The following is a 71800-nucleotide window of genomic DNA, read 5'->3' on the forward strand; positions in this document are numbered from 1 at the left end:
CTTTGTATCTTCTTCAATTACTTTCTTCAGTGTCTTATAATTTTCCAAGTACAGGTATTTGACATCCTTGGTTAAATTTATTCCTAAGTATTTTACTTTATTTTTCCTAGAAGTAATAGTGCTATTAATTATAGTAGTTTAAAAAATTGTTAATTAAGTAGCAGCATTTGGAATGGCTGGATAGCTAGGCATGTCACTGTTAATAAGCTGATATTCATAATAACAATTTTCCAAAGTCCACAATTTGCCTTGGGAGATTCCCAAATGGAATCTGGGGAGCAGAGAAGATCCTAAAGGGAATCCTGATCATCACAAAGGAAACAGAATATGGAATTTATTCTGACATTTCCTCCCAGAATCCACTTCTAAACAAGACTCTGAAATGAAATTCGGGAGGGACACGTGCCTCCTCACCTGGACAAAAAGCTACCCACATACCTGTGCAGCCACCTGACTACCCTTCCTTCACAATAGCAAAAACAGGTTTTCAAAATCTAACTTCGCAGAAAGACAAAATGTGATTCTCAACAGTAAATATGGACAGATATGAACACTAATGTGAAGAAAAGCAGTACCATGAAGGCAAGGAACTCAAGTCAACAACCAAGAATTAGCACTTGAGGAACTAAACTTAATGGAGGAACCAATTTTTTGAGACAATGTGGTATCCATTTTTTCAAGAGGGGTGATGGTACTATGAAAAGAAAACTTAGGAATTTAAAATAACAACAAAGAATTAAACAATTTGGTTAAATTAAAGAATGAACACAGTTGGAGAACAAATCAGTGAGCTGGAATATTAAAGAAAAAGGACTCAGCAGAAAAGAACAGATAAAGTATGCATGATAGATTCAGAGGTTCAATATTGATCCAATGTAAATTCCAGAAAGAAAAGAATGAAGAGGAAGAACCAGTGAAATAGCAGAGAACACTTTCCAGAGAAATTTTGCTTTTGGTTGAAAGGATCCATCAATTGTAGAATAGCAGTAATATTTTACATATATTAGTAATATTTTAACACCATAAAAATAAAGAGAAAATCCAAACATTTCCCAGCGAGGGTGGAACACCCACCCCCCATCAGCTTAATCTTAAAGAATGAGACTGAACACTTCTTTAAAAAGTATTAATTTGAACTATGAATTCTATACAATACAGCCAGCATTCAAATCTGAAAGAAAAACAAAGGCATCTTCAGAATACAGAGTACTCAAAATACATCAACCAGGCCAGAGACTCATTCTGAAAAAAAAAAAACTGAATAGAGCATATATTCCAGCCACATGAAAAAAAAATCAAGAAAGCAAAATATAATGATGAACAAACAAATGAGTTAAACTTAGAATTAATTGTTAGTGAGTGTTGATCCATATGTAAAATATCTATATCTACATGACAAAGTGGGTAGTACAGGACAGGGGGAAAGAAAGGCTATTTCATATCAACATTGGAATTTCAGCCTTCTCTTGGAAAATGAGAAGATACAGCCCACCAGGGCTCTAATTCCCACAGGACCACAGACAACTGGAGCTAACTGGCTACTCCGTTCGAAAAGCAAAGGTCCTTAGCCACAGTCACAGTTGCCTATTGCCTCACTCCTTTGCTTCCCAGTGCCTGCCCACTGTCTGTAGGCATTTGAGTTGAGACCGTATCAGCCTTACACCAAAGGAATTCATCCAACACGGTTATTAAAGGCATCCCGGAAGCAGAGGTGACCTGGTTGTCCCTAAACATATCCTTGCCATACCCACAGGAACACATATTAATAGAATAATGTAACTTCTATAGCATTGTTTCCCATTCATTTAATCTTCAACGCATTCCCCAGAGGTAGGAACTGAAAGGCCACGTGCAAGGCAAAGAATCAATGAACCCTTTAAGATAGTATAAAAAGTTACCTGTGTGGATAGACACAGCTGATCCTTACAGCCAAATGGCCTGGAGGTCAATTCCTCCCAGTGATACCAACAACAATCAAGACTTAACTACAAAAAGGCTATACACACAGTCCACAATGGGGTGCACCAAGAGTGTCCACCTCAGGTTAACTGGGGAGGCTGACCCACTGGGCCATATAGGAAACCTAGCACACAAATCTACCCTACCAACTCAGGGAAGCAGTGAAAATGCGGCGTCAAAGAAACAGATCACAAACGAAAGAAATGGAGGAAAACAAATGACTGGATATAGAATTCAAAACCACAGTTATAAGGCTTTTCAAGAATATCCTAGAAAAGGCCGATAAATATAACGAGACCCTCGAAGATATGAAAAAGGACCAACTAGAAATTAAACATACACTGACTGAAATAAAAAATATTATACAGAGACCCAACAACAGACTAAAGGAACACAAGAATCAAGTCAAAGATGTGAAATACAAAGAGGCAAAAAACACTCAACCGAAAAAGCAAAAAGAAAAAAAAATCCAAAAAGTTGAAGATAGTGTAAGAAGACTCTGGGACAACTTCAAGCGTACCAACATCAGAATTATGGGGGTGCCAGAAGAAGAGAGAGAGCAAGATACTGAAAACCTATTTGAAGAAATAATGACCGAAAACTTCCCCCACCTGGTGAAAGAAATAGACTTACAAGTCCAGGAAGCGCACAGAACCCCAAACAAAAGGAATCCAAAGAGGACCACACCAAGACACATCATAATTAAAATGCCAAGAGCAAAAGACAAAGAGAGAATATTAAAAGCAGCAAGAGAAAAACAGTTAATTACCTACAAGGGAGCACCCATACGATTGTCAGCTGATTTCTCAACAGAAACTATGCAGGCCAGATGGGAGTGGCAAGAGATATTCTAAGTGATGAATAGCAAGAACCTACAACCAAGATTACTCTACCCAGCAAAGCTATCATTCAGAATTGAAGGGCAGATAAAGAGCTTCACAGATAAGAAAAAGCTGAAGGAGTTCATCACCACCAAACCAGTATTATATGAAATGCTGAAAGGTATTCTTAAAGAAGAGGAAGAAGAAAAAAGTAAAGATAAAAATTATGAACAACAAATACATATCTATCAACAAGCAAACCTAAAAATCAAGTGAATTAAAAACCTGAGGAACAGAATAATCTGGTGAATATAATAGAATCAGGGGCATAGAAAGGGAGTGGACTGATAATTCTCAGGGGGAAAGGGGTATGGGAGGGTTCAGGAAGAGACTGGACAAAAATCATACACCTATGGATGAGGACAGTGCGGGGGAGGTAAGGGCAGAAGGTGGGGTGGGAACCAGGTGGAGGGGAACTATGGGGGGAAAAAGGAGAAACAATTGTAATAATCTGAATAAAGATTTATTTAAAAACTTACCTGTGTGCAAACTTGGGGCAGGGGCGTGGCCAGGTGGTGGGGTGGTTGGAGTGTCCGTAGCTTTCACCATATTCTCTGGGGATCATATAGCTCTGAAAATAAAGAGTCCCTGCAATCCAGAGGATAGACCCCAAGGTCTGCCGCCGGGACACTTTGCCCTCTAGTTGTGTGGCCTCAGGCAAGTCATTTAAGTCACTTAATCTCTCGAATTCCCATTTCTTCACCAATTAAATGAAAATGACCTATCTACTTTACAGGTAAGAGGTAATGTATTTACATCACTTTGCATTAGCAGGGGTGCAATAGATGATGACCCGCCTCTTAATTTATCAAGTGGCAAACGGAGGCTTAAGTCACTTAAAGACTCGTCGAATTTTCTCGCCCACAGTTCCCCTGGCTGCGGTGACCACGACCTGCGGGCTCAGAAGCGGAGCCCGTGGTCAGACCCGGCTTCTTTCTTCTGGCGCTGCTCTCGGAAGGTCATTCCCGAGTTTGCAGGCCGAAAGGAGCGGGGGTCTGGGGGCGGGGCTCCTCCTGGCCTCAGGGTCTGCAGCGACCCTGACCGACCAGCGCAGGGAAGCAGTGGCCATCGCGGGGCGCAAACGCTGCAGGAAGGCCATAGGCCCCGGGGAACCAGGAACCAGACCTGCAGCTCCGGTCCCGCCAAATTCACGCGCCCTGCCCCGCCCCCTTGCGCGCAGAGGCTCCGCAGCCAATCAGCGCCCGGCTCTGCCCCTCCCGCTGCCCTCCCGCGGGGCACAAGGGATCACGACCCGACCGTAGTTGGTGTGGCCCGGCAGCTCTGGGTGCGCGGCGGCGTGGTGAGTGGCAGCATCTCCCGGCTCTCCGTCCGCGACGTGCGCTTCCCCACGTCACTCGGGGGCCACGGCTCGGACGCCATGGTCAGCGCTGACCGACCTCCGGGTGCCCTCCCGCCTTGCCAATGCCAGGGCCCGCTTAGGCGTGGGGAGCCCCGCCAGCCCTGGGAGGGTCCCAACTTTGCAAGAGTTTTGTAAAGGGGAGGCTGGGAAAAGGAACGAAAGCAAACAGAAACGTTCCACCCTCCCGGGTTTTTTCTTTTCTTTCATTTTTGCTGGCGTAGAATATTTCCTGTTTTTACATGTACACTCCACATTTTGCCGGAAAGTAATAAGCAACAAAACCTTTTTCTAGAATACAACGCTGGCTTCTTCTGCACGGAGAACTTGGTGGGGATCGTGGTGTTGGAGACCAGGAAGTCGGTGCTGGGCGTTTTGGTGGCGATCCTGCCTTTGCCACAGCCTGCTGTGTGCCTTGGAGAAGTCCCTAATCCCCCTGGACCTCTTGGGCCCTTCTATGAACCGGGGGAGTCACAGTCTGGCTGGGAAGCTAGACAAACAAGCTCCTAGTAACTCTGAGTCATGTGAGAGGGGGCTCTCGTGAAAGGACTGAAAATGTGGTTAGAAAGGACTTGTCACTGTAAAGAGTTGGGCAAATATCAATCTTTGGAGATGCGGTCAAGGCAGCGACGTTGACTCCTACCTAAATACTGAAGGGCGTTTGCTTACCGAAAGTGTTAGGGGAACCTCACCACCACCACCACCGTCTAAGTGCAATGGTTCCCAAATACCTGAGTTCTGCACGGGGTCTCTGAGGCTGTCACCCAGTGGATCCTCACTGCCCCCACTTGGTCCACCTATGAGTTGACTACAATAGAAAAGCAAAGTTGAATGGGTATGAATGTGTGAACACATACTGGGAAGTAAGAAACATTCATGTGACAATAGTGGTGATTTGTCACCTGAGTGAAGAGAATGGGTCCCTGAGGACTCCACACTGTTAACGTGCTTCTTAAGTGGGTGGAGGGCACACTGATGTTCATGACCTTACCTGTGCTCTTTGGGTACCTGAAATATTTTATAAAAATGGGCCTCTCATTTAAAAATGCTATCTAAACAAAGTTACTACATTTAAAAGAATGTCCTTTCTTCTGCAATTATGTTCTTCCTGCCTTTTAAAATCCGTATGTCTCTTTTCCTATATTATGGTATACATGACTTCAAAAACACCCACTTTAAAAACATCCTGCTCTAAGTGGTTGCAATGAAGAGAAATCCAATTTTATGTGGGAATTTCTAAAACCTTGGCTTGTGCAATTTGAAGCTGATTGTGAATATAACTGTTCAAAGAGCTGACCGATAGCTGTGGGTGAAACTCCCGGATTTAAAATTGAGCTGACCATCAAAGGAGATACACCTGCAAACTGGCATGAAGAATGTCCACAGTGCACTTGTTAAGGTTATTTGACTCCTTCAAGAGAACGTGCCTGTTGTCCATCGAGAGTGCCTGCATTTTCCTTGGGGTCCATCCAGGGTTCCATCAGATTGGAGCTTTCTTGCATATCTCCCATTGTGTTTTCTACTCTTAGTGATGTCATGGTCAGGTTTCAGATTTCTCATGTGTGTGTCGTGTGGGTGGGGACATTTTCCCTGCAGCACACGGACCCTGACTACTCGGCTGCCTATGTCGTCTTAGAGACTGATGCCGAAGATGGACTCAGGGGGTATGGAATTACTTTCACTGTGGGAAAAGGCACTGAAGTTGGTGAGTTAGTTGAACATTCTCTTAAGGTTCCAGAATGCTTAAATTTCACTTAGATTCCAGTTTGGCCTTATTTTTCTCTGTATTTACTGCTCAAAGTGAGTAAAAACAAGCTTTCATGCTTTATTTATTTCATTGGGAGAAATGAAAAGTGGCTGAATATGGCCCTCCCCTTGTACTCATGGACAGACTGTGGGACACTCCTTGCATCTCAGCCCATTTCTCTGCAGAGCTTTGAGGACCTGAACTCAGTGAGTGACTGAGGGACATGAAGGGGACTGATGTGCACTCACATAGCAAGGCTTATTGTGATGTGCACAGTGAGTCTACTAACTTTTCAAAATACTTCACACTGAGTTGGTTTCAAGTTCATTGCTTTTCATGCAGAAAAGGCCTTTGGTCCTGCCCAATATCAGAGCTCTCATCTGGGAAGAGCAGATTGTGTAAGATGCATATGAAGCCATGAGTTAGTTGTCCTTCTCTCAGAGCTGGACCAGAGCTCAGAGGTGGTCTTGAGTCCCTCAGTTTTCAGTATAAGGAAATTGAGATCCAGACAGCTGCTCAATTAGTCACTAACTGTGGTGGTGATTCTCCGTGGATATTTGCACCATCAACTCTCCCTTAGCTGTAGAATCAAAGTCTTGCCCCACTGAAAGATTTTAATATTGTTGAGCAGATAAAAGGAGAGTGAGAAAAGAAGGGAAGGAGAAGAGAGAGAGAGAGAGAGAGAGAGAGAGAGAGAGAGAGAGAGAGAGAGAGAACCAAGAGAAACTTTCTTGAACTGTAAGTGGATACTACCACGGTGGCCGCTGTTCCAGCTTTCTACAGAGATGGAATTCCATCACACCATCAGCCAGTCCTTCTACAAACTCCTCTTCTGTGATCATGTGTATCAAGAACTTGGTTAGATGCTGGAGATAAGAATTTTAAAAAGAGAGAAAGGAGCCTGGCTGGCGTGGCTCAGTGGTTGAGCATCGACCTATGAACCAGGAAGTCATGTTCAAATCTTGGTCAAGGCACATGCCCAGGTTGTGGGCTTGATCCCCAGTGAGGGATGTGCAGAACGCAGCCAATCAATGATTTTCTCTCCTCATTGGTGTTTCTATCTCTCTCTCCTTCTCCCTTCCTCTCTGAAATCAATAAAAATATATAAAAAATAAAAGTAAAAAGAGAGAAAGGAGGCAGAGTTCTACATTTAAGGAGAAGAAATGCACAAACCCCTCAGGGTGACACACAAAAGAAGTAATAGTGCAGTGTGAGAACTGTATTTTTTTAGAGGAGCTATTTTTAAAGTCACTTGGAGAGAGGGTTGATTTATTGTCCAGGTGGGTCAGAGATGGCTTCAGAGCAGTGGTGAAGCTTTGAGATGAGTCTTGAAGGGTGACCAGGAATTTGCCAGACAGAAGGGAGGAGACCCAGCATAATTCCCTGTCCCCCTCTTCATTAAGCCCCAGGGCAGTGACCATTGACCATGCTGGGTTTGTGAGTGTGTTTCCAGCTTCTCCTGTGACTTGTCTCTGATTTAAGTTAAGCACTTTATGAACCTGCTTTCTCCATGCTTCAGACCATCAGAGCGACCCCAAGCGTTACATAAAACTCAGCAAGGTCACAAAATGTTATGGGGCAGGCCATTGTAACCACTCTCTGTTAACAGCCAAGACTTTGGACTCTGCTGACTCACGCACAGTGGAGGGACCCTGTGCACAATGCATGCTCCTAGAACAGACATAAGGCTCTTCTGGGCTAGTTGCTGAGTTCAGCACTTTAGGGCCTGCACAGTCCCCTCCTCCAAGCCCATACCACCCGGCTGTCCTGATAGACTTTTCAGGCAGGGGTAAATCAATTTCCATCTCCTTACGACTTTACTAAGTGGCTCTTTTGTGGTGATGTTGTTGGCTTCTGCCTTTTTCAGACCACAACATGACAGAATCCATTTTAACTTTAGCCTTGCTACATAAATCAGGTGACTCACCGTAGTCTCATGGAATGTGTTACAAGGCATTCACGTTAATGATGAAAAAAATCCCATTAGCTCATCACATTTCTCCTGCATCCTTTGTCAGATTACTTACCTAATCATCCTTTTATGATCCAAACAAAAAGAGAAAGAAAATAGTCTTTCCTCATTACCAGTAAGAGAGTGCTTGTGTATGTGTGTGTACACGTGCGTATGGAGAGAGAGAGAGGGAGGGAGGATGGGTTAGGGTTACCGCGTTTTTGTGTTTTTTTTGTTTTTTGGTTTTTTTTTTAATATTTAGAATAGACTGATACAGTTGTTTTTAAGTAAGAAAAGGAAAAGAGAAGGAATTTTTAGAGACCAAAAGCAGCCTTAAGGGTTCCCATCAGCACTCAGGCTCAGAAGCCATGGTCGTCCTTCCCGTGGTGGAAGGTCCAAGAATTGAGTCCTGAGTGATGTAGTACAGCAGAGGACCCCTGAGTTTAGTCAGCAAGAAGCTGCCTTCAAGGGCCATTTTTTTTCCCAGATGAATCTCCCAGCTGTTGCATCAGACATTCAACCTGAAGTGGACTTTCTCTCCACACTGGAATCAGACTACCACAACCTACATTTTTATTGAATGCATCAAACTTAGTTAACGTCTTGCAGTGGCCTCAGTTTGAGCAAGTAACATCCACATACTATATACAGACCAGCGATTTTCAGCTGGTGTGCCATGGCAGGCACATTGGTGTGCCACAAGAATTTTTAAAACATGCAATACCTGACTATTTATTCAGGGGCACTGACCTCTTTTCTCTTAGATTGTCAAAAAAAAAAAAAATGACAATAGCCAACACAACAATATGAGTGAATCAAAATTATACCTATTTCTTTTTGGTCAGATCAGCAAAACATATAATATACTTTTTGGTGTGCTGCCTAATTTTAGTGTTTAGTTTACGTGTGCCATGAGATGAAAAAGGTTGAAAATCACTGCTGTAGATGAATATATTAAGGTTGTTTGTGTGTCTCTTTTTTTAAAAAAAAATATTTTATTGATTTTTTTACAGAAAGGAAGGGAGAGTTAGAAACATCGATGAGAGAGAAACAATCGATCAGCTGCTTCCTGCACACCCCACACTGGGGATGTGCCCACAACCAAGATACATGCCCTTGACCGGAATTGAACCTGGGACCCTTGAGTCCGCAGGCCGACGCTCTATCCTCTGAGCCAAACCGGTTAGGGCTTGTGTGTCTCTTAGAGCTGCAAAGATGAGATCATCCTTAACTTTAGTTAAATGCTGTTGTCTTTGTGACACAAACCAGAGGTGTGCTTCCCTCAGTGATTTCTAGCAACCATCTCATCGGTGAGACGAAGGTTTGATGTAGATAATGGTACACCTCTCTCTGAGTCACTCACTCTTCAAATGGCTTTAATGCAAGAGCACCAACCATCAAGGGCTGAAGGATTCTGTCTTCTCGCAGCAATAGGGTATGAATAACTGAACTATAATGATTCTGTATCCCATTAACAAAAGCCCTAGGAAACACAGGATGGTTGATTCAGCCCTCATGCTCCATATGAGAATAAATACATTATCATCTGAGAGCTTTTTCACCCAGAGGCCATGCATGTTCCAAGAGCAAATACTTTCAAAGGTCTTTCTCCCAGTATAGGATTCATAGTAAAACAGCATCTCAACAATCATGCTAGTAAATGACCCGAGAATTTTAATATTGAAGCAATGGCAACACCAAACAAGCTTATCAAAATTTTTTTCTAATAAATTAATTGCTTTGGGCATAAGTTGATGGTTTGATTATTTTTGTTAAGTTCCCTGTAAAACGGTAAGCTTACAGAAAATTTCTCATTTACACATAGATGAAGTATTTTATAGGCTGAGCAAAGGATAGAAAGAAATTCCCATTCAATTTGTTAATTCACTTATTTTGCATCTGAAATAACAAAATAAAGCCTTTTCAATAAAACAAAAGTAAGTAATGGATGATAATGCTGACCCAAATTAACTTTAACTTTCAAATTACTTATGAAAAATGTATTATAAGTAAGTCAATAATAGTAAGCAACTTTATGACTAGTGTTTTCATGTACTTTAACATTTTGCATGTATTAGTCTAACTGCACATTCATTTTATTTCATCTTTAATAGTGTGTTATGTTGTAAATTCAAGATATTTTCTATACTTTTCTGTAATGAAAAGGCGTTTTTAAAAGTTCTATAAGTTAGTCTTCTTATTCCTTTGGAACAATAAATTAACAAGGTTTGGTTTTGAATCTGATTCCCTGGACCCTTTACAGAATGAACAAGAAAATAATTTTGGAACATGCTTTACATTTTCAGATCTACGGTCTGTTTTTCACACGCAACTAATCAAAATGTTTTCTTAACTCAGAAATTAAGCTCAGTATACAGATTAACAGCTGTTCTACTTGTGTAATATTACCGTGATAACCACAGAAGCCATATGTGGGGCAATTTTTAAAAGCATATACCTTTTTTACTTAAAATTATTTTCCTAACATGCCAACATTAATTTGTTTGTGGTGCTTGCATGTCTTAACTTGTTGACTTCATACCAAAACATACACAAGAATTACATCCTTTTTTACAGTTGTCTGTGCTGTGAATGCTCTGGCCACCATGTGCTTAACAAGGACCTGGAGGACATTGTTGGTGACTTCAGAGGTTTCTACAGACAGCTCACGAGTGATGGGCAACTCAGATGGATGAGGGGTCTATTTTGTAAAATGCTTCTATAAAAATGTTACTAAGGTCTAAGATGTCCTTTGATTGTGAAAAATGTGAAACACTTTACTCAGGTAAATTAGGACTGGAACCATTTAGACAACCAGCGTTTTGAGGCAATTGATTCCTTTCTATAAGACTTGAATCTGGATCCGATAGCTATCTCTGTCCTCTGGACTTCATCTCCACTCCCTGAATGGGAAGAAGTAGTCCAGACCCTCTGGAGGATTAAGTGCTGAATGGGCAACCTTTCTGAGGGAGAGATCATGTGAGGTCAGAACCATAAGAGAAGAGCTAAGTTAAGAAATAGAGACCAGAGCACCTTTTATGTGTATAGACCTTAATTTGAACCCTAAGTTTCAGGTATTAAAAAAGTGAGGTTCCCAGAGAAAGGATTCTATCACATTAAGATCAGTCCAGTAACGAGGACCTTGCCCTGACCTCCTGACATCAGCTCTGTCTTTTCCTAACCCTGCTCAGCCTTCTGGCCATCAATAGAGAAAGGCAAAGAGAAGCCCTTTCACACTGCCTTCGCTTTCATTTGTAACTTCTGCAACGTTAAACTTGCTTTAAAAGGCATCCTCTTGAAGAAGTCCCCGGTGGCCAAATCTGGGACAATTCCAGCATCAAAATAAATATGGTAGAAATGGCTTGTAACTCATTGAGTAACATGGGAATCCATGAGTTCATTCAGATAATAAACAAACAACCTGGGAAAGCTTGTCATTACAATAGAATACAAACTAGTATAAAAGGAATGATAACATTTAGATAATTAGACAATCATTTTAACTATAATTGTTTGAGGCAAGAATTTCAACAAGTGTTAAAATGTTGGGGGCAATATTAATCTCCTTCCATAGAAAGAGAACATAGTAACCTCACAGTGCAGAAGCCTAATGGACAATAACTTACCCAAGTGTTGAAAGTTGAAAGCCGTAACAGAAAAACAAATGACATCATCACTTATGTAGAATTTGTGCCAAAAATGTTCAAACTGAATCTAATCATGAAGGAACTCCAGATCAACCCAAATTGAGGGACTCTATATGCATCGACTGCCTGTACCCTTTCAAAATGTCAATAGCATTTTTAAAATAAGAAGAAAAATTATTCCAGATAAAAAGAGACTAAAGAGACATGACAACTAAATACAATATGTGAATAAAATAAAATATATTATTGGGACAATTGGTGAAATTTGATTTAAAAATATATATATTTGTATTGATTTCAGAGAAGAAGAGAGAGTGAGAGAGAAATAGGAACATCAGTGATGAGAGAGAATCATTGATCGGCTGCCTTCTGCATGCCCCTCACTGGAGCCCACAACCCTGGGCATGGGCCCTGACTAGGAATCGAACCATGATTTAGGCCTGGTGAAATTGATTATGAACTGCCTCTTAAGTAATAGATTTCTATTAATGTTCTAGTCCCTGAATTTGATCATTGTACTATGGTTTTGTAAGAGAAATGTCCTTGTTTTTAGGAACTACACACTGAAGTATGTAGGATTAAAGGGGCGTGATATCTGAAACTTACTCTTTTTTTAAGAAATATGTTTTTATTGATTTTAGAGAGAGAGGAAGGAAGAGGGAGAGAGAGAGAAACATCAGTTGGCTGCCTCCACATGCCTCCCACCAGGGTTTCAGCCCACAACCCAGGCGTGTGCCCTGACCGGAAATCAAACATGTGACCTCTTAGTGCATGGGATGACCCTCAACCACTGAGCCACACAGGTCAGAGCAGTAACTTAGTCTTAGATAGCTCAGTAAAATAAGTTTTATTTATATATCATATATTTACTTTAGATATATTTATCCTATATAATAAAGAGGTGATATGCAAATTGACCCTCACTCCATCACACCATCACAAGATGGCTACACCCACAGTGGAGGTGGGGTTCCCATAACGAGCCATAATGAGTGATCAGCAGGGACCTGAGGCTGCGTGGTGCCAGGACAGGGCGGGGAACCTGAGGCTGCTCACTCTGCCTGGTGGTGGGGCTTGATGGGGGACCTCAGGCCACGCCCCCCACCCTGGCACCAGGCTGGGGGACCTGAGGCTGCACCCCCCGACTTAGCGCCGGACTGGGGGACCTCAGGCCATGCCCCCCACCCCGGTAACGGGCCATGGGGCTTCAGGCTGCGCGTCCGGCCCGGCAGGGCTTGACGGGGGACCTGAGGCTGCGCCCCCCGCCCCGGCACCAGGCTGGGGGACCTGAGGGTGTGATGAGGGACCTGAGGCTGTGTCCCCCACCCGGCGGGGCTTGACGGGAGACCTGAAGCTTCACTCCCCGCCCAGCAGGTCTTGACGAGGGTGGGGCCGGCCGGGTCTGGATCTTACCCAATGGGGGTGGGGCCGGCTGGGTCTGGGTGTCATGCGATTTCGAGGTGCACGCGGATGGGTGGGGACTTGACTCTGGGTCCCACGACGTGCCCCAGACTCTGACAGGAGGAAGATTTTCATATACATTTTACTAATTTTCTTTCATCTCTGACACTTCTATTATAGAGAAAGGGCAAATAGCAATATTAAAATATTTGCTCTAATTAATTCCCTTTTAATGTGCACGAATTTCGTGCACCGGGCCACTAGTATATATAAGTAGGAGGGGTTTTTTTTGCACTATTTATGCAACTTTTCTGTAGATTAGTCACTATTAAAAAACACAACTTAGTATTTCAAGTGAGTTTCCATTACTGCCTTTCAATTCTTGAAACGTAAGCCTGGTCAGAGGACCTAAATATCTAAGATGTGCTGGTGTGTTTTGCTTCCTAACCAGATCGGTCCTGAGAAAGGTGTTGTGCATCTGGCTATGGCGGCCATTCTCAATGCTTTGTGGGACCTGTGGGCCAAGCAGGAGGGAAAGGTCACTTCCTCTACAAACAGCCTGAAAGACCAAGACACAGCAGTCCCCAAAGGAAATGGAGGCTTTTGTTTAGTTTTGTTCTCCCTTAGAGATGTTGGCAGTAGCTAGGAGATTGTAGAAGTAGAAAGTTAGATTGTAGAAGTTAGAAAAAGCTGAGAAAGAAGGAGGACAGCAGAGGTGAGGTGTTAGGTGGCAGCATTAGAGACTGGTGGGCAGGTGTTTGATAAGGTGAATTTGCGTTTATTTGATACATGTTTTACAAATCTTTTTTTAAAATGTATTTTATTGCTTTTTTACAGAGAGGAAGGGAGAGGGATAGAGAGTTAGAAACATCGATCAGCTGCCTCCTGCACACCTACTACTGGGGATGTGCCCGCAACCAAGGAACATGCCCTTGACTGGAATCGAACCCGGGACCCTTCAGTCCGCAAGCCAACGCTCTATCCACTGAGCCAAACCGGCCAGGGCTACAAATCTTTTTTTTCTTCAAGCCTCTGTGGAAGTTACTTGTTGACATGGTAAGTAAATTCTTTCACATTATATTTGTTTCTGTAAATGAAATGGATTTCATGGATTATCTGCCTTTAGATAATCAGTAAATATACTCAGGACTGTCTGTGGACCACTATAGTGATGATAAAGCATGACACCAGTAACAGCTGTGCCCCCTGCAGGCAGGGTGGCCCCATGGGAAGCACTGAGTTAGGCCCCTCTCCCCCCCCGCCCCCCCCCCCCCCCCACACACACACCTGCAACTGCGGAGCTTTCACATATAATGCAAATTCTCGGAGCCTCCGTTTTCTAACTATGACAAGGGGATGACCATAACTTCTCTGGGAACCGGATAGAATTGTTTCGAAGACCAAATGAGAAAAGTGCTTTACAAACCCTGAAGAGCAAGATATTATTAAGATATTATTTGGCCACTTGGATTTCAACAGAAAGTGACTATTGCGACTAATGTGATTTCCACAGGACGGGAGCCATCCACTGAATTTGAGAGAGACACACCTCGCTCTCCTTTCTCCTCCACCGGTGTATAGCAGGGATGTGCATCTTCAGCATCAGGCAGACCTGGCTTTGAATCCGGGCCCTACCACTTAGTGGCTGGGTGACCCAGGGCATGTCACTTAACTTCTCTGAGCACCAGCTGCCTCAGGGTGATATCTCGGATGGTCGCTGAAATTCTGGCAGTCAACAAAGGAAGACCCTGGTTACGATGTGGCATCACAGTTAAGGAGAAAAGAGACAGGCGGCTATCATATCATCTTGCTGACAGGGTTGTGGGTGGCATGGGGGCACCACCTGAAAGGGATGGATGTGGACCTTCAGGCTCAAGGTTAGCCTTTCAGAGGGATGCAGGAAGAGGCCCTCAAAACCGAGTGACCCGAGGTGCTTGGAATCCCACCTGTGGACTTCCCATTCTTTTGGATCCTGTTCCCTATTTCAATGCCAGGAGTCTTTTTTAAAAAAATATATATTTTATTGATTTTTTTACAGAGAGGAAGGGAGAGAGATAGAGAGTTAGAAACATCGAAGAGAGAGAAACATCGATCAGCTGCCTCTTGCACACCCCCTACTGGGGATGTGCCCGCAACCAAGGTACATGCCCTTGACCGGAATCACACCTGGGACCCTTCAGTCCGCAGGCCAACGCTTTATCCACTGAGCCAAACCAGTTAGGGCTGCCAGTACTCTTAAAAGAAGAATCTCAGCGTTGAAAGCACTTTTATGATTTGTAATGGTTATAGAGGAGCATTATTGGTTACAGTAAAACCCGAGTGGGGAAGCTACCGGTTGCTTCCCACATGACTGTTAATTGGAATGAGGGAGGTCTCAGCCAGAGGCCTAGCTGAATGTCTGCCTCCCTGTGTGGCCAGAGCCCTGAGCCTGGGCAGGAAGGGGTGGGGAGAGCACAGCCAGTGACCATCCAGGCAGTCAGCACGCAGGGCATGAGCATAGTTAATCCACTGTGTTCCTGTCAGTGCAGTGAACTGCCCCTGTTTGACAGGAGAGGAAACTGCCCACGGTTATGCTGCTAATAAACAGGGGGCACAGGGTTGACCCTGAGTGGCCTGGCTCGGAGACCAGCCTTCTTTCCTCTCCCTCTAAGCTGCTCCAGTATCACAGTCAGCCCCGATGGGCGGAGCAGTGACATATAGAGTGACTGCGCTCATCACCCCGTCCTCTTTCCTTCTGGAATGGGGAGCCTAGGTTTCAAGGGAAAGGAGAGACAGGGAAGGAGCAAGGGGCCAGTCGGAGCATGAGGGCCTTAAGGACTTCATCAGGAGGCGGCGATGATCCTCTGAGGGACTCTACACCAAGGGATGACGGAATCAGACAACATAACACAAATCCCAAAGGCCCTTTCCGGGAAAGGATAAGCCCCAAGTATCAGTGTAAGCCAATTCCTAGGAACATAACCCACTTGTGAATTGATTTGGACCTTCTCCCTCTCCTGTCACGCTGCCAGGATGCCAGGATGCTGCTGTCCTGCATCGATTTTAGGTGCATCACCGACGCCCTGGCTGAGGAGGAAGCCTATGGTGAGTCATGGGCGAGTGATGGAACGGGAAGCCTTCTGCACATGCTGATGTGTAAACAACGTCGTGTGTGCAGCATCTGTTGTCTAGGAGAGTGATGATGCTTTTTATTTCTTCCAGAAATACTGCAGAGAGGTCAAGTTGGTAAAAGAGAGAGAGGTGGGTTGTGAGAAAATTTCCTTCATTATGTTTGTTATCATTGTTTACTTTTGAGTGTCCCTGTCCCTTGGGGGTTCACATTGTCCACCCAAATGCCTCATGCCCAGCAGCCAGTTGAGTCTGGATGAAGAAGCCTCCTGAGTGTGACTGTACAGGAAGGCCTTTGGCTAGAGGGACTCCTGGCCCCCTAACCCCTCACCCACATCCCCATCCTCCGCTTGACATCCTCAGAATGTGCATGATCCTGCACGTGGCCAGGGGCTGGACTGAGGGCTGGGTGCGGGATCAGAAGGAGATTCTCTGAGGGGCAGCAGCTTAGCTACAGGCAGCTAATTCTGAAGGTCCCTGGGAAGAACAAACTGTGGACAAACGTTGTGTTTCCACAGAAGAGCAGATGCTAACGCATGGCTACCCTGCCTACAGCATGTCATGCGCCTGGCTGGGGTACTCGGACGACACGCTGAAGCAGGTGGGTATTTGAACCTGGCTTGGTAGACAGGATTTATACTCCTGGCTTTCTGGAAGGGTTTTCATATTTTCTTGTTAGCCTTTCTAAATCCTTACGGCTCCCATCCCTCATGCTGGAAGTACTTATACTTGAGCAAAAGCAACGCCATGCACATTGGGGACATGGGGCTCTGACACAGGACGGGGACACAGGCTGGGACTCTGTGGCCAGTGACTCCCATCTCGGGTTCTGAAAGGCGACAGGTAGGATTTGATTCCCAGGCAGAGGCAGCAGCGTAAGCGTGTGCACTGGTACACGTACGCTAGCTGAGCCTCTGTTTCCTCACTGTGAAAGGGGCAAATGGTCTTTGATCGCACGGGTGGTTTTGAGGATTCAGAAAAATGCTGTAATGGTGTAGTACTCGCAGCGCAGTGCCTGGCATATGGCGTGCAGTCAGCGTATGGCTGACTTACCACTCTTTCCCCTCAAACTATACTCACCCACAGCTGAGAGAAAGCGAGAGGGACTAGATTCCATCTCTTCCTCTTACACCCATTAGTTCTGTGGAAGCTACAGAATATTAGAGCTTTAAAAGAGGGATATAAATGCTCCATTCCTCCTGCAGGAGTGCTGTGACAATTAAAGAAATGGTTCCCATAGAGACGAGGAAAGAAAGTCACCCTACAAATACAAAGAGTTACGCTGTTGGCTAAGCTGTTTCTGCTCTGAATTTAAACAACACATGGCTGTTCTTGTGGTTCCTGCTGCAGCCACAGCATTTGTGGGACCAGATCAGAAATGACCGAGGCGCTCATTAGACCGAGAGAGCTTTTCAGTGTCTGGTGATGGCTCTGCTCTTCTCCCCACAGCTCTGCACCGAGGCACTGAAGGGCGGCTGGACCAGGTAACTTACTTGTGTGGTAATGAACTTGACCTTTCCACTTGGCAGCCCGAGAGGCTTGGCAATGGAGAGGAGCCAAGATCAAAGGGCACTGAGAAGGCCAGGATTCTTCCAGGAGCAGTCTGGCGTGTAGGGACACCTAAGAGATGTCTCGGCGTAAGCCAGGCTCTTTTTTCAAAGATAAGACATGAGTCCTAATTAGAACCTTAGAACATCAGAGTTGAAAAGAGACCTTGGGGATCGCTGGTTTCAAGCACCAGTCAGTGTAAGCGGATTCCGAGAAAGCCACTCTTCGCTATCAGTAACAAGGTCTGATTCAGCTTCTACTTGAAAACCTCCAGAAGCAGCGAGCTTCACTTTATAAGGCACTTTTGCATGGTTGGAGGGCTTCCCGTGTTAGAAAGAGCTTCAGTGTCCTGAGCCCTTTGTTTCCATATAACTTCCAGTCGCTGGTCCCAAATCTTCAGAGTTCCCAGAAGTCTGGCTCCTGAGATAGCCCTTCTCTTCCCCTGGGCTGTGTCCTCTCCAGCGTCACCCTTTCCTCTTCTCTCCTGTCTCCCTCCTGCGTGGTTGTGGAGCCCTGTCATCCTAGGATCTTCCTCTGGATAAACCGGCTGTCAGTGGCTCTGGATCCTGACACAGTGTAGGATACAGAGGGACCATCATCTCTTAATCTAGTCACTGTGAGCATCAGTGCAGCTCAAGGAGGCTCGTTTGCTGGCATATGGCGTGCAGTCAGCGTATGGCTGACTTACCTTTGTTGGCACGGGGGCTTCTGGAGCAGCACCCTGGATATTGAGTGTGCAGGGCAGAGAGCCTGGAGAGCAAGGGAGAGGACGCCGGGATAAGTCACCAGGTTCTCCATGGCTCTCAGTCAGTCTGGCCGCCTGGCCTCTTGCTGCTCAAGGTGTGGTCTGTGGGACAAGTGCATCAGCCTCCCCCGGATGGTCAGAAATGCAGACTCCCAGGCCTCCTCCCAGACCCGCTGGGTCGGAGTCTTCATTTTAACAAGACCCCTGGGTGATGTGTTTTTTTGAGAGGGCTGAATTCTTGTGAACACCTCAGCTAAATACAGGATGGGGGAGTGAGAACTTGAAGGAGGCGGCACGATGCGGTGGGAAGAGGCTTAGAAATGTGACCGATTCAGAATCAAATCTTACCTTTTTCTCTCATCGCCTGCAAGTACTTGCTGTGTGATCATGGGCAAGTTGCTCATCTTCTCTGAACCTTATGTTCTCTCTCTCTCTGTAAATAAGGAATAATATTAACTCATGGTTCCTCTCAAAGTTGCTGTATCTGAAAAAGACCGCACAGCCAGGATTCCTAGCAGGTGCTCAGCAAATGCTGGCACGTTCCCTCTCTGCTCAGAACCAGGAAAGCCTGGAGCAGTCGTAGCTGGTGAGCCAGAGAAGGCTGAGGAGAGCTTGCAGAGGCCCCACCCCCACCCCAGGAAGCCGCATCCAGAAGCTGACGCTCCCACCTGGGATAGAAATGTGTCTAGGGCCGAGTGGAGGGGAGGGAATGGCAGCAGATGCCGGAGTGTGCGTGTTGTTCTGCACGGGGGCTTTGTTGGCACAGAGGGTAGGCATTGTGGAAAGTAGAGGTTCTTCTGGAGCAGCAGCCTGGATATTGAGTGTGCAGGGCAGAGAGCCTGGAGAGCAAGGGAGAGGACGCCGGCCTCACCCGTGGTGGTGGCACCTCTCCACATGGCAGTGTCACACTCAGGCCGACCATGCCTCCTCTGGCAAAGCGAAACAACAGCTTCTGCAGAGTCATGGGGAACCGTGTGGGGGCCCACGTCTCCAGAGTAGTTGAGTGTCAGAACAGATTAAGGAAGCTCCTAAAGTGGCCAGCTGTGATGTCAAGGAGACCTCTGCTGCTGCTTAGTTATGTGACCAAATCACTTCAACCCCCAAATCTCAGGCCCCTGTACCACGGCCTCGACCTCTCTCGGAGTTGACTGAGGAGGAAGCCCTCTTATACAGGACCATGCAGAGAAGGGTGTTTCATACGCGCACTCTTTCATCGGGATGTATCAGGATGGCTTACTCAGCACTCCTTCCCAGGCCCTCCTCTCCTCTTCAAGTCTGGGGCTTTTTTGTTCTTAATTCTTTTTCATGGTGCAGCCAACACCCAGTTAATGTTATTAAAGATCTAACTGCTCTCTCACGTTCCTTCCCACTTTAGGTCAGCAGGTAATTGACAGTCATTGACCTGATGGTGAATAAAGAGATACCGTTCTTTACTTGAAAAAAAAAAACAGGGTGTTTTTTTCAAGTGATTTGTCTGAAAATTGATGGGGAAAGAGCAAGAAGTTACTAGAGAATGTGATCTGTGAATTATTGACCGAGACGGTCACTTCTGCAGGAAATCCAGATATATTGCCTAAGTCAGGGGACATAAACTATCAAACCAAATTGATTTTACAGGTTTAAGGTGAAAGCTGGTGCTTATCTCCAGGATGACATCCGTAGATGCCGACTCATCAGAAACGTGATTGGACCTGAGAAGACTTTGGTAAATATCTTCTCCTCCCACTGAGAAACAAGCAGTCCTTAAAGAAAGCCTTTGTCCAGGGCCAAACTACAATTCATTTCAAGCAAAGATTAAAAAACATTGGGAACTTTAAAACTGAACGCCAGAGGAAGTACAGCTTGGTGGTCTTGTTATAGTAGGTGAATTCTATTTAAAAAAAACATGCACACAATTGAGGGGGCTGATAGTTAAAAATGTTCTTATTCTGCAGAACTAGTTAAGATCAGGATTAGGGTTTGTTCCTTCTTGCTAATATGAATGCAGCTGAGATACAGGTCTCCCATTGGTGCCCCAGTGTGTCAAACATTTCATCTCCCTTCTTAACAAGTCCAACCAACTCCTAGCTCATTGGATAAGTGCGTCTCAGGGAGCCATTGTTGAAGAAATGCTGGAACTTTTACTGAGATAAATGAAAGGACCAGTATTCCTAACTGTGTAGTTTTAAAAACATTTCTTATTATGTGTAAAGTATTTTTTTAAAGGGAAGTCATAAAAGGTAAGGCACTGGTCGCTGTCATCGGGGCGAGCCTCTGGTGGTTACTGAAAATTCTTTGCTCCCACATGTCACGGTCCTGCTGGTGCTCGCACCTGCTGCCGGCACCGGCCCTGCTTGCACCCGCTGCTGGTGCCTGGTGCCGGTGCTGATCACTTGGCCCCAATTGCTCCATGCCATCAGCACATGGGAACAGCGGCGGGAGCGGAGCTGCTGGCAGACAGGGGACTGGGGGCCGTGGTGGGAGGTGCCAGGCGGGTGTGTGGAGGATGGGCAGAGACCCGCCCCTGTGTCCACTACAGCCTCACAGCACACAGTTCCTTTCAAGGTGCACGAATTTGTGCACTGGGCCCCTAGTATTTTTATAAAAGGAAGTCACAATAAGATGTTTTTATGAAGTTTTAGAGACTTATTTCCTAAGTTAAAATAGAAGTTTGGAGTCCTTGAGCTAGGATCAGATGTACCATTATTTATACATGAATTAATGCTACTTTCGTCTTATGAGGTCATCCTCATCAAAATTATTTATAATAACTAGAGGCCCAGTGCATGGAATTCGTGCATTCAGGGGGGGATCACTCAGCCCAGCCTGCATCCTCTCGCAGTCCAGGAACCCTTGGGGGATGTCTGACTGCCGGCTTAGGCCCTGAGTGGGCCTAAGCTGGTAGTCATACATCTTTAGTGCTGCCACCACCGCCGCTATACTCCCCAGCCGTGAGACCGGCTTCTGGTTGAGCGGTGCTCCCCCTGTGGGAGTGCACTGACCACCAGGAGGCAGCTCCTGCATTGAGCATCTGCCCCCTGATGGTCAGTGCGCGTCATAGCAACCGGTCGTTCCATCATTCAGTTGATTTGCATATTAGCCTTTTATTATGTAGGATTGATTCCATGTTTTCTGTATTCTGGGTCTTATAATGTTTCATGAGGGCACTCTTTTTTTTTTATTTTTTTTAAAAATTTTTTTTTAATATATTTTATTGATATTTTACAGAGAGGAAGGGAGAGGGATAGAGAGCTAGAAACATCGATGAGAGAGAGACATCGATCAGCTGCCTCCTGCACACCTCCCACTGGGGATGTGCCCGCAACCAAGGTACATGCCCTTGACCGGAATCGAACCCGGGACCCTTCAGTCCGCAGGCTGACGCTCTATCCACTGAGCCAAACCGGTTTTGGCACTCTTTTTTTTTTAATAAAAATATATTTCTTTATTGATTTCAGAGAGGAAGGGAGAAGGAGAGAGAGAGAGAAACATCAATGATGAGAGAGAATCATTGATCGGCTGCCTCCTGCACGCCCACCACTGGGGATCGAGCCCACAACCCAGGCATGTGCCCTTGGCTGGAATCAAACCCAGGGCCCTTCAGTCCGCAGGCCGACGCTCCATCCACTGAGCCAAGCTGGCCAGGGCTCATGAGGGCACTCTTACCACATGGCACAGCGGTTTTCAACTGGTGTGCAGCAAGAATTTTTAAAACTTGCAATATCTGACTATTTAGTCAGGGGCACTGACCTCTCTTCCCAACACAACAGTAGCTGTTGGGTGTAAGTGCCCTGTTTTGAACCATAAATATATAGGTCATATAATAGAGTTGCCCCACGTCACATAAGATAGCATCTGATTGGTTAATTCTTGGTACCAGAAATCCTTATATACAAAGTATAGAAACCTGTTTTTTTTTTGTTGTTGTTGTCTTTTTTTGTAGAGAGAGAGGGAAAGAAACATGGATGTGAGAGTGAAACATTGATTGGCTGCTTCCTGCACTCCCCCTACCGGGGATCGAGCCCATAACCCAGGCATGTGCCCTGGCTGGAAATTGAATTGGCAACCTTTCAGTGCAGGGGACCACACCTGCCAGGACATAAGCATCTGATTTTTTAAAAAGTCACGTTAGAGCAAAAAAGGGTAGATAATTACTGTTTTGTGTGTTTTTTGTTTGCTTTTTTTGGTAAATCAAAATTATACCTTTTTTTTTTTTTTGTCAGGTTAACAAAAAATATAATGTATTTTTTTGTGTGCCACAGTCCTTTAGTAATTAGTTTATGTGTGCCCAGAGGTGAAAAGGTTGAACATCGCTGTACTGAGAGAGCTGTTTCTGTCCTCTTCTCAAAGCGTGATAATGTCGTGGATGGAAGAGCCCTCCGTTAGTTTCTGCACACCCAGGACCTGGCTTCCAAGCAGGATCTCTGCACGCAGACAGCTAGGGCCTTGGAGTAAGAGGCCTAGACTTGAGCTCACCATTTACTTGACTTATTCATGGGAAAATTACTTCTCTGCATATCAGTTTTCTTATCTGTAAAATGGGTTAATATGAACTGCCTCGTAGAGTTATTATAAACATTAAATTACACAAAAAGCATAAAATGCCTAGTGGCATAGGTGCTAAATTAATGGTGGAGTTTGGATTATTTATTATCATGCTAGCCACCTATAAATGACCATTGAACGAACTTAGTATTGGCTGCGTATGATTCAGAATGTGATAAAACAATGAACACTGCAACACAAAGGTATTCGGGTGGCCTCTAAATTCAGATTGGGTCAGAGCTTCAGGGCCTGTGAGTACTTGTCATGGGCCCTTGTGGACACCTCCTTCGAAGATACAGTAAGTCCTCACTTAATGTTGTTGATAGGTTCTGTGACTCTAAGCAAAACGATGTATCACAGAATCGATTTTACCATAGTCTAATTGATATAAACAAGAGTTCAGTTCCTACAGCATCTCAACATTATCATGCAATGATGTTATTTGAGGACTTGCAGTATCTGGAGCCAAAATTCTGGTTTCTGTGGCTGCTCTTTGGCTTCCTTTGTTATGGCTGCTTGCTGATCCTCCGAAGAGGAAATGTCAGGCTCCCTAGGGTTGTCTTGCTCAGCCGTCAGGTGGCACCGAGTGACATTTCCTGCCCAGGAGCCACAGCCCTGCAAGGTCAGCACCCAGCAGACCTCACCGCGAAGGGTCTCTCCTTACAGATGATGGATGCCAACCAGTGCTGGGATGTGCCCAAGGCAGTGGAGTGGATGGCAAAGCTGGCCGAGTTCAAGCCTCTGTGGATTGAGGAGGCCACCTCCCCTGATGACATTCCGGGCCACGCCACCATCTCCAAGGTAGAAAAACTGCAGCTGCTGGTGTCCTGTCACCGCCACGTACTTTTGTTTGGTTTTCTAGAGTGGCCGCAACAGATCCTTTGCCTTTTACTTTTCCTGATGAAGTAGCGGAAATAATTGTAACTTGCTACCAGTACTGGCTTGCAGACCTGTCATCCTTTTGTTCACTTCAGCTTATCTCCTGCCCTTTATTTCTGTTTATTGTAGAGAAAGAAAATGGCTGAAAGGCTAGCAGCCATCCTGTTAATGTAAATAGACATGGTTGTCATGCTTTGTAAATATAGAAATATGACTGATAGTAAAATATTTTATTCATCCAGAACAAAACAAAAAAAATGTAGTTCCCTCTGGAAGACTCAAAAGAAAAGGCTTGCTTAGCTAGGTCAAGGTCAGGCCTCCCCAAGAGAAGGCTGCCTGTCTGTTTCCTTCGAACCAGGACCCCTCTTCCTCAAATCCACCCTAACTGGGGGCTGGCCTCTCTCCCTTTTGTGTTTAAGAACCTGATTTGTCAGAACAGGTGAGAAACATCCCATCTCTCAGGGAGGATTTCGCATTAGCCCAGCTTACAGCACTGATGTATAAAATCAGCCAGCTGGCTAATTCAGAAGGAAAACTGTTAACTTCTGGGAGCTCTAGCTTTTGGATTCCTCTGAACAGAGCAAGCTCCATGAGCAGCCATATTCAACGATAGGCTGCTGGGTGAGTGAGGCATCAGACACTCTACAAAAACCTGTGCTTGAGGAACGCCCGCCACGTTCCCACTGCACAGCCTGGCTGGAGAGGAAAACTAAGATCCATGCAACAGCCAGGTGGAACGTGGGGCGGGGCCCTGCGTGCTGCAGGCATAGAAGGAAGGTCACAGAGGGAGCAGTGGGCGGCTGAACGGCAGGAGCCACCTCATGGAGCTACGACAGAGCTGATTCTGTAAGGAAAGCTGCACTGCAGGTGAGGAACACCGGAGCAGGAGCCGTGGAGTGAGTAGCCTTTGGTTTAAACACAGCAGAAATCTTCTGAGGAATTGCCTCAAAATGAGACTCTGGTGAGGGCTCATGGGTAAATAGGACTTTCTGCCTTGGGGTTCTTGTGGCATAGCCATGTCCTAGTGGCAGCCGACTTGTCCAATGAGGGGCCAGAACCACTGCCACCTGGAAAGCCTCTTCGGAAGCTCTTCTGGGCTTCAACCCTCCGAGGTTTTGTTTCTGTCCGGAGGCCATCTTCTCAGAAGGCATCTGAAGAAGGGGCAGGGGAGCCAAGGCAGGGGAAGCTGAGAGAGCCAGCACAGTGGGGCCGCGGAGGGACCAGATGGAATGAGGGTGCTGGTTGGGGGTTGTGGGGAAGGCAGGCACGTAGGGCCAAGTTATGGGGTCCACCTGCTCAGAAGATGCAGCTGAACACAGTGAGGCACTGTAGGTTCTAGAATGAGAGAATGGGAATAAAGATGATTTATTTGCCTGGTAGTAACAGGTACGATGGGTGGGTGACACGGGTACAGGAGAGGTGAGGAGTGGGCAGAAGAAAAGTGGAGGCGGGGAGGCTTTTGCATTAATGGGGCTAGAGGGCAGCTTGATAAGGCAGATTCAGGAAATATTTAAGGGCGGAAATAAAATTTAGAGTCAGAAACATAGATGCTTTAAAGATGGTAGAATGACTAAGTCGAATGGCTTTTCCCTCTACCACTGCTCCTCTCTACCCATAGCCCAGAAAGTGTCAACATTAGCCTCATTGATTCTGTTCCCTAAACAACGGGAAGGCCAAGCCAAGGAGAAACTGAAGGTGCCTGAGCGGGGAGTGTGGCTCTGCAGTCCCATTGGGCCTGGGAGGGGGTCCTAGAGCCCAGGTGGTGGGGAGTGAAGGAGCTTCAGGGGGGACAGAAAGAGCAGCATCGCCAGAAGATTCCAGCACCTCACCAACTGACCCAACCTGTAAAGTGGTACCTGTGGGCACCCACTGAGCTGGAGGCGACAGGGCTCTGGAGTAACCACCGAAGGGGGCTCATCAGGGAGACAAGATGGGAATAAAGGGAGCGGTGACCTATACGAAGGAGTCAGAGGCTGATCCCCTCAAGTCTGTGAGGAGCCACTGCTGCGTGGCTGCCTTCTCCCAGTCCCTCACCTCTGCCCCAGCTCCAGAATCTGCAGAGCCGTGGCCAGGAAGGGAGCTAATGGCAGCAGGTGGGCGAGCGCTGTCCTTCCTCTGCAGACACACCCAGCCCCTCCCCTGTGCACACACTGCCCCTGAGTGCCTCGTCCCACTCCACAGCAATCAGCTCTGAAGAGTCAAACATTAGTTACATAGCTCTAAGCTTTTAAACACTAAATTCTCAGTTCGATAACAGAAAAATAACAGTAGGTTGCCTTATATTTTACAGGCATTGATTCCATTAGGCATTGGCGTTGCCACGGGAGAACAGGTATGTGATGTCTCCTTAGGTCGGTCCACCTAGGGAGGACATCATCTTATGTGAGGGTACATCGCTTGTATTTTGAGTTGGAAAATTTTCATAATCTTAGAAATTGGGTCATCTTACAGCTCTTCATTAGAGTCAAGAGTCAGCTATAGTCAAAAGTTTCTGGATTGTTCTATAATTCATATGACTAAGGTCATTTATCCTTTTCAACGTGTCTAATGGAAATGTATAAGGCAGCAGTTTAAACTTGCTACTTGCCAAGGCATAAAATGCACCGTGTGGTTCTAAGAAAGCCAGCTTCCAATTGGAGTAAACACGCCTGCGTTCACGCTCTGTGCTTACAAACGAAGCACCAACGCCTGCCAAACCTGCGGCAGGCAGCCCACGAGCGGAGTGGGGAGAGGGAACAGACTCTCGGGCTCCCCCGCAGAAGGAGCAGTGCTGCTCTGCCACAGTTGTGTTTTGTCCTCTGTGCCATCTGCTCAGCCCACCACCGTGAATCACCCGATGCTTCACTTTGCTATGACGGTTACTCCTTAAGAGGTGGCGAGCGGTGTGATTTCACATGACTCACACAGATCCACCTGCGGATTTGTGAAGAAGTGATGGGAAGGCCCCCACCTGGACTACCAGGGCTTGACTCGTGCCTAGTGAGAACAGAGAATAAATACAGTCCAGGCTTCCGGAAGGTCACTGGTGAGTGACTTGGAATTGGCGTGTGGCCAGGTTTGCAGACCCTGAAGGCCAAGGCTGATGCTTCTGCTGATCGTACTGACATTCTGTTTCCAGTGCCACAATAGAGTGATGTTTAAGCAGCTCCTACAGGCCAAAGCCCTGCAGTTTCTCCTGATTGACAGCTGCAGGCTGGGAAGTGTCAATGAGAACCTCTCAGTGTTGCTGGTGGCCAAAAAGTTTGAAAGTAAGGGTGTCGCAGCCTGCAGACCGAACCTCCCTTTCCCTGCCCACAAGACACCTGTGGTTCCCTCTGTAGTTTGCCATTTTATTTATTTTTTCTAACTCTTAGGCTTAATCAGGGGATCTTTGATGATTTTCATCCTGGAATTTCATCCCTCAACATTAATGAATGATTTAATTCCTTGCCTACAATAACCACCACAGGTTCTCACCCCTCCCCTCTCTCTGCCCTACGTCTGGCATTCAGTAGAAATCTGCCTTCATTTTAGTTCCTGTTTGCCCCCATGCTGGTGGAGTTGGCCTCTGTGAACTGGTACAGCATCTGATTCTATTTGACTTCACATCAGTCTCTGCAAGCCTTACAAACAGGTGAGTGATGCGGCGTTAACTTCCATAGCGCCCCTCAGCCCAGATCTTTTATTCCTGCTCTGGTGACCAGAGGCTCTAAGAACCCATCCCTGGGGACAGCCATCCTGTGACTCAAAGGCCAGGTTGGTTTTGCTCCCACTTACCTGGGACAGTAACAAGGAGACCCTACAGTAAATAGTCATTTTTCATTTAGTGGGGTGGGTTCTTGGTAGCTGAATCACTTTGTTTTGTAAGTACATGGAGGTGGGGAAGAAGGCGATTTTTTCAACCCGACGGAAACTAGAACTCCTTCAACCAGCACCTGTTTCTGACTTTCTAAAGCCCCACTTCCATCATCGGTGTATTATCTGCCCTGCCCAACCTCCTCTTCCTGACACCGAATTCTTCCCTGACCTGGTCACATCATTACCATTTAGTTCCCTCTGATTTCTCAACATGTCCCACGTGAGCTTTAAATTAAGTCAGTCTCCTTCCAGTCGCCTCACATGTACAGATTCATTAAGCTTTCTTTCCTCCTGGAATTAAATGTGGTATCACAGAAAGCTCACTAGAAACATACACTGAGTGGCCAGATTATTATGATCTCTGAATGCATAATCTGGCCACTCAGTGTATATCCTATATAATAAAAGGCTAATATGCACATTGTCCCCTCAACCAGGAGTTCAACCAGCAGGCAGGCTGGCCAACTGCCCATGTCCCCTCCGCCTGGCCAGGCTGGCCAGACCCCACCCATGCATGAATTCATGCACTGGGCCTCTATTATATATATACACACTGAGTGGCCAGATTATTATGCGTTCAGAGATCATAATAATCTGGCCACTCAGTGTATAGTGAAAGCATAAAAACATGCATGGGGACGGTAAATACCAGACTCAGACTGTGAGAGAAATGGGACCTGGCCGGGTATATAGGGGCTTCAGTTATAAAGGACTGATTCTTAAGCTGGGTATCGAGTAGGCACATGCTGCCTTTTAATATGTCTGAAGTACTTGCTTTTTTCAGAGACTTGTGTTTCTTTTATTAAGGAGCATTTAATATTGTACGTTTTTACATTACCTTCTAATTAATAACTGTCCAGAAAGCACTCCATATACAGTATTGGAAATACACTGGAACTGCTGGACAGGGTTCTGTGTATTGAATTTTAATCAGGATTCTTAGGGAAAAAGAAGTTTATAGAGTTCCCTAATCTCTCTTTCTCTCTCTCTGAAGTATTTTAAACCATAAAAAATAAACTTTCCTAGGATATTCTGCTTTTGCCCCTCTCATTTCAGTTCCTGAAGGCAGGACCAAGGGGGGTTCCAATCAACCTTGCAGGCCTTGAGGGATGAGACAAAGAGGGTCCAACCTGAGCCGCTGTGCACCGTGACTGCCCAGGAGTGAGGGACAGTGCCTCCTGCCGCTCCCCTGAAAGCAGGCTCACTGCTCAGGGGTGGCACTGTGCTGGGAGAACGCCACCACACAGACACTGTGCCATCACACCTCAACGCCCCTGCTTCGATTTCTGTGTGGAACATTGTCCTCTGTTCAGTCTTCAAGGCCCAACTGTCTCTCCCATGGGGCTGGCTCGTCTGTTCTCTATAGATGAGAGCGAGCACACAGTATATAGTCGATGACTTGGTATTTATGTCCACGGAAAGCATGAGGCCCTCTCCTGCCAATTCCTTTGTGTATCCCCTGCACAGGGACATGCCTGACCCTCACAGCAGCTGTTCATTAGCTGGAGACTAAAGTTAGGCAGCAGTTAGGCCATTTGCTCCATATAACAAAACTAGAAAGTGGCCGATACCAAATTTGAACAGATTGGTCTGATCCTAAAACCTGTGCTCTTCGAAATCACGTGTATAGCTGGAAGGGACCCCATTTGGTGATTTTAATCTATTCATCTAACTTTTGGCTAAAGGCACCCAAATAATTCCAGATCCTTATGGAGTCTAAATGGAATCCTTTTGGGGCCACAAAACCTTTAGTTAAGAGACTTTGGTTCATTTCATCCAAGCCTCCACATTGCTTTGTTTTATAGGTAAGAACCCGGGGCACAGAGGTTGAGGGAAATGGGGTTATCAGCCAAGCCTTGACCAGGTCCACCCTTTCTTCTTTGTGGTATCGCCCCTTCTGCTTTAACAGTTGCCACCAAGTGAATGATCTAACTTAAGGCATTAATACCCCACCTGATTCTTTCCTCCTAGGATGTGCGAATATGTCGACCACCTGCAGGAACATTTCAAGTATCCTGTGATAATCAAGAATGCTTCCTACATGCCTCCCAAGGTGAGCTTGGGCAGGAAGGCCCCCCGAGCCAGCCACTGCTTATTGGTTCACCTGAGCTAGACCCTAGTGCACAAAGCTTTGACTCCTTAGAGTTTATTTTCATATCTAGAAACAAATGGCTTTTTAGTTAGTCAACACCAAATTCCCAAGGCCTGCAGGTCAGGGTTTGGGGGTGAAATTGCCCAACAAGGCCCCTCTCATGCCAGCTTTTCCTCACCAGCCGAGACCTTAAAATGTGCACTCCTTGTGCAAACAAAACAAACAAACTGGCACCAACTAGCAGGCTGGTCACCTGACAAGGTTTGACTGCAGTTGTGTTGTCTGGGCCATTTACCCTCCATAGGGTCCAGGTCAGGCCTCATTTTCAGAAGCTGAGGATCAGAGGAAACTTGATTTGTGCACTAATCCTAGGAAGTAGCCAATAGTGTGTCCCTCTCCTCCATTTCAAACAACCAGAACATTTATTTAAAAAATACTAATTCAGTTGCCTTTAGCTTAGATTTAAAAGCATATCTAGGAGCAGCAGAAATACATAAAACAAATGTGTTTTTTTGTTCCAGTGGTTACTAACACTGTTGTTTGTTTGTTTGTTTTGTCTCTTACAGGAAGCTGGCTATTCCACAGAAATGAAGGAGGAATCTGTAATGAAACACGAATATCCAGATGGTGAAGTCTGGAAGAAACTCCTCACTGCTCAAGGGAATTAAGGGTTTGGCCCTCACACCCACTTCTTTTTTAAGTGAAAAGGCTTAAAATTTCTTGGGTCTGGTTTTACGAAAATAGGGAAAGAAAATCATCCTACCAATGAAAACAAATTCAACTGAAAGTCATATTAACCTCAAGAATCGGCACAGTAATTATTATGACTTAATTCTTTTAGCAAGTAAACATACTCTCCTACTTAATCCTTAAACAAATTTAAATGTAACTAGCTCAAAGTATAAGATGTTATTATAAGATTTCTTTCAAGTGCTGGTACCCAGACATTAAACTGTACTTTGAAAATAAGCAGCATGTTGCATAACTTGTTGGAACAATTCCTTATTCTATTTAACATTTCATAAATTAGCAGAATAAAAATAGTTCTGCAGCACCGTGGGGTATCTGGTATGCAACAAAGATAAAAAGATTCCACTCATTAGCCCAAAGTGTTTTATCGTATCTTTTCCAGCTCATTCTAAGCACATTACAGAATTTACACCATACTGAAACTATGGGCGAAAGGCTATTTCATAGTCTTTTAAAAAATAACCCTTTCCCACTCTCTCTAAAAGTCAATGGAAAAAGATCCTGGGGGGGGGGGGGGCGGGGGGAGGGGCAGGGCGGGAGGGAATAACCCTTTTTTAAAAAAACCTTTATGCTAAATAATTTTTTAAAAAATGTTACTGATTTTTTAGCGAGAGGGAGAGAAACATTGATTGAGAGAGAAACATCGATCAGTTGCCTCCTACACCGACCCCAACTGGAGACTGAACCCACAACCTGAGTATATGCACTGACCAGAAACTGGCAACCTCTGGTGCACAGGACGACGCTCAACCGAGCCATACCAGGCAGGGCTATCCTAAATAATTTTAATGATAAAATGCAGCTAGCATTAGATAAATCATAGAAAAATGGGAAAATTTAGTAGTTTAGTCAGCATTTCTAAAATATATTCTAACCTCAGCAGCATCCAGACAAGAATATAGCATGTTTATTTAGACAGGAACCGTGCAGAATGGCAGTAGAGAAAGAAAAAAAAAAAACACCCAGATGAATGCAGAAGTCTTCTTTATTATAACAATATATAAAACAAACAACTTGAAATGTTCATAACCACACCAATCATACATTATCACGACTGGTGTTATTCAGCTTGCTCAAATGTGAGGGAATAACTTATAATTCTTGAAATCATACAAATGTGGGATTGAAATGCATGTACACGATTTTTAAAGTATATACATTTTTTACTCTCTTCACTTTATTCCTAATCTCAGTATTTTCATACATCCTCATTCAGTTAAGGCCTTTTATTACTAAGAGAGTCAGCACAGTTATATTTGCCAGTGGTAACAGTCTTAAGTTAATGAGTAATAACTGACAGTTACCAACTGATTTTTGACCTAGTTCCTTCTTTCTTTAGAACAAAAGGAATTTTCACCTAAGCATCCATTCCAACCCCTAAAGACAGTATCCTTCAAACAACTCCTTTAAAAGCACTTTAAACAGCCATTTCCATTTTAATAGTCGGATGAGGATTGTACCCTTCTATCTGAAAGTCTTCAGTCTTGAAGTCATCGATTGTCTCAACTTTTCGAAGGATTTTAAGCTTCGGGAAAGGCCTTGGTTCTCGCTGAAGCTACAAACAGCAGACCATTATTTTGCTATATCTGTACTATTGCTTTAATTCTGCTCCCCGCATCCCTTCATGAGACAAGCACACAGTACTTAATCAGCAAGTATTACTTTACAGGGGCTAAGTAATACTGTGGATACCTTTTCCCTGGTTATGCAATACTGCTGAAGCATAATTAACCGTTTCTTTCACATACATGGAGAGCGGAAGGTATTTTGTGGAATCATTCGGTGTGAGGAGCCTGGTGGCTCCCTAAGCGTAAGTTCTTATGATTGATTGCTCCTGGTAAATTTATCAAGGACAACACAGTTTCTTACTTTTGTATCTGTTAACTCATAGTAGGCACTCAAAAATGATTACCTGAATCCCACAATTCCTATTCCAACTACCCCTGGCAGAAAGGGCAAGGAAAGATGACATCTGTTGACAATTATCAGAAAGGGATGCAAGCCGGATTCCTGAGATGAACCGTGTCGATGAGGATGTGACAAAAGTCATGACCTCACATTATTCTGGCCAGCATGACAGGAGCAGTGAGCTAGAGAAGCATCTGGATAGGCCTTGAAGTCACCCTCTAAGTCAAAGCAGACAAATTTCCTCAAAGGAGAAACTTTCAAAACCTGGATCTAATCTGGAAGGGCCTAAAGGGTTTTGGTTTGACATTTTTATTCTTGGGGCTCATGATATGCACAGACACTCAGATTCTTTTTATTGCCATTTTCAAATCATTTTTTGGCTGCTATAATTTATGGATTTGAGCCTATTTCTGAAAGCTCAGACCTAAGTACTGTATTTAGGATACACTTAAGAGAAAATATTGAAATGCTACCTCTGAGAAGGCCCTAAATTCTCTGGCTTAGTCCCCCACAGCACCTGTCACACCTATGGTAGCTGAGGCATGTCTTCCTTGTCTCCACCCACCTGCCCACCATCAAAGCTCTGCAGTCAGAACAGGCCACCTTATCTCTGTCACAGCACCGAGAAGAATGCCTATTATAATAGGGATGTTCTATAAATCAACCTTTTATCAAGAGAAGGGACCAACCTGCAAAGTGCAACAGATAGCCCTAGCTGGTGTGGCTCAGTGAATAGAGAGTCAGCCTGCGGACTGAAGGGTCCCGGGTTCGATTCCAGTCAAGGGCACATGCCCAGGTTGCAGGCTCAATCCCCAGTAGGGGCGTGCAGGAGGCAGCCAATCAATGAGTCTCTCTTACCATTGATGTTTCTCTCTCTCCCTCTCCCTTCCTCTCTGAAATCAATAAAAATATATTTAAACCAAAAAACTAAGTGCAACAGATAGAATTCTTACCTGCATTTTCAGCGGCTCAATATGATTCAAGTAGACGTGTGCATCTCCCAAAGTGTGTACAAAGTCACCTGGCTGAATTGCATGGGAGGAAGCAAAAGAGGAAGTGTTTTAGTTTTAATCCCTCTTCAACACATCGTTTAAAAACATTATGCAGAGCATGCAGATATCTCAAAGCTTTTCAGAAAATAAAGAATTTAACCAGTGTTGCTTTTAAGAAAAGTTAATTTATAAACGTTACCTTGTACTATAAACAACCTATATAAACTTGTTCATACGGACCACAAGGATGGGAAAGTTCCATGGAGAGTTACAAAATGAGCCAGTCCATTTCTTTTTTTTTTCTACATATTTTTCACTTTGCTTTTTTCCTTGGTTTTTGTTGTTTCTTTTAAAAAATGTTTTCTTTTTCTAGTTGATTTTCTATTTATATAAGTTTTAAGTTCACAGTTGAGTCAGTTCAGTTCTTATTTAAATGAGAATTCTGGGCGATTAGTTTTTTTCATGTTAAAGAATCTAAGAGTTCAGCTCTTTAGGCCAGCAACAATTGTTCCTTCCTAAGAGAAGCCCACCTTCAGGCCGGTGATGTGTGCGATCATGTAGGTGAGCAGGGAGTAGCTGGCGATGTTGAAGGGCACACCTAGCCCCATGTCTGCTGACCGCTGGTACAGCTGGCAGGACAGCTCACCGTTCACCACATAGAACTGGCAGAGGGCATGGCATGGAGGCAGGGCCATGAAAGGAAGATCTGAGGAGCCAGCACAGAGGAATGTAAGGAAGGGGAGGGGTGGTTTTAAAGAACACAACTATAGGCAAAGTGAAACAGGAGCAGAACACAAGCCAAGATGGAGGTCATGTGACCCCCATGACCCACATCTTCCCCTCATGGCAAAGCAGGCCATTCCAATCCCAGGGATGGCACAAACCCGACAGAGACCTGTCCATTAACGTGAGCCTTCTGTGATGTACATTTACAATGGGAGAAGCAATGCTCTCCCATAAGAGCTGAAATTATTTGTGCTACCTTCACAGAAAGAATGAGTTCATTGGTAAGGGCCACAGGAAACTAGCATCTCAGACACACCCTCCTGTGTCCCAAGTCTCTATTATAAATGTAAATATTCCACTCTGGGTCTTAATTACCCATTGGTAAAGTTTAATTTTATAATACTGTTGATACAAATATTAATATCAAGGTAGAAGGGATCTGAAACTTCTTCTGCCCCAATTTAAAATGGTAAAATCTTACATGTATTTTTATAGGCCATTTAAAACCCTTTTGGGAGTAAGGGTAAGTATAAATATACAGATTAAGGTGATCTGGATCCAATTCCATCCTCTGAAGGTGGAAATGAAGCCAACTGTGACTTGCCCAGGGTCACCCAAGTGACCATGGGGCTGGCGTTCCTGGTGCCTGCCTCCTGCTGGAGGCCCCTGCAACAAGGCCATGTTGCTTCCCCTTATGCCAACCATCCAGTCAGGACAGGAGAGGCGGACTGAGAGGCTTTCAACCTTTTGGATTCCAAGCACACAGGATGATTCTTCTGTCGTCAGGGTTGGTTTTGATCGTGTCAATCACCTTTTGCAGTTGGTCTACTCCTTGACTGGAATAATCTGTAGAATTATTGAAAAGAGAAGATGTGCACGTTAATTACATCATCTGGTGAGATGGCCTCACAGGTCTCGGTCATACTGTCCTTCCGCAGCCCCGCCTTGGCTCATGATTACAAGAAATCCAAATGCACTTTGTAAGTTTCTCAGGTTAGGTTGTGTTCAAGGACTGGTCTAGGCTCCTAGGTCTATCCTCTGGAGCCATAACAAAGTCTATTTTCTTTTCTATGTAAAACTCCTTTAAGTATTTGGTTGGTCCTGTTACTTCCTCCCTCTCCCCAATTTCAACACTCCACTCCCCCTCTCCTTAGCCCCTGGCAACCACCATTCTATCTCTATGTCTACACAGCACTTTAAAACTTGATGAAGTAGCCAGCATTCAAAAGATCTCAAGATTGCACATAAAATATAGATTTTAGGTTTTGTGTTTTTTTTTAAAGAATTCTGACAATATCAGGCCCACATGTCTCTAACTAGCAGGAGAAGAGTTTTAGATAAGACTCATGCTCTCCAGATTGCAGGTCTCTGCCCAGCTAGCAAACTGTTACTTCCTGCACACGCGCCTGTATACACACACACACACACACACACACACACACACTGAAGGACACATTTGCTTTTATAACCTCTGACCTAAAGATAAGTGGGACAGAGGGGCAAAGGACCAGGGCTGGACTCAGTAAGTAGTGCCACCATGTGACAGAGGAAGGTGGACTCCAGGAGTGAGATGTTTCCTCTTCCTCCACCCAGCGGATGGGGAGGAGAGGTGACTCGGGATATGAGCTATCACATCAGGGCCACTTACAATGTGATGAAAAGAAAGGGAGACCAAAGCCTCTGCAAGGCCATCTCTGGGAGTTTAGCCCCCAGATGAACTTCTTACCTTACTCCCCAACACAGTGACCACCTGTGCCACTATTTGCTAAGGAAACAAGGTACAGGAAGTGCCAAGCACCCAATCATGCTAATCACTGGGAGTGAGATCTGACCTTCATGAGGCGAGGTCGTGCTCCTGAACCTGAAACAGCCTCCCACAAGGTTAGTTACACATCAGCTCCCCAGACCCTGGCTTCTTAACCCCCACACTTCATCTGAAACCATGGAACTACAACGGCGCTCAGGGATCCGAGGCAGCACTGTCTCCTCACCTGAATCCATATCTTTGTATTCTGCCCCAAAATGCCTCCACTGAAAGCCATAAACGGGACCTAAATCTCCTTCTTTTCTGCTGGAGAATCCCAGGCTGTCCAGGAAGTCACGGGACCCGTTGGCGTCCCAGATTTTCACTCCCTTGGATGACAGTTCTTTAGCATTCGTGGATCCCTGGAAGAGATGGGAGAGCAGAGCAGATGAATTCACTCACCCAGGAACCTTCGGAGCCATCGGCACTCATCCTCCACGAGCCCCCACCAAGCCGGCAACAGGGCCTCAACAGCCCCTCACAGCCTGTCCCATCTTTAAGCAGGCTGGTCCCAGCCCAAACTTTGAAGGGCCTGCAGGTCAGTCTGATCCTTTTCTGGAACCATCCTCTCAAATCTTTTTTTCCTCTCAACTACATTTTCTAGACTGAACACATCCAAATCCTTTAATTACATTCCTACCCCATCTAGCAGTTTTGTGTTTCTTCACCAAATGTGTTCTGTGTCTAAGTGTGATACCCAGAATGAATTGCTGCACCTGCAACCTGTTGGGAGTACCTTAGATCTGGTAGACAGAATATTTCTACTGACTGGCCTACTCAGCACTAGCTTTTCTAGCAAATGGCTCTGTCACCTATCTTAAATGTGCCACTCCAAGTTATGTTTACCCCAACTTATACTCACACAGTTAAGGTGTGGTTGGTTTGTTTTTGCCAAGTACAGGCCTTATGTTTATTTCTCTGATATTTTGTCTTATTAGATCTGGCCCTTGTCATCCTAACCTGTATCCTGATGGTGCGTCCAGGTCAAGGACAGACCTCCACTGGCCTCTGGTGTCTTCAGGTCTGATGTGCCATAATGGTTACAAGCAAGGCTATGGTGCCACACCACCTTGTCCCTGCGCCTGTCCTCTAACTGCCCTTCTTTACCTTGATAAACCACAGCAACTCCTCCAAAACACCCTTCCAGAATACACGCTTGGTTGTCAGCAGAGGAAACTCATCTGAAAAACAATTTGCCTTATAATTTCAAGATGGGAACATAGCACATGCCATCCAACTTCCTCTATGGAAGAAAACGACCCCAAGACATTAGGCCCTGGAGTGACCTGGAAAACGGCAACTCCTGGCCAAGTGGGCACCTGGGATCAGGGTGGAGCTCCCAGGGTGCAGTGCAAGTCACACAATTCGGTGGGAGACCATCCTCCTGAGCCCTGCATCCACGGACACAGCAGTTCCACACTGTGAGCTGGGGCAGGGGCAGCCGGGGCAGGGGCCAGACGGGGATGTGTGTGGGGACAGGGAAAGAGCAACCATCCCCCACCGTCAGTGAGACTCCTTTGCAGAGGTATGAACACAACAGGACAAAGCTGAAGGCTCCCAGGACTATTCCATGATTAACCTGCTGAGAAAGCTTGTGCAGGACCCACGCAAAGTAGATATCACACTGGCCAATACTGAAGAGTAGTTTTTAGAGATCTGCAAAGCAAATCAACCTCTAGGTTTTAAGTGTACCAAAAAATAGTAATGTTTAAACACTTTATATACATGATCCTATTTAATCTCCAACCCTCCTTAAGGCACCTTTATGATCTCCACTTTACAGTCACCAGGAGGGAATATAGAAGTTTGCATCAAGAAATAGAAAAATACAAATGTAAAGCTTATCTCTATGCAGTTGTGTAGTTGATATTCATGTAACAAGGAGACATTTTTCAAGCACCTACTGTTATCATTACTGCCTGCACATTATTTCCTCCATTTCAAGTGCACGGGGAAGCTGAAGACCTGAGGGGTTAAGTAACTTGCCCGAAGTGTAAGAAGAGCTGGAGTAGAAACTAGGTCTTTGGCTCATTGGAGTCCACTGCTCCTGGAGCTGCAGGAAGGTGGGTCCCTCCGCCCAACAAAACTCTCAAAGCTGTCCAAGGCAGATCAGATGTTTCCCACTGCACACGGGTATTTTCCAGTTTGCAGAATGGGTGTGGGGTGCAGAGTTTCACACGTGACCACAGCGAATCTGCTTAACCAATAGGGGGTCTTCCCCTTAAAACCACCCTCCACACCGATGGTGTCAGGAAGACATGTCCCGTGCCCACCCCCACCTCGACCCTTTGTCTCCTGAAAGCCAACAAGAGACACTTTTTCCCCAGGAACAATCCTGTTTTAAAGTAAAAGACGAATAGGAACTTCTACTCGGACCATCGAGTTCGTTTCAAGGTTTAAGAGGAAAGAATGCTGGCTCGTGGGACCGGATGGGAAAACTGTCAGGAGCCACAAGTTCCCGCCCAGGCCGCTCCGTTCACCCTCTTCCCGCCGCGGTTGCCCCGCCCACGAAATATTGGCTCCAATTTTGAAAAACTTTGCGAAGCGGAACGGTCAGCACTGGGAGGGGAGTGGCGCCCAGTGGGAAGCCTGGCCCAGCCGTGGGCCGAGCCCGGGCAGATCCTCTCCCACCCCGGTTCGGGGCAAAACTCCTGGGTCGGCCCGCTTCGGGGGAGACCAGAGGGCGAGGAGAGAAGTACCCGGCCTTGGAGCCAGGGGGCCTCCGGGGTTTTACTTCCCAGCGCCGTCCCGCCCGTCCCTGCGACCCCACGCACATCTGCCCTCGAATCCAAGCCCCCGTTTGGCGTCTGACCCGTGGGACTAAGGACACCTCTCCGCCTCACGGGACTGAGGTCAGGGCTGCCCCGCGGGGCCCGCCCCTCCCGAGCGCTCTCCCCGCCGCAGCTCCAAGCACCCGGCGCCCGCCCGGCGCGCCCGCGGTCACCTCTCAGGCTGTAGCGCGCCTGCATGCCGAACACCGACAGGGTGCCGGTGCCGGTGCGGTCGTCCTTACGGAAGCCACAGCGGAGGATGTGTTCGATCTGCCCCAGGTACTGCAGCTCCCCGTGGGGCCGCGGCTCGGCGCCCCGCTCCTGCGCGGCGGGCGGCGGCGGGGGCAGGGGCAGCTCGGAGCCGGCGGCGGGCATGGTGCGGGCGCAGCTGTGGGTTCGGGGATAACCGTGGGCAAGGCGGCCAGATCTCCTGCAAGCGCCTCCTTTCCCGCTGCCTTGGCGCCGTCGACTCCGCCTCTTCCTGCTCGATGGGGATCTCCCGCCTCCTGGCGGCCGCGGAGCGCGCCGGGCGCTGGCGGGCCGGGCCGGAACGCACGAGCCTCCCGCACCGGGCGCATTTAGCCCATTTTGAAAGGTAGGAACCTTAGGCCTAGAAAGCATCCTAAAGCTTGTATCCTGGATACATTAGCGGAGAAAGGCCTCTCTAGTTGGAAAGTTTCGGGGTCGACCTGATCATTCACTGATCAAGGGGAGCTTGCAGTCTCCACCTATCGGTGAAATCTACAAACAAATAAAACCCTGTTATTTGAGCTCTATTTTCTTACAACTGAGGGGGTATGCTCGCTCACAGGTGATTCTCATTTCCATTTTCTCCATATCCTCACTGAAGGCAGGCAGCCTGCGCAAGTGGCATTGGGCAGCTTTTCAACATGATGACAATCAGACGTTTTCAAATTTTTAATACCAAAAATGTCAATTTTCGTGAAATGTTTATAATATAAACACTGGTGGGTGGGAACTATTTGATAATGAGTTTAAATTGTGCTAATACATGTACTGTACACACAACAAGCGGTCTTTTGAATCAGTGTTTATGGAGCCCATAGTAGATGCTCAGTTATTTGTTGCTAGGTCTGGGGTTATGAAAAGTAAGATGTCGTCTCTGTCTGAAAAATATTAGACACTATTTCTTGCCATTCAATAAAGTCAATGGTTTTGTGGTTTCTTGTGTAATCTCAAGTTTATTGTCTATGCAAGTGTTATTGGACCTTGAATGCCAGGTTCTTGAGTCTCAGTGTCATAGAAATGAGTACTGAACTCAGTACAAGATCACACAGAGAGCGTTTATTGAAAAGAGCTTGTGCACAGGGAGGACGGGAAAAGAGAAGTGGAGCTCTCTGGAGATCCTTGTGCACGGCTCATGTGGGGGCCTTTGGGCGGTGTAGGCCCTGGGAGCGAGGACAGTTGTCCCATGACCGTCATTGGGCAGTCACAAGGTATTTTCTACCGTCAGTGGACCACCCAGAGGGCCTGTAAACAATGCTTGCATAAACATTCCGGTTATCATTTAATTGACAAAACAACTATTTTGCAGAACATGATGTTAAGAAAGATGCTACGTCATATTCTTTCCTTTAACGATGTGGTTAGGTTAATTTTAACTACAGAATTTTATTGAAAGCAAGGAGTCATAGTCAGGCCTCTAAGATGGAGTTCTTTCTGTCAAGATGGAGTGCCGAGAGTGTTACCCCTATGCTGTCTTATAAGTTTCTGGATTCTTTCTGCTAACGTGCACCTCTGAAAAACAAGGTTAACATTTTTGTAACAGGAAAATATTCTGGGAGGAGGAAATAAATGTCTTTCATCTGCAGCTCTGACGAATCTGTTCAGCAAAAACAATGCTGCGTGCCTTTACGTGGCACAAAGCCTATACAACAGAAACCAAATCCCAAAGACAATTTGCAAAATACCTGTCATTTAGGTTCATTGGAGAGAGAGAGAAACAAACAAACAAACAAGCAAAAATCCCTAAGTACAGACGAAGGAAGTGTTTTCAGGGAACATTTCACAAGCCTCACGGTTGGAAAGCCCATGTTTTGCTGTTCGATTGTATCAGTGCTCACGAAGACCACGGTACACCGAAATGCACTGGGTTACTGGACAGCAGATAGTTCCCATCAGAATACTAGGTTGCCCTTTCCTAGGTCAATGTGGATTCATTGTACCCCTCCCCCGCACATTCCTCACCCCACCCACACAATCGTTTTAAAAAGTCACCTGTGTCTCCTTTGGGAATGATGGCCTTCCTGTGCTGTGCTGTGCTGTTTGGATAAGGTTGGTGGCAGTGGGCTGTCTCCAGATGGGTAGGCATTCTTTTGGGAAGAGACATGCTCAGTCAGAAAACCTGACTGGTGGTTGCCAAGGGCTGGGAGAAGGGAGAAGTGGGGAGTTATTCTTTAATGCGTACAGACTTTCAGTTTGGGAAGATGAAAAAGTGGAGATGGATGGTGGTAATGGCTGTACAGCGCTGTGAATATACTTAATGCCACTGAACTGTACACTTAAAAATGCTTAAAATATTATTAAATTTTGTTATGTATGTTTTACCACACACACAAAAAGCCTCTGTGGAAGCTATAGGTCTTTTCTAAACAAAGGCATGAACTATAGATTTTTTTCCAAAGAGTTAATTATTGTACATTAAAATCAAAAGCAAATTACAAAAAGAATCTTGTTAACCAGAAAGTGGGATATGAATAGTAGTACAAATGATAGAACACAGACACCTCGATGATTTCATGTTTAATATATATCTTTAAATAACTATTAATGTACCATAGAATATATACATGGGTATTTTGAAAAGGAATTTTTATTGTAACTCAATCTGAGTAACTATTAAACTGCCATTCAACATGAGAAAATTAGCAGTACTTCATAATATATAACTGACACACACTCCTGCAACTGCATTTGTTGTACTATCCTATGTATTTCAGGATTTTCAGGTCTCAGCTGAAGAGGTGACTCTACTTGCTGGGTAGAGGATGCATCAGATCTTCTTACCCCCTTTTTTTTTTTTAAAGCAATAATCAAAACATTAATAAATTACATATAGGCTGAGTGTATTTTTTCTTGGAATAAAAGTCCAAAATGAGTAATAGAATAAACACTGTTGGCTTTTGAAAAAATTAACACATAGCCAAATAACAGAAAACCCAAATGTATGGATATTTCTAATAACACTATGGTATTTGAAGGGATCTTCACAGTCCCCCTGGTTTGATGAACTTCTATAATGAACTCTGCCTCTGATGTGAAACTATTTATTCTATACTCTACATACACACAGTATTTGCTCATTAAACTTCTGTTGCTTGTGACTATTGACCCCAAGAAGGAATATCTCTGCCGAGAAGGACTCCCTGTGAGTAATTGGGCCCAAATTTCTAACTTGAGTCTAGAGACCTCTCAGGCATACTGCATATCCAGGAAAAGCCACAGACTCCGCAGCCAAGCCTCCTGCACTCTGTTTCTGCAAATCTGAGCCAACCTTTATAAGGAGTTCCTGGAATCCTATTTCAACCAGTGGGCTGATACCTGCCCTGTCCAATTGGAGCTGAGCAGCTACATCTTCATTTGCATCTTTACTGACCAATTAGATCAGCTCCATAACAACAGAGGCAGCAAATCCAGTAATATCTAGCTTAATTATACATTGGTGGTAACCTACTAACAAGGTCCCTTGTGAATAATAACTGAGAATTAAAATTTAATTATTCTTTAAGTTTGGTCATATTACCAAAGGAGAGTATTATATACGGTTTTAATAGTGCCACTAATTTAGAAGGTATTTAGCCATACTTAACCATTCTCTTGTTTTTAGAGATTGTTTTTAATATCTTATTATCCTATATAATAAAGCCTAATATGCAGATTGTCCCCTTGGGCAGTTGTTCGACCGCTCGCTATGACATGTGCTGACCACTAGGGGGCGGCATGGAAGGTGGTGGACATTGTTGACGCACTGCGGCGACCTCTCACTGGCTACCTGGGGGCCAGGGTGACGGGGACAGAGGTGCGGTGAGAATGTGGGGTGTCCACCGAGCTCACTCTCACTCCCCCTGCTACCCTGCCCTGGGATGCCAGGGTTCACACACTGGGGAATCCCCCTCTCCCCCTGCCCCCCTCCACCCCCCCACGCTCAGGTGCCAGGCACCGGGTGCCTGTGAGAGCCTGCCCCGCACCCGCATGGTGTCTTCTGGGTGAGCCGGGCTGCAGCTGCTGGGGACCACAGGGGCCGGTCTGCGAGGCCGGCCAGGAGAGGGTGCTGCCTGCCTGGCTTCTGTGCGGCACCGCTAGGTGGCCCAGAGGCCCATGCTGCGCCCCAGCCCGCGGCATCCTGCCATGCTCACCGCATCTCCACGTGGGGACTCGGGCGCCGTAACTCAGGCGGAGGGGGGCGCTGGGGACCCGGGGGCCCAGGTGCTTCCCAGGGCCCAGAGGCCAGCTGGACCTGCCCTTCCACACCAGATGCTCGCACTTCGATAGCTGGCCAGGCCTAGGGACCGCACCTGTGCACAAATTTCATGCACTGGGTCTCTAGTCTTAAATAATTTTGCAAATATAGATATTGGGGTAGGGGGCACTTTGTTTTTAGTCCTCACCCAAGGATTTTTTAAAAATTGATTTTAGAGAGAGAGGAAGGGGGGAGAGAGAGAGAGAGAGAGAGAAACATTGATGTGAGAGAAACATCAATCAGTTGCCTCCCACACCAACTGGGGATAGAACCTGCGACCTAGCCATGTGTCTGGACCAGGAATTGAACTGGTAATCTTTTGGTGTACAGGACAATGCTTCAACCAACTGAGCCACCTAGCCAGAACTATAGGGGGAGGGGGAGGGCTTTTAATCAAATTTAGATTATTCCTTAGGATTGATTCCAGAAGTGGGATTATTGTATCAAAAAGAAACCTTATGGTTTTTGACATGCACAATCATGCAGCTTTTTAAAAAGGCAGAAACAGTTTATATTCCCACCAGTAACATATAAGAATTCCCATTTTATCACATTCCTATCGGAACTTTGTATATTTTTTTCTAATTTGCAAATTTGATAGGCAAAAAATGCTATTTTGTCTTTGTTATTAATGAGGTTGAACATATTTTCCAGTTATTTTAAAACTAGTTTTGTTTTTTCCCTTTTATGAATCATCTATGTTTGTTAACAAAGCATTCCTAATCAGGCACTCTGCTTACCAAGTTTTAAAATGTTCCTTAAGATGCTGAACAGCTTTTTCCAGCATGTCGCTAACAAAGTTAGAACTCTCAGAACTTTCTTCAAGAGGGATCTTGAGTGTGAAACTGGGGGAAGGCAGAATGCTTACATCTATCATCGTTTCTTCTTGTTTGGAAACGTTTCCTTGGTGAACACCTGGAACTACCTGAGAAGGATTAAACAGTAAAAGATTACTAAATCCCAGTGCACATTCGGGATTAGTTTAATACCACATTAGTTAGGATAGGCTAGGTTGTGCTGAGGTAACAAATTTGCCCCAGTATTCCAGCGATTTCATACATGAAAATTATTTCTCACTCATGCAACATGTCCATTATGGGCTCTATACCTCTAGACACTCAAGACCCGCATTGACAGAGGTATGTCATCTCATAGCTGTAGCATATGGAACACGTGGCTTTCTTTGTGGCCTCGGGAGAGAAAGAGACTCTTCGCTATCTCTCAGACTAGAAATATCACTAGCCATCTTGTTCACATTTCCTTGCCACATGGCACCACTTAACTGCAAGAGAAGCTGGAAAATGTGAGGGAGCAAATGGAACATTTGGTGAGTGCTGCTGTCTGTGCCACAAACATTAACATGATGCCCCAAGTTTCATATGTGTGTGAGATTTTTATAAGAACCAGTAATCTGAAATGCATGATAGTTGCTGTCTTAATGAATTCTTAAGTGCATATACTTTGATTTTAATACTTTGAATTAAATTTTTCTGATATGCAACTTGAGGTAACCTTAAGAGAACTATTTGAAATTTTTTTCAAATAAAATCCCTTATAAATAAATTAAAGCAAATTATTAAGCAACCTGGGCGTGTGCCCTGACTGGGAATCGAACCAGTGACCTTTTGGTTCCTGGGTCGATGCTCAAGCACTGAGCCACACCAGCCGGGTGAGGTGAAACTTTTAAGGGGATGAGGCAAGCGAGATTGAGAAGAGGGAGAAGCCAGTCGAGGATGTGGCCTCAGGGGACCTCTAGCCACAGCCTGATCCTGCAGGGAGCTCTGGAGCATAAGCAGCCCCAAGGCCAGTGCTTCGGAGAAGGCAGGCTGAGCAGTTGGCAGCAGCACCTGCCGGAGCTGGTAGCTGGATCCCCAGAGATCGGGACAGGTCACCAGCATTACTTGCTGCCCCAAATATTGCATCTTCAATGGCTCTGTCCAGTGACTTCTGTATCCAGGTCTTTTCAGGAACCTGTCAATACTGACCTCACAGGAATTGCTAGCCTGGCTCATTTGTGTAATAATGTAATGTGTGTGGCAGGACAAGGGCAGTCAGGAAAGAAACTTAGTCACTGTTCTATATCATATCAAAGGAGTTATTGGTTGAATGTGAGAGACATGGTATAAATCCATGGCAATATGTTTTTATGTAAAGGTTAGTGTATAAATATGTTTAATTTTCAAGGTGACTTAGTAGCTTATTATGTAAAAAACTAATAAGAGCTATCATTGACAGAGCTCTTGCTTTGTATAAGGAACCAATACTAATCACTTTACAGATGTACATTTTAAAGTAGATATTATTAGTCCCATCTTTCAGGTAGAAAAACTGAGGCCTGGAGAGGTTGAGGAATTTTCCCAAATTTACTCAGCTGGCTAGTTTCAGAGTTAGCTTTTGAACTCAAGTTGCTCAATCTGAGTCTTCTCTCTTAAAGTCCATATTGGCCAAGTTTTATTTGTTTATTTATTTGTTAATCCTCACCAAAGAATATTTTTCCATTGATTTTTAGAGAGAGTGGAAGGGAGAGGAAGAGACAGAGAGAAACATCGATGTGAGAGAGACACATCGATTGGTTGCCTCCTGCACGTACCCCAACCAGGGCTGGGGAACCTGCAACCAAGGTATGTGCCCTTGACTGGAATCAAACCAGGGACTCTTCAGTCTGTGGGTCGATGCTCTATCCACTGAGCCAAACTGGCTAGGGCATATTGGCCAAGTTTTTTCAAGGTTACCTGTATCAGTTATAGCACCACAGCTCTAAGCAGAATTGGCCATCTCTAGATTACCACGTATTTTGGGTTTTAAATTGGTTTTCTTTATAGAGATATTTTTGTTTTCTAAAGACCACGTGCACTACATTATACAAGTTAGCCTAAATACAATCACAATGGAAACATGATGACAGTTGTTTTTTTTTTTCCAAATACACAAGTCAACAGAAAAATAATCGTATGCACATATAATCTCCATATCTGTTCTTGGATCCTCCGTTACCTTTCTGGAATTGAAGGTGTTCTCAGTTCCTGGAGTCTGGTTTGCCAGTTCAGTCACCCAGCCAAATTCCTCTCTCATCTTCTCCATCAGATACGCAGTGTCCTCCAAATGATGTTGAGTCACCTGGAGAATCTGGACGTACTGCTGATCGGATATGTTGACCAATTTAAGGGCCTCATCTACTTTTGTGTGCAGTTCAGGTACATCGGGACAGTCTAACAAAGAAGAGAGTGATGTGGTAAAGGAAAAGGTCCGTGAGATTTGGAGTTAGGTGGTGTGAGCCTAAATCCTAGCCCTTTCCATTTCCAGCCTTTTGACCTTGAGTGAGTTTTCAACGAAGTAAAATGGGCGGGAATGAAATAATGTAAAGTGCCTGATCACACAGTGTACATTGTAGACTTAACAAATGTTACTCTTCCTTTTCCTTCTTTCTGTGCTGTCTCTGAAAGTCATTAGGGCTGCTCACTGATATTCTGACCAGGTCACATGGGGGAACACACTTCCTGCCACGTTGAAGTCGAGCACAACGTTCTTCAGAGTGATGTGTCTCACTTCGGGGGGAAGCCTTTGAGAACAGCTGGGGATTTTCCATGTTCCCTGTGGTGGAGGCTCTGTCATCCTAGTGAGGACCTCGCTCAAACTGTAACTGACACGCTGTAGAGCAGGGGTCCTCAAACTGTTCAAACAGGGCCCAGTTCACTGTCCCTCAGACCGTGGGAGGGCCGGACTATAGTTTTAAAAAAAACTATGAACAAATTCCTATGCGCACTGCGGGCCCGGGACGAGTCGGCTGCTAAGCAGGACAGGCAGCAGCACCCGGCGGGCCGGATAAATGTCCTCGGCGGGCCGCATGTGGCCCGCGGGCCGTAGTTTGAGAACGCCTGCTGTAGAGTGAGAAATAAACCTTTGTGTTTACAAGCCACTAAGATCCTACAGTTCTTTGTTATTATTGCCTCACAGCCCATCTGAACTGTAACAGCGTTACAGGACCTTATATAGGTGTGCAGATGAGTGGGTTAATATTGTGTAAAGATTATCTGTATACTATGGAAGTTTCCGTGCGTTAGGGCATTTTACATCATAAGAGATCGTTGTTGTGGAGAAAGACCAGTCTCGATAAACTGTCTTTTGCTGTTTACTAAGAAACCGTGCTTCAGCAAGATAGGAGTGGGGGGAAATCCACCAATCAGAAGCCAGGTGACTACCTCATCTCAGGTCTTAAACATCATTTTTTAGTCCTTTTATTATTTTTTTAATTCTCACCAGAGGATATTTTCCCATTGATTTTTAGAGAGAGAGGAAGAAAGAGCGAAAGACAGAGAGAAACATCAATGTGAGAGAAACACACCAACTGTTTGCCTCCCACATCAGCCCTGACAAGGGCCCGGGCCCGGGAGGAGCCTGCAAGCAAGGTACGGGCTCTTGACAGGAGTGGAACCTGGGGGGCCCTTTGGTCCGCAGGCCGACGCTCTATCCACTGAGCAACCTGGCTAGGGCTATTGGTTCTTTTTGATACATGGGTAGAACCCAAGGTCACCTGGGCCTCACACTTTTGCAGAGATTGTTTTGGGATCTTTAGGAGAGGGAGACCTTTGTACTTGTAGGTAAATACAAGTGTAATAGTGTATGTTTGAAAAGTTATTCAAGAAACTATTGTGAAAACAAGGGGAGTCACAGATAACAGGACACAGTATACATTTGAAAGGAGATATGGATATCCTTTTAAAATGTCTTCATTTGCAATTTCAGTTATATTGTAGACTACTAATATAAAGACTTTTTTTAATTGTGGGGGGAAGGTGGTGATTTCCCTCATGATCTTAGGCAAGCAGATTTCTACAAGGGACACTCATTCACTCTCTTTGAGAGTGCCCGGGTGGTCTAGGATGGCCTCGTGCACACTTCGGGGTCCTCCGCTGGCACCTCTCATCTTCCAGAAGGCTAGTCGGGGCTTGTTCACACAGTGATGCATAGGTTTCTGCCAGCAAGAGGACAACCCTTAATGTACAAGCACATTTCAACCCTCCACTTGGGCCGCATTTGCCAGAAAGCTAAGCAGAGATTCACACGTCAGAAAAACAGACTATCTCTTGATGGGAAGAACGGCAAAGTATTGTGGTCATTCTGTTTTTAACCTACTGCACACAGGTCCCCTTCTGCCTGCAAGAGGTCCCAGTTTATGCCTGTTGTTCTCAAGTAATTATTAATATTGCCTACATCACTTCCAAAAGAGATCCAGTTTAATTGACAATTATATGGTCTTATGTAACAGAAACCGGGCCAGCGACAGAAATTCCTCAGTATAAATCCCATGTGCTGACCACCTATATTAAAAATAAAATATTACCCAAAAGATAAAGCCTGATGTGTCCCTTCCACATCACAACCCATTTAACCCCTCAAAAGGAAACTACCAATTTGTGTGTATAAATCCAGTTCTAGTCATTGGTAAGGGAAAAGAGGAAAAGAGCCACTAATACTGACTCTGGTGATCAAAAATGTATGGTAAAGGGTGAAAAAAATTGATGTACAGTGTTTTGGAAACTATTTTATTTATAAATAAGATTATAATTATAGCTGTGCTTAGTATTAGAACAAAGAATAAGTCAAATGTTGATTAAAGAGGCAAATCATTTATTGAAAGATGTATGAGAATTGTTTGTAAGAGTGAAACATTGGAAACAGCTTAAATGTACTTCAGCAGAATGCATAAACTGTGATATGCTTGCTTTGACTAACATACTACAGTGAATTAATGAGTTACGATAACACGTATTCACATGATTAAATCTCACCAACTGTACTGAGTAAAAAGCCAAGTTGCAAAAGAACACATATGCAATAACATTTATGTTAAGAAAAGATTGTCCAAAACTTGGCAGGGAGGCAGAAGAATGGCTGTGTGTCCTTGTAATGTCATATAAAACATTCTCTAAGAGGTCCACCCAAAGATTACCTAATTCCCTAGGGCAGGGGTCGGCAAACTGCGGCTCGTGAGCCACATGCGGCTCTTTGGCCCCTGGAGTGTGGCTCTTCCACAAAATACCACAGCCTGGGCGAGTCTATTTTGAAGAAGTGGCGTTAGAAGAAGTTTAAATTGGCTCTCAAAAGGAATTTCAATCATTGTGCTGTTGATATTTGGCTCTGTTGACTAATGAGTTTGCCGACCACTGCCCTAGGGAAAGTAAATCCTTGTTGGATTTACTATTTACTGTTGAGAAGGGCCAGACTCTATGCAATTATATGTAAATTATGGATTAGAAAGTTGCAAATAATTTTCATCCAGTACAGATGTAAATTATTTTGGCCTGATAGAAAACATAACTGCAAAAGTTACAGTTTTATTGTCCTTTAGCAATGAACTAATTTTATATCTAATTTTGCAATCTTACTTGAACATTCTGTCTGCCTTTGACTATAGGTACTTCAGTCTCTCCTATACTCTTCTGAAACAGCTTGACATTTGGCTGCTTCTCCCGTTACTAGGATAAATTAATCTCGACATGTCCTCATTTTATATTTGTATGAGTCACATTTTTAAGCTTAAACGTTATACTTTGACACTGTAAAAATAAAAAAACCCATAAAGCGTTGCTACATATGGTGTGTGTGCTATATGTAAACACACATGATAAAAATATAAATAAGTGCAAGGAATAATAAACTCCAAGTTCAAAATAGCAGTTTCCTTTTAGGGGATACAAAGAATGTGATGCAGAAGGGGCACAGCGGGGACTTCATCTGTTTTTGGTAATGGTTTATTTTTAATCTACGTTTAGATACATGAGGGTTTGTTTTGTTTTGTTTTTTAATTTTAAAGAGAGAGAGAGAGAAACATTGATTTGGTGTTCCACTTATTTGTGCATTCATTGGTTGATTCTTGTATGTGCCCAGACCAGGGATGGAATCCGAAATCTTGGTATATTGGGATGACACTCTAGTCAACTGAGCTATCCAGCCAGGGAAACAAGTAAGTTTTTATTATTTTGTTCTTTATATATTTACAATAAAATGCATTTTATAGTAAACATTTTAAATTGTAGGGGAGCACATTAGGACATCCTTTCCTTTATGAGTTACCTTTGCAGCAATTTACATTGCTTGTATACTTACTATCTGCTGTGTAATATATCTGACACATTATCTGATGTGTACCGATTATCCAATGCTATATACTGATTATGTTTATACTGTATTATCTAGTATCTTCTGTATTATCCTTTTCTAGTTTTATTAAGAAACTAGAGTCCCGGTGCACGAAATTTGTGCATGGGGGGGGGTTCCCCTCAGCCCAGCCTGCACTCTCTCCAATCTGGGAACCCTTGGGGGATGTGCGACTGCTGGTTTAGGCCTGATCCTGGGGATTGGGCTTAAACCGGCAGTCGGACATCCCTCTTACAATCCTGGACTGCTGGCTCCTAATCATTCACTGCCTGCCTGCCTGGTTGCCCCTAACTGCCCCCCCTCCCCCGCCAGCCTGATCGCCCCTCACTGCCTCTGCGTGCCAGCCTGATCGCCCCTAACTGCCCTCCGCTGCCGGCCAGGTCGCCCCCAACTGTCCCCCTCCTGCCGGCCTGGTTGCCCCATGCAGCCTGCTTTTTAGTCGTTTGGTCATCCCTCACTAACCTCCCTGCCAGCCTGGTTGTAGGCAGCCATCTTATGAGGGTGTGAGGGTCAATTTGCATATTACCTCTTTATTATATAGGATGATTGACATATATCACTTTATAAATTTAAGGTGTACAGCATGATGGTTTGATTACATATATTTCAAAAGGATTCCTGCACTATGTTTAGTTAATGTCCATCACCTCATATAGACACAATAAAGGGAAAAGAAAATGCTCCTTGTGGTAGAACTCTTAGAATCTACTCTCTTAACAACTTTCATATAAGCCATACAGCAGTGCTAACTAGACATCATGTTGTACATTACATCCCCAGTACTTATTTATGATATAACTGGAAGTTTGTACCTTTTAACCACCTTCCTCCAAACCCCTCCCCCATCATCTGTATTAGTTTATGACAATCAGTGAGAGATTATTCATTAACGCTTCTAACTGGATGAAAGGAAGTTAACGATGAAATGTTTGAATGGGACTACTTTTGTAAGTGGTTAGTATATTAGTGTGTATTTTTCTCATGAAAACTTCTGTTTCTGCGTGCAATCTCACACTATGACTTGAAAAATAGACACTTGAGTAATGAGCATCCTTACCACTTCAGACATTTTATTTAATCCTCAGGACATCGGTACGAAGGAGCTATATTAGTCTGTTTCCAAACGATAAAGCACAGGTGCAGAGTCACCCAGTTAGCAATTCAGACAAAATAAGGCCCTCCTGGCTCTCACAAAAAGGTCCCGTTTATATTCAACCTCTTACTCCAAGCCCCTAGCCACGCTTTTTAGAATTTCCTTCCTGTAGGGCTTTGGCAAACAGAAGCACCGGAATCAAAAGCTCTTCTTGGCTTTTGTAAGAAATTTTGTGTTCAGGTCCTAGTAGGGTGAAGGAGCAACTTTATTTTTTTTTTTTTTAAATTCTCACCCGAGGATATTTTTCTATTGATTTTCAGAGAGAGTGGAAGAGAAAGGGCAAGACAGAGAGAAATATCGAACCTGGGATCCTTCAGTCCACAGGCTGAAGCTCTATCCACCGAGCCAAATGGGCTAGGGCCAAAGGAGCAATTTTAGTTACCGGAAGTAAAGGGAGGTGAGGGAAGGGAGAAGGAGAGCGGCGTGGGGTCCTGTGGGCAGAAGGCTTTCTCTCCTGGGGGTGAACAAAGGCCATGGTCAGATCTGGGAGAGCAAAGTCTGCTGGGGCTTGTGAGGGGCAGCCACTTTCCATTTTAAATACCAGTTAGTAATTAACCCACCGAGTGGAAAAAGTTAATCCACTTTCAAAAGGAAAAAAAAATAACTTGACTAAAATTTTGCTTACTGAAGGGGAAGATTGCCTTCTTTGGTGGATTTTCTTTCTTCCTTCCTTTCTTTCTTCCTTCCTTTCTACCTTCCTTTCTACCTTCCTTTCTTCCTTCCTTCCTTCCTTCCTTCCTTCCTTCCTTCCTTCCTTCCTTCCTTCCTTCCTTTCTCTTTCTTTCTTTCTTTCTTTCTTTCTTTCTTTCTTTCTTTCTTTCTTTCTTTCTTTCTTTCTTTCTTTCAGCAAGAAGGAGGGAGTTGTCCTAATTTGTTCATAGTTCTCTTTTGCACACAGTTGTGTTTGTTTGGTCTTCAATCATAAAAACTTCCACAGGAAAGGGAGGGACTTTTAAAAAGGGAAAAAGTGATTTTACCTACTTTTCAATAATAGAAGTTTATAAACTACACTGAGCACCTCCATCAGGAAATGAGCTCGCTAAAAAAGTGCTTGAAGGGAAGCAAATACACCCACGATGCTTGTAAAAGTGAGGTTTGTTTTTTTTTAACCTCTAACCAGAATACTATTGAAACCCTGAGAAAATAATAATTATTTACCTTCCCATAGATAATCCTGACATTTTTGGCATCTTGCATGACATTGGAAACATTCTGACAAATTCTGGCCAAGTTCTCCACATAGTCCTCTGTCCCGCACTGGCACTGTCTTTGAACTCAGGCCTCCAGGGTCAGTGTCTGCAGGTAACACAACATGTACACGTCAGTGTCATTACAGTCTGCACTTTAAGGGAGTGGATAGCAATGCCATTTCTTTTTCTTATCAGTGTTTTCGAAATCTCCTTCCTGTATTTAATCATAGGAGTGCATGTTGGTGCAACCATATGCTAAGACAATTTGACATCTATTGAAAGCTGTATATATCCTCTAATTCAGCAATCTCATTACAAATTATTATTACTCATCTTTATGAGTACACTCCCTTTGCCCCACCCCCAGAAAGAATTTTATTTTCTGGAAGGAATCATGAGGAATTATTAATGGTGACTGTTGTTCAGAGAGAGACTTGATGGGCTAGGAAAGGACAGCTTTCATTAATTTTGTTCCTTTGTAGATATGAATTCTTTTAAATTTAGTCTTATTTTTATCACTATTATTTCTGATGTCAGTGGGGTTAACTAATTAGGGGATTGTGCCTGGCCGGAGAGGCTCAGTGGTTGAGCGTTGACTTATGAACCAGGAGGTCACGGTTCCATTCCCGGTCAGTGCATATGCCTGGGTTGCGGGCTCGATACCCAGTGTGAGGCGTGCTAGAGGCAGCCTATCAATGATTCCCTCTCATCATTGATGTTTATGTCTCTCTCCCTCTCCCTTCCTCTCAAATCAATAAAGATATATTTTAAAAAATAGGGGATTGTAAGCCACTTTTCTCTTTAGACTTGTATTTTAAAATTTTAATAATTATTTTAATTTTTTAAAGCCATAATTGCAAAATATATTGGAGTTTCGAAGATATTAAAAATGTTTGTTTCTTGCCTGGTCAGCATGGCTCAGTGGTTGAGTGTCAACCTGTGAACCAGGAAGTCATGGTTTGATTCCCGGTCAGTTCATGAGCCTGGGTTGCAGGCTAGATCCCTAGTGTGGGGCATGCAGGAGGCAGCCGATCAGTGATTCTCAACATTGATGTTTCTCTCTCTCTCTTCCTCTCCCTTCCTCTATGAAATCAATAATATATATATACATCCAGCACATTAAAAAAATATATTTTAAATGTCTGTTTCTTGCCTGGCCAGCATGGCTCAGTGGTTGAGCATCGACCTATGAAACAGGATGTCAAGGTTTGATTCCCGGTCGGGGCACATGCCCAGGTTGCAGGCTCGATCCCCAGTAGAGGGTGTGAAAGAAGCAGTTGATGAATGATTCGCTCTCATCATTGATGTTTCTATCTCTCTCCCTCTCCCTCTCCCTTCCTCTCTGAAATCAATAAAAAAAAAAAATTGTTTTTTTTAAAAAGGAGCAAAGTGCAAAATGTCTTCTCATTAGATGGATTTTCTAGAGGCTATAGGTTTACTTTTCACTTACCACCTGTCCAGAAAAGTGATGGAAACCACATGTAAATACCCTCCAGCCCCTGCTTTCTTATCCTATATAATAAAACCATAATATGCAAATCGACTGAACAGTGGAATGACTGGTCACTATGACGCACACTGACCACCAGGGGGCAGACGCTCAATGCAGGAGCTGCCCCCTGGTGGTCAGTGCGCTCCCACAAGGAGAGCGCCGCTCAGCCAGAAGCCAGGCTTATGGCTGGCGAGTGCAGCGGTGGTGGTGGGAGCTTCTTTTGCCTCCGTAGCAGCACTAAGAACCCCTCAGGGGATGTCCACCCGCCGGCTTAGGCCCACTCCCCATGAGCAGGCCTAAGCTGGCAGTTGGACATCCCCCGAGGGGTCCCAGACTGTGAGAGGGCACAGACCGGGCTGAGGAACCCTCCCCCCCCCCCCCCAGTGCACGAATGTCATGCACTGGGCCTCTAGTTTTTTATAAATAGTTCTCATGTGTTCATCTGGGAAGAGAATGTCTACTTTGTTGAGCTTGCTGCATACCATCTGGTTAGGGTAGGGTTACTGGAGAAAGAAGAGTATAAAGATACTAGAAGCCCGGTGCACGAAATTCGTGCACGGGGGGTATGTCCCTCGGCCCAGCCTGCACCCTTTCCAATCTGGGACCCCTCAAGGGATGTCCAACTGCCCGTTTAGGCCCGATCCCAGTAGGACATCCCTCTCACAATCCAGGACTGCTGGTTCCCAACTGCTCGCCTGCCTGCCTTACTGATTGCCCCTAACCGCTTCTGCCTGCCAGCCTGATCACCCCCTAACCACTCCCCTGCCAGCCTGATTGATGCCTAACTGCTCCCCTGCCAGCCTGTTTGCCCCTAACTGCCCTCCCCTGCAGGCCTGGTCCCCACCAACTGCTCTTCCCTGTAGGCCTGGTCACCTCTAACTGCCCTCCCCTGCAGGCCTGGTCCCCCTCAACTGCTCTCCCCTCCTGGCCTGATTGCCCACAACTGCCCTCCCCTGCTGGCCATCTTGTGGTGGCCATCTTGTGTCCACATGGGGGCAGCCATCTTTGACCAGATGGGGGCAGCCATCTTGTGTGTTGGCGTGATGGTCAATTTGCATATTACTCTTTTATTAGATAGGACAATACTGGCTATTTTGTTTTTGTCTTTAATGTTTGCATTTATAGGGGACCCTGGATCTTCAAGTTATCACTGAGGTGAATTTGGTTTGAGGGGCAGGGAGAAGGGGCCCCAGGAGCCAGCTGAGAGTAGGGGCTGGTGCCAGAGGGTGTGAATGGGGGGGAACCTCTTGCAGACTGGTGGAAACGCGCATTCTGAGTTGGTGGTGGAGGAGGGAGTTGCAGTGGTTGGGAAATTGTTTGGATTTCAACTGTCTGAGTTACTAGTACTCTTGTGCACATTTGAATGTAGCAACTCATGTGTAAGATTGCTACACAATGTGAAAGCTAGGGTAGGAGGAGGGCATAATTTTGTTTCAATGAGCATGTTCTTTATCGTTGGACTATTATTCCAAGACAATTGATAACTATTTAAAAATGCAGGCAAAACTTATCCAATATCATCCTCGCATTGATATATTTAGTGTGTTGTCCTTATGTTGTCCTGAATATTTGGGGAACTTGGAATCTCAGAATGGAATACCAGACAAAACACCTGACTTACCAGAAAAGTCCACCAGACCCTGAAATAGAGGCTGATGGCAATTCCAGTAATGATGGCTGTTCTCCTCATGGAACAATGGGACGGGAAGGATGTAATGCATTTTTTCCTGGCTTCAGTTTCTGACAGTGAGGGAAGCCCCTCCTCCACAGAGGCCTGCTATGCAATGTCATGGCAACTTGGAGAATTTGATTCAAATGTTGCCAACTGTAGCTGATATAATTGGAAAACAGTCAGCTAGAAGGAGGCCCTTTTATCCTACATACAAAAATCTGTATATAATTAATATATACAAGTTGATGAGTTTGGAAATAAGTATACACACATGCAATCATCGTCACAATCTATGCCATAAAATTATCCATCAACTAAAAAAAATCCTCCTGCCCTCTTATTTATTATTATTATTATTATTATTGTTATTACCAAGAACTCTTAATAAAAGAGCTACCCTCTTAGCAATTTTTCAGAGTATCCAATAGAGTGTTATTAACTATGGGTACTATGCTATGCAATAGATCTCTAGGACTTATTCATGGTGTATAACAGAAACTTCATTCCCTTTGACCAACTCTTCCCCATTTCCCCTTCCATCCTGCACCTGGCAACCACCATTCCACTCTTTGCTTCTGTGAGTTTGAATAGTTTAGATTCCTCATATAAGTGAGAGCATGCAGTATTGGTAGAAGGCAATTCTTTTTTTTTTTTTTTTTTTAAGTCCTCACCCAAGGATATTTTTTCCATTGATCTCTAGAGAGACTGGAAGGGAGGAAGGAGGGGGAGAGAGACACACACATATGGATTGGTTGCCTCCCCCACGCGCCCCGACTGGGGCTGGGGAACCTGCACCAAGGTATGTACCCTTGACCGGGAATCAAACCCGAGACCCCCTCAGTTTGTGGGCCAATGCTCTAACCACTGACCCCAACCGGCCAGGGCAGTAAAAGGCAATTCCCATCTTTCACAGAAATTCCTGTTTCTGTAGTTTTGGGTTTGCCTGTGAGCATTTTCTGTGGTTTTGTGCATACATGTTATGACTTAAGGAATTACGGTAGTGATGCAGAGGAGGCATGGAGGGCACTAAATATGGCCTGGTTTTCTGCGACACTCGGCTTCTTACCACACTGGGAGTTGAGGAGACTGATTTTAAAGAAACTCCTCGATGTTCCAGCAGAATGGAGCTGAGCATCTACGTGAGTTTTAATGAAGGAGGAAACCTCTTCCCCCGCAGAGTTCTCACCCTACCAGCATTTTCTTTTTCAACTTTGATACTTTGTTTTAATGACAGAACAGCACCACAGAGCTCTGGAGGAGGATGGGAGAGGGATGGTGTTTGGCAGATTTCAAAGCTTCTAAAAGGCTCTGAAACTTCGATTCCCCAGAAATTGCCACTCTCAGAAACATTGTACGAGGACTTAGAAATGTCTAGCATTCCCACCGCTAAATAAAACTTGACTTTCGTATGAACATCTAAGTGAAAATAACCTTGTAATACTCACCTTCGTGTTTTGGCAAGTCCCCCATGGCATTCAGTGTCTCAGTGACGGTGGTGCTGATGCTCCGGTAAACGGAGAGACCGAAATCACAGAACAGCTGGAAGAGGCTGGGGACGTCCCAGCTCTGCATGAGGTCGGCTTTTTTGGTTGGCTCCTTGAATAACGCTGGAAAGACGGAAGGCTCGATCACGTCTGTATCTGACATGAAATCTGACAGAAAAGCCTGGTCAAATTCTCGCTCCATCTGTTTGAAGACGTTAAAACTCCTGTTAAAGAGAAATCGCACGTCCACGGTCAGTTGGCTGAACATGTGCTCTATTTGAGTCACTTGTGCATCTTCCTCCGGGACCTTCTCACCGACGGGGAGCTCTCTGTCCTTATCTTCGTGGAGAGGAAACAGGAATTGATATATCTTCCCAAAAAACTGTCCAATCTGTGGGGTTGGGGACAGAAATGGAACAGAATTTTATTTTCTCTCTGGGCTATTTTTTTTAATTGTAAATTTTAAAGTAAATTGACAGTAGTTCTAAATCAAGAACAAATCTGGGCAAACTAGGAACAGGTAATTCAATGGAAGATAATTTATTAGCACTCTTGTACAGGCTTCGGCTTTGACGGTGGAAACAGGATCTGAAATTCCTTCTGGTTTATGTTTGCCCATCAAAGGCCTAACAAGGCCAAGTTTTCAATATTGTTGGCAAGCCACAGGCGGGTGGCGGTTGGCATGCCGTGGTCCAAAGGGCACTGTAAGAAGGCTCTGGTCTCACCTTTATCTCAGTGTCTTAGTTCTTCTCTCTTTCCCCTGCGGTGGAATATCGTTAGTGTCTTTATGTTCTCCTCTTTCTCATCTCATCAAAACATTCACACTGAAGTACAGATGCCTAGTACAGCTAAACCGGTTTCTTAGGATGGTTACTCATTTGCAGTGAGCAAAGCCCTCGGAGCTGCAGTGAAAGGAATGAAGCTCTAATTATGGAGCTCCCTACCCCTTGGGAGGAGAGTTTCCAGCACTCACACCATGTTCTCCTTCATTTATGGGACAGCTAAGTTTGTGCCAGAACATAATTGCCTTTATATGATAGTGATATGGCTGCTATGTTGCGTGTTATGGAACGTATAAACTACCGAACATCACTGCTGTAGCATCTCAGTGCGGTTCAAAGAATTCTCCAGAAATTCTTAGAGGACTCATGCCTTTCTCAAAAAGTAATCTGGGTGGATCGTCTGCCTCTCCCTCTGCTAGCTTCTGTTTACCTGAATCCATTTACAAAAGCAACACTTTAAAGCACCAAGAAATGTTCCGAAGACCACAAAACCGGCACCGATAGGAATGGTCTCCCAACCTCCTGACTTCCCGCCAGTTCTTACTCCACCATATTCTGGTGTACTCGAGAGCGGCAGTAAAAACAGAGCAGATGCAATTAACAGTGGAGGCAAATGAACTTGGCATATGAATCATCCTAAGGGTTGTTCCCTCTGTAATTGGGTATGGCACTGCCAAGCCAGGAGCACACTCTAATTAGTGCATGCTCTAATATGCAGAGGGAAACTTCACTCCATTTCATATTCAGCTCACTTCGTGAAGGAGAAGGGGAATTCAGGCCAATAGAGTAGGAGACTTTTGTGGGGCAGAACTCATCGTATTCAGGTCACCTCCCTCTGCGATTCCCTCTGCCCAGCAGATAGCCAAAGGGGACAAAAAAGAAAACACGCCAGTCCTATAAGACATGCATGGATAGGCTCAAGGGGAACACGAAGCTGTGTGCACGCACATGCATGTGTAAGATGCCATGGAGGGCAAGCCCATTGAAGGAGAGATTCAGGAGGCAGAGAATGTCTTCAAATGTTTGGCCTCCAGGGGAAAAAATTAGAGCAGCTTGAAATCAGAGACTATAATGCTATTATTTTGAGAGTGCAATTCAGCAACATTTATTAGATATCTATAATGCTTTAATGGAGGTAAGTGGAGTATGGTCCCTGCCTTTATAGAGCTTACAATCTAGTGGGAATGTGTTCACAAATAATAAATACAAGGCAGAAAGCATTAGGGTGTCATTCACACAGTGTCATTAAAGGGAGGGACAAATACTGAATGGCTGTTCTAACTTATAAATTGTGTAGGCCAGGCGAATCATATATAAACATGAATGTTAGATTCTAGGTTGCAAAAGGCCAATATCATATCAGGCATCTCTATTCTAAATATTAATATAAATTAAAAATTGTAAAAGTTGAAAAAGATACCTTAAAAACTTCAAAATCTTAAGCTCTCTTATTCCCTTACCACATTTCCCATAGAGGACCAACTAGGTTGGTAGGTTGTGTAAAACCTCACACAGTCACTTTCCAAGCAGGACTTGCATTCGTCCCAGGAATCTGTCAGAGACTCCTGGCATAGCCTTTCTTCCTCTTCCAGATGTTCTTGAACTTCGTTCATAAGTTTCAGGGCCTCCTAATTAAAAAGCGGAAGCAAACATCCTATTTGCATTTCATGACTCTATGTATACTTTAGTTGATTTCACTCTTTAAAAATACCCCAATTCTAGACTACTTCTTCATTCTTTCTTCAGGCCCCTAGCAGCCGACAGATCTACCCCAAAGAAAGCTTTCTCTTCGATTAAGAGCACTGATGGATTTCTACTGAAGACTGTGAAAAGCTTATCCATCTGTTCACCTATTCATTCACTGGGTATTTATTGAGTGCTTGCTATGGGACAGACATTACGAGACAAAGTCCCTAATTTGGGGAACAACGGTAACATGTTTACCTGTCTGTCTTCATTATCTAGTTCTTGAGGGGTGTAGAAGGTAGTTTTAAGGCTTAGAAAGCTGACACGTTAATCTATTTCAGTTATGCTGCCTTTACGTTTTGTAAGTTTTTAACACTGCGAGGAAGTGCAGTTCTTGTATATCAAATCAAGCCTTCCTATTCATAATTCTAATTGTGGGGATGCTGTACGTTTTGCACCTTCATTCTTCTTGTCCATATTCCGAGCACTCCCCCTTGTGGTGACTTGCTGCCCTTGGCCAGGTCCCACTCTGGGTGGTAAGGAGCTCAGCAGAAGTGACACTGTCCCTAAGAACTTCAGCCCTGTCTCCTGAACTCCTCTCAGGCTGCCTCCTCCCCCCACCCCCCACCCCCGCCAGTCCCCTGGCCTCCCTACAAGTGCGGACTTCTGAAGGCCCGCTCCCTCCGGCCCGAGATGTAGTTCAGGGGAATTTTGGGGAATAAAGGACCCAGCCTTTAGAAGATAGCGGCAGAGCTAAGGGCCACTCCCTTCAGTGAAAACTACACGAGGAAGCCGTTTTTCTGTGCTTAAAATTAATTTAGTGCCGAAACCGTTTTGGCTTGGTGGATAGAGCGTCGGCCTGCGGACTGAGAGGTCCCAGGTTCAATTCCAGTCAAGGGCATGTACCTTGGTTGTGGGCACATCCCCAGTGGGAGGTGTGCAGGAGGCAGCTGATCGATGTTTCTCTCTCATCGATGTTTCTAACTCTCTATCCCTCTCCCTTCCTCTCTGTAAAAAATCAATAAAATATATTTAAAAAAATAAAAATAATTCAGTGTGTGTCTTCAACTAGTGAAAAAAGAATAAGTCACCCTTTTCTGGCATATGAAGCCCAAAGAAACACCTGGGCGCTGACGGTCTCCTGCATCTGCTTTGCTGGGCCTGCATGGCTCAGCTGCCCTCACGGCAGAATTCGGGGACTAAGCCAGGTGGCATTTGCTATGTCCCACATTAGAACTGGCAGGGCCCGGCCTGCTAACTGTGCCTTGTGACCCTGACAGGCTTTTCTTACCTCCTTTGCAGAGCAGTTCTAGAACCCTACATCTTCCCGAGGAAGGGTGCCTCACCTCGACAGGCAACGATACCACCCAGCTTTTCTCAGTCCCAGTTTTAAATAGTCTGCTCATTGTCATCATAGATCTAAATCCCAATAGGTCCAATTCCAAACTACAGTCCCTGTGTGCCCTTGGGCAGATAGGAATTAAAAATAGGATCTATCTCTTAAGGTTTTGTATTAAGTGAGATAAGCAAGCAAGGCATTAAGCACGTTATTTGTAGTACTTCCCAATTTTCTCCCACTGGCCCCACAAGAGCATAAGAAAAACTAATACCAAATCACGCCCCAAGTTTTGGTAGTGAAATGTTGCCATGGAGGAAGCAGATCTCTGGTTGAGGAATGCCCTGCCCACTCCTTCCATTTCCCCCTAAATGTCTCACCCACTGACAGTCCATATCAATTCCTGTAATTTACAGCTTATTAAAGTCCCATATGAACCTGGAGTGGGGGCAAACTAAGTCACTCTAAGGTTTTCCAGTTTAGTAAGTTTCTGATGTTCTCACTAAATATTAATAGGAAGGGACTGAGGAGGGGGGTTGATATGATGCTGGATCAACTGAGGATGGGTGGTGCTCAGTACTGGGAGATGGGGGGCACCAACCCCATATATACCAATTCATAGTTTGTCTAAAGTCTCCCCTATTCTGGGTTTAAAGTAATTTTAGGAGACTTAAGGTTTAACAAGCTTTTCTTTTAAAAGATTAACTTTTTTAATTGAGTGTCAAGCTCTTAAGAGTGTGATTCAATGAATTTTTATGCAGTAAGAAGAATTAAAATTTTATGAGTCCTAGGATTCTTTAGGGCCAGAACTGAAACCAACCCCTGCTTACTTGACCCACCCTAACTGGAGCATTCTCTTCATAGGACTACACCCATGGCTTGCCAGGAGGCTGGGGAAAGGGAGAAAAACAGAAAGCCACTGGGTCCCACAGGCAAAGCATCAGCTGACGTTCTTCCCAGCCATTCATGACAGCGATGCGTTAACCTGTTAACACCCCGAACCACAGTTTCCTTATTTGTAAATGAAAGTAATGCTTTATCCAGGTGTTGGAAGAATTATATGTGATAGTGTTTTATTTCATTTTTTAAAATACAGTTTTATTGATTTCATAGAGGAAGGAAGAGGGAGAGAGAGACAGAAACATCAATGATGAAAGAGAATCATTGATTGGCTGCCTCCCACACTGGACGGAGCCTGCAACCCAGTGATGTGCCCCAACAGGAATCAAACTGTGACCTTCTGGTTCATAGGTCGCCGCTCAACCGCTGAGCCACACCAGCCGGGCGTATGTGACGATGTTTTATGCGTGGCCTGTAAGTGATATCTGGTGTCATCAGTCCCAGTGGCCAGGCTCACAAGCCCACCAGGGAAGAGTGAAGCTCCAGAAGCTTCCACGTTTTCCTCAGGAAGGAGTTACTTTTAATTTCCTAAAAATCTTTTGCTTGCTGCCAGAAGGAAGGGGGCTTTCAGCTGCTGGTCAGGCAATCGCCTTTCCTGCGAGGGACCCGGCAGGATGTGGGGGTGAAGGTGAGGGGACAGGCTTTGTCACACAGCCCTGCTCCAATGGCTCCCTGGCCGGGAGGCCACCGTGCTGGGAGCGGGAGAGAATCCCAGCAGCCACCTGGGACTCTGTGGCCTCCACTTCATAGGTACAGGGAGGAAATACTAGAACTCCTATTTGTATTTTTAAATTTAAAAATTGACTCTGGGGAGGAAACATAGGGAGTTGTTTAATGAGTTTAGAGTTTCAGTTTCGTAAGATGGAAAGAATTCTGGAGATTGGCTGCCCAACCACGTGAATGTACTTAACGCTACTGAACTGTATGCTTAAAAGTAATGAAGATGGTAAACTTTATATTATGTGTATTTTACTACAGTTTTAAAATTATTTAATGAAAACCCATTTTAAAAGTAATTTCCTCTTAATGTTAAAATTTAAAACATTTCCCAAGTTCTGTTTGTTAAAGTTTTGATCTCCTCTTTGATTTAAAGGGTAATACTAGAAAACCATGTTTAAAAATGTTTTAATTGTTTTGAGTGTTATGTTAATGGTTAATGCTATTAAACTATGAGCCACACAATGTCTATAATTTAGAAATGTACTGAGCTTCATAATTGCAACATATGAACACTTTTTAACATCTTCCATGGACATTTGAATATAACGTGTATGCTCTGTTGGCAACATACCTGGTTTGAACCACAGCTGTCAGGTCAAGGTATTTGAATTAAAAAAGTGGCTGATGTACTATTTCATACCCTGGTGCTCTCTTGTGGTGCTGTGTCAGAACAGTGCCTGAGGCCGACAGCGTGTGAGGAGCCTGGGGCAGGGGGCCCTCACATTCCAGAAGCACTGCCATTGGCCTCCTCTCTCTGTTCACTTGCAGCCAATTGCAATGAGCTGGGTTTCAGAAGGCTCAGTTACATGTTGGTTTTTATTGTCTAGTTTTAACTAAACTAGCCCTCACTAACAGGACAGGAGGCTAAAAACCCAGCAGATTATGAATAATCTCAGCTCAGCAGGACAAGAAGCAAATGGCAGAGCTGACACTTCTTCGTCCTGCGCTCTTGATCGGTGGCAGATAAAAATCTGACGATCTAATCGGCTCTGGCACATGGGCTAAAATATTTCAAAATATCTAGATTATTTGAAATACAAACTTACATTCCCCCTAGCTAACTACGAACCTCATCCTAAGTGTATTTTGTGCCTTGAACTAGTAGTAGGTGGTAGTAACTCGGGTTTTTAATTTATAAATAAATTAATATGCATAACGTTTAGGAGTGAATGCTAACAAATGTTTTTGGAATAGGGATAGGAGATCAAAAACTTTTCGGACCACTGATCTAGCCAAAAACTCCCTGAACACTTCTGACTCATATCCTAACTCAGAAGGAACTAAGGATAAAGCATTTTTTAGAAAGCAGCATTCCCAAACAGAGCTGAGTCCCCACAGTTCCTGGGTCTGGAGCCCTGCAAAGGCCTATTCTACAAGGAATATGTTCTTTGAAGACATTTACAATTTCTTCAGTAAATCTGCTCTCCAAAAAAATATATTATTAGGGGGGAAAAAAAAGTCATCAATTGCCCTTGTAAGTGCAATATTTATGGTCTAGATATGTTTAAGAACAGATGTTATTTTCAATGACTGTACCTGTTTTTCTTCTCTGCATTTCTTCAGGGTGGTCATTAGATTAGTATGTTCCTCCTCTCTCCTTGCCATCATGATTTTCATCTGCTTCATACCAATCAAAGCCTTCTTCACCTCTTCATCAACATCTATATCGCCAGGCTCAGAAAAACCTAAAAGATATGTTGCTGCTTTTTTCTTTGAGATCTGATCAGATTACAATGTATCTGCGTCAAAATACAATGCATTCACCCATTTTTTCTGTGTCTTCTAGATAGATACTGTTCTTTTATAGCATCAGACGCTGAAAGCAGATCACAATGAATTAGCTGTCAGCTGCCATGGACCCAGCTGCCACATGGATAATACCTTCTGTTCCTCACTGCTGAGCTCCCAGACAAGTCAGAGTTCATTTAACCTCAATTTTGCCATTTTACTCAGGGCCTGTTTTCATTTATCCATTTTATTTCTTTCACTTAAAGCTCAAGTGTGTTTGTATTATAGAAAAGTTTGCATTTTCTTCACAATTTATATTAAATACCCAACTGGGAACCTCAACCCCAGTGAGCAATTTCCCTTTCTCTCAGCTTCAATTACTTTCCTCAAAAGTATCTCATTTAATGCAAGATTCTTTAATAACCTACTAGACATCTCTTACACATTTTAATAATCCCTTAGTGAGTATAAAATTCATTATAATTTTCTCCACAATAGCCAACGTGGCTTCCTAAAGACCTCATTCTTGCCTCCAAATTTAGATCCCCCCAAAAGCAACATTTTAACTAACGAATTGTTCTAAGTGTTAAGTACCCAAAACATATATTATCAAGCAAAGGTCAGAAGTTAATGAGCACAGACCAACCAGATTCAATGTCATTATAACCCATTCTCTCACTATCTCAAGAATAACCGCACAGAATACTTTGTTTAAATTTTTCAAATGCTAGCAAAGAATTTCACTGTTCATTAACACTGTGCTTAGAGGACACCAAACATCTGGACGATACCAAGAAATGCAGTCAAAAAGTTGGCAAGTTTTATCTGTGTGATAGCAAACATCTGGATATAGGAATGTTCTCAGATACTCAACTGGAATTTTCTATTTTTATCCAGATGTTTGGCGTCACGTCTCCTTGGTCTGAGTGCCTAGAGAACATCTCACCATGAAACCAGAGTGCCGTAATGAATACGGTTATCTCTCCGCTCTAAATCACTGCAGGTGCCAGCAGGACATGCAAACAGGACAGGCACAGATAAGGAAACGGAACATACCCTCCAGGCGTCCGTGGACAGCAGCCTTGTCCTTCCGCGTAGGTGCACAGCGACAATCTTTCAACCACAGCAGATGCACAATAAACACCAGGAGTGGCAGCTTCATGTTCCCGCTGTCACTGCCAAGGGAAAATAAACCCGCATCAATGCCTGCCATTAGGTTAGTTTCTGTTGGCATCCACTGAAAACACATGGTGACTCACAGCATTTTTCTGTCAATTTTTCTTTAGGACTTTACACAATTCATAGGCCTGAGACATAGGGAACCTGAAATATAAATTAAAAAAAAAAAAGACAGCCCAGGTCTCCAGTTGGTTTACATTCTTTATGACAGTTAAATAAGGTCATCATCGGAAGTACGTGAAATGTAAGGTAACGGATAGTATGGCTCACAGCCCCATAGAATCCAAATTCCATTTTATTTCCTTGTCAACAGTGAACTCCCCCAAACACAGAATTAGCTAAAATATACCAGAGGGATTTCCCCCCTCCAATTCTGAACCTCAAGTGAATTTTCACCGAGATGGTTAAATACTTTTTTTTACAACTTCATTTTTTTTTTTTATGGAACAAAGCAGGCTCCCACATTTTCTCATAGTCATAAAAGCCATCAATATATATAAATCATTCACAGTTACATGTTTTTCTTCTTAGATAATAAATTTCCTTTTAGATTTAATTTCATATACATTAATTATAAACACTTAGAATGAAAATGGTTAAAACTTTACAAAGGCAAGTTAAATGACTTAACTGCATGCTTTAATAAAGTTAAATCTATAAAACATTAGATTACCTTAACTCTTCCCAAACACACAAAAAACCTTCCATTACTTAATGAACATAAGGAATGTCTTTTTAATATAATAATAAAATAACATCAGTACTAGTAGTTAAAAAATTATATTTTACATACATCTACATCTATTATTTGAACTAACTCTTCTCTTTCTATATGACCCTATTTAGCAAATGAAACTTTTAAGTATATTTACCACTAACTTTGCAGTATCTCTCCAGTGAGGTTACCACCAACTCCTTGAAGGACCTTCACTTTTCTCTGATTTCAATTTCATCCATGTAGGGGTTTAGCCTTGTTCTATTAATTTGATGACACAGTTCTTAATCCTATTAACCTAACATTTTGAGATTAAGAATATGGTTTAAAATTTGGTAGGACTTAGAAAGAAACGCTAGAGGGCGCACTGTGCACATGATCAGGAACAATGACCTCGAGTTACTTTATTTACACAAATGCTTTGGTAAGACTCAATAAAGCCTTAAAAATATTTTTTTTTAGTTTGAAATTTATGATATGTATATTCCTATATAGACAAACTTATTTTATTGGAAGCATAAGCAACAATATGAAAGAGAGTATGTCAACCCTTAGATAAGACACTGAAGATTATTTATATAGTTGTTTGGCATTTTTGGATTAGATGTAAACACATTTTAACTAGATAAAGTAATAAAATTTAGCACATAAAAATGCAATAGATAAGTATTTCAGCCTCACTACAATTGGGTAATTGATTAGCTTAACTGATAACGTGACCTCTTAGTAATTCATTTAAAAACAATTTAGTTGTTAGTCACCATAGCCAGGTATAAAATCTACAGCGATGGGTCCTTCTGGCTACTGAAATAGGAAGATTGTCTTGGGCCCCTTTGGAGGCTCTGAGGGATTAGCCAGTCCATAGTGATTATGTGCCCAGTACTTTCTAAGCGGGTTAGATGGACAGTTCTGAACCGGTCTACCTTTCAAGGTCCCTGAGAAGTTGGTCCTTGTGTTTGAGCAATCTGTAGTCTGGAGTTTATGTCTGCTCCACTTGGGCACTGGGATGGGCAAGTACAGGACACGCTCAGAGGCCAGCTCACACTCCATTTCAGCTGTTTTAGTTGGAAACCGCTTCCTGCTATTAGAGAAGAGATCAGCTCAAAGCAAAACTTGAACTAGGATGTTAACTTATTTTATTTTTTAAAAATATATTTCATTGATTTTTACAGAGCGGAAGGGAGAGGGATAGAGAGTTAGAAACATCGATGAGAGAGAAACATCGATCAGCTGCCTCCTGCACACCCCACACTGGGAATGTGCCCGCAACCAAGGTACATGCCCTTGACCGGAATCGAACCTGGGACCTTTCAGTCTGCAGGCCGACGCTCTGTCCACTGAGCCAAACCAGCTAGGGCTAAGTAAACTTATTGAGCAACTACAATTCACATCTATAAAGAGAGGTGTTCTGTCCTGAGAGATGACCTGATGGCCAATGGAGGAAACAGCCCTGTAGGTATTTTTTCTCAGGAAGAGAGGACACTGCTCTGAAAAAGCCAGTCACAGGAGATTGCCCAGCACCACGCTGACCCTGGGAACTCTCTTCAGTAGTTTGCTGTTGTCCAAGCTTGAGCCCACATGAGGTCATTCATGGCTGACATCTGCACACTCTTTTTCAACAGACCCAAATTTTGTTGAAAATGGAAACAGTCATTTAGGCAATTGAGTGGCTCGCCCTCTACTGGCAGGCAGACTTTTTCTGTAACCCATGTCCCCCCTTTAAGTGTAATTTCTGAGAACAGAACTTTATTGCTAACTGGTACTGATTACTTTTTAAAATATCTTGAAGCTTTTAAAAAGAAATAATTTCTTCCTCTAATTATTTCATCTGTTTTCACAGCTGTCATTTTATACTTAAGATTAAGCAATACTTCATACAAATCCAGTTACTTCCATAATTATGACATCATGACATTCAAGACTTAAGAGGATTATAAAATATTATAAATACCTAGTTGGTAACTAAGGAGACCTAGAAGCAAGGCCATCACAGTGAAAAAAAGGCAGCAGGAAGAGGCGTGTGGTATCAACTGAGAAATAGAGGAGTCAGACAGATGGACTCCAAAAAGTCAGACTAAGTTGCCAAGTTCAGCCTTGAGCCAAGTTTCTTAGGTGTGTGGCATAATGGACTTGCTAATAAGTCACCTCTGACTAGATTTGCTCCCCCACCCCCACCCCCCGCCCTGCTCCCCGCCCCCACCCTTTGCTTTAGGCCCAGCCAGACAACCTCTGGGCTTCTCCTTGGGACACTTCCTTGGCAGTAAGAATGGGCTGAGCCTGTTTGCCCAAGTAACTTGCTGCAGGCCCTGATGGCTGGGCCACATATTTCTTTCTTTCACAATATTTGCTGAGGGTCTGCTATGTGCCAGGCACTTACAAGACGGTAGACAGCTGCTTAGTCCTCATCCTGACCTTTTTCCCCTTCCCCCACCCTTAGAAGTTTATATTCTCCAGGGTTCTGTTCTTGGGGACAATGCCAAGGTACCCCCTTTGGATCATGTGACACAGAGCTACCCTTCTACTGGCTGTCTCTCTGACCGCATGGCCCACAGGGATTTCATTCAAAGTTCCAATCCAGCCTTTTCTCCTCACGCTCATCCTGCCATGATCTCCCTGTCACCAGACCCAGACATTTGGGAATCATCCAATCCAGTGGCCAGCCAAGCAGACGCGGGGCGATGTATTGTATCTGGGTCCGTGGAATGTAAAGGCCCATGAGAGTTAACGGCTTTAGAAGTGCTGAGCCTTGTTATGGAGCAAGCTAATGCATGTAGAAATCGGCAAACCATCAGAACGAACAACTGAAATGATACATAATTAAAAATCACGTTTTTCTTTAAATTCTGGCTACATTATTATGACCCTGGCAAATGTCTTAATTTGGCTCTCAATCTCCATGCAACATGATGGAAAAAAATACCACACACATTTGATGATAACTGTAGCCTATTCAGATAACTATAGGGGAATAAATCCTTCTATCAGTTGTACAGTAACATTTCACTCTCATTTTCTGATCCATATTGGCCAAGTAGTTGCAAGTCCAAATGAAATAACAAAATACAAACAGGAGCAAATAAATAATATCAGAATATATGACTTGACTTGTTGAATTTATCCAAGCAAATCAGAATTTTTCTATATGGAAAAAAAAATTCCTCTTGTATACTGACTCTACAAATTTTTGGAATAAGAGACAATACACCTAGAATATTATAATGGGGAAAATTATATACATATCTTTTTTAAAATTTTATAAGCAAAGTTGAGTGAAAGACACCAGATACAACATACACAATGATTCTATTTTTGTAAGTCAAAAGTCAGCAAAACAAACTAAACATAGGGTTGCATACATAAATTGTAAAACCACGTTTTAAAGAGGAGGGAAGTATTAGCATAAAGTCAGGATAGTAGTTACATTTGGGGGGAGGCAGGGAGGATTTTGGAGTATTGGCAGTAGCTTTTTTGTATCTGGTTTGTGATTACATAGATGTTTGCTTTATCCATTAAAAGGCACACCTGTTTTATGTTATGTTTTATAAAATTTTATAAAATTTAAAAAGTTATATGTTATAAAATTTTAAAGAATGGAGGACCTGTACTATCAAATGTTAATGCTCATTAAGGCCATAATTATTAAAAAGTGTGGGGAAAACAAAATAGGTCCAAGACACTAAAGATGCCTATGAATATTCTTTGGCAGCATTACAAATCAGTGGGGAAATGTGTTTAAACACGATATTCAAATATTAAACGTTCCCAGTACATGCAAGTAATCTTCTGAAAGATCAACTATTTTTATAGCTACTGTTGTGGAACTTTATGCAGTTCTTTCCCTCAGCATCTGACACTGGTGTTGGTACCCGTTAGGAAGTCTGGTGGGAGAAATGACATCGCAACGGGCCGCGGATCAGGAGAGCAGCCCAACGCCCATCTTCAGAATTCACCATCCGAGGACGGCTGGTCTGCCCAGCCCTTACTCCCCGGGATTTCCTCGAAGTCTCCCCTTCCGGACGCTAGCCCTTAATATGCATCTTAATATTCAGTCTTTGGGCTAACTGTTGTGCTGCGAGCTTGCTTGCATCTCCCCGTCCCTGTTTCTGCTGTTGCTGACCTGCCAGACGCTTCCATGAGGAGCAGCTGTGCAGCGGGCGGTGCAGGGAGAAGCCGAGCGGCTGTGAGGTCCTCAGCGCTGCTAACCCCTGCGCAGCCTTGCCTCTGGGGAACCCGGGACCCTCTTCTCTGCTGGGACTCGAACCACCCTGTTGTGAAGGGAGCACATTGGTTTTACTAGTAAACTTAGGCGATGGGGCGCTGGCTTTGGGCTCACAGGTCTAGCACTTCCTCGTCCAGAGGCCTCTTCCGCCTCACTGCGAAGGCCTGGGAAGTCCTCGGCCTCGTGTTTTCTTCCGGAGGGTGTTCACCGGGCCTGCGGCTGTGGCCCTTGGGAACCTCTGAGAGAACAGACTGTCGGAGCTGGAGGAATTCCTCCTGCCTGCTGATGCTTGGTGCTGGGGGCACGCTGGGGGAGGCACTCTCCGGCTTTGCGAGGAGGGCGCAGGGCGCTTGGTCACTGTGTCCCAGCCTGGAGCGCCCGTCCATCACCTCTGTGACCAGAATGCACAAGTCCCTGTGTGAGTTGTTTTATTTAAATACTAGTGGCCCGGTGCACGAAATCCGTGCACATTAAAAGGGGATTAATTAGAGGAAATAATTTAATATTGCTATTTGCCCTTTCTCTATAATAGAAGTGTCAGAGATGAAAGAAAATTAATAAAATGTATATGAAAACCTTCCTCCTGTCAGAGTCTGGGGCACACCACGGGACCCAGAGTCAAGTCCCCGCCCACCCACATGCACCTCAAAATCACGAGAGACCCACCCAGACCTGGCCGCCCCCCACCCCCATTGGGCTAGATCTAGACCTGGCCAGTCCCACCCTTGTCAAGCCCCCCGGGCAGGGGAGGTAGCCTCAGGTCCCCTGGCCCGGTGCCAGGACAGGGGGCGTGGCCTGAGGTCCCCCAGCCCAGACCGGGGCGAGGGGTGTGCCTTGAGGTCCCCCGTCAAGCCCCACCTGGTGGGGGGCATGGCCTGAGGTCCCCCGTCAAGCCTCGCCAGGCAGGGGGGCGCAGCCTCAGATCCCCCATCAAGCCCCACCAGCAGGGGCATGCAGCCTCAGGTCCCCCGTCAAACCCCACTGGGCGGTTGTGCAGCCTGAGTTCTCCCGACCCAGCACTGGGAGTGCACCTTGAGGTCCCCCGTCAAACCCCACTGAGTGGGGGGCACGGCCTGAGGTTCCCTGTCAACCCAGCCAGGCAGCGGGGCACAGCCTCAGGTCCCCTGGCCCGGTGCTGGAGCGGAGGGCGTGGACTGAGGTCCCCTGTCAAGCCCCACCTGGTTGGGGGGCGCGGCCTGAGGTCCACCGGCTTGGTGCTGGGGCGGGTGGAGCAGCCTGAGGTCTCCTAGCCCAGCACCAGGACGGGAAGAGCACCTTG

General features: G+C 44.6%; 3 protein-coding genes across 3 annotated transcripts; 1 reads left to right on the forward strand and 2 right to left on the reverse strand.

The window, feature by feature from the left end:
* Positions 1-5839: 5839 nt before the first annotated feature.
* On the forward strand, positions 5840-30452 carry ENOSF1 (enolase superfamily member 1; the record flags this gene model as incomplete). The annotated part of the gene is made up of 14 exons (XM_080683507.1): positions 5840-5902; positions 13395-13481; positions 13973-13999; positions 15955-16027; positions 16145-16183; positions 16570-16652; positions 17501-17535; positions 19962-20049; positions 23535-23669; positions 26038-26079; positions 26866-26995; positions 27261-27360; positions 29556-29637; positions 30243-30452. The coding sequence occupies 14 exons, from the start codon at positions 5840-5842 to the stop codon at positions 30342-30344; spliced, it is 1086 nt and encodes a 361-aa protein (XP_080539633.1). The 3' UTR covers positions 30345-30452.
* Positions 30453-31393: 941 nt separating this feature from the next.
* On the reverse strand, positions 31394-39094 carry TYMS (thymidylate synthetase). The gene is made up of 7 exons (XM_080684214.1): positions 38801-39094; positions 36964-37037; positions 36044-36218; positions 34797-34898; positions 33857-34032; positions 33288-33359; positions 31394-31981 (listed from the first exon to the last, which is right to left on the reverse strand). The coding sequence occupies exons 1-7, from the start codon at positions 39000-39002 to the stop codon at positions 31844-31846; spliced, it is 939 nt and encodes a 312-aa protein (XP_080540340.1). The 5' UTR covers positions 39003-39094; the 3' UTR covers positions 31394-31843.
* Positions 39095-43796: 4702 nt separating this feature from the next.
* Positions 43797-65570, reverse strand: CLUL1 (clusterin like 1; the record flags this gene model as incomplete). The annotated part of the gene is made up of 7 exons (XM_080684658.1): positions 43797-44032; positions 46102-46316; positions 52577-52714; positions 57218-57647; positions 59499-59666; positions 64217-64365; positions 65465-65570. The coding sequence occupies 7 exons, from the start codon at positions 65568-65570 to the stop codon at positions 43844-43846; spliced, it is 1395 nt and encodes a 464-aa protein (XP_080540784.1). The 3' UTR covers positions 43797-43843.
* Between the last annotated feature and the right edge of the window lie 6230 nt (positions 65571-71800).

Source organism: Plecotus auritus, assembly GCF_963455305.1.
Source record: "Plecotus auritus genome assembly, chromosome: 8".
Taxonomy (NCBI): Eukaryota; Metazoa; Chordata; class Mammalia; order Chiroptera; family Vespertilionidae; genus Plecotus; species Plecotus auritus.

Excerpts from the sequence above, each read along its gene's own strand:
- TYMS (XM_080684214.1), bottom strand. The coding sequence starts at position 39,002 with ATGCCCGCCGCCGGCTCCGAGCTGCCCCTGCCCCCGCCGCCGCCCGCC. Across the intron at positions 36,219-36,963 it reads AGTTGCTGTGGTTTATCAAG|GGATCCACGAATGCTAAAGA; the intron begins GTAAAGAAGGGC and ends CATCTCTTCCAG. Across the intron at positions 31,982-33,287 it reads TTGAGCCGCTGAAAATGCAG|CTTCAGCGAGAACCAAGGCC; the intron begins GTAAGAATTCTA and ends TGCTGTTTGTAG.